The sequence below is a fragment of the Talpa europaea genome (genome assembly GCF_964194135.1).
Source record: "Talpa europaea genome assembly, chromosome: X".
In the NCBI taxonomy this organism is placed as follows: Eukaryota; Metazoa; Chordata; class Mammalia; order Eulipotyphla; family Talpidae; genus Talpa; species Talpa europaea.
In genome coordinates, this window is record NC_140081.1 from 32,909,353 (window position 1) to 32,981,441 (window position 72,089).

The 72,089-nt window shown below is 40.8% G+C and overlaps 1 protein-coding gene across 1 annotated transcript; it reads left to right on the forward strand.

Moving 5' to 3' along the window:
- Nucleotides 1-24,407: 24,407 nt before the first annotated feature.
- On the forward strand, nucleotides 24,408-50,398 carry CLCN5 (chloride voltage-gated channel 5; the record flags this gene model as incomplete). The annotated part of the gene is made up of 11 exons (XM_084258475.1): nucleotides 24,408-24,527; nucleotides 26,815-26,914; nucleotides 30,785-30,972; nucleotides 34,026-34,148; nucleotides 35,277-35,483; nucleotides 38,134-38,214; nucleotides 38,711-39,253; nucleotides 46,833-47,019; nucleotides 48,311-48,709; nucleotides 48,866-49,082; nucleotides 50,308-50,398. Exons 1-11 carry the CDS (start codon nucleotides 24,420-24,422, stop codon nucleotides 50,396-50,398), a joined length of 2,244 nt encoding a protein of 747 aa, XP_084114601.1. The 5' UTR covers nucleotides 24,408-24,419.
- Nucleotides 50,399-72,089: the final 21,691 nt, after the last annotated feature.

Consider the following 72,089-nt stretch of genomic DNA (forward strand, 5'->3'; position numbering starts at 1 on the left):
CCAGTCATCTATTTTTGGGCATTTGGGCTGTTTCCAAAGCTTAGCTATTGTAAACAGTGCTGCTATAAACATAGGGGTGCAGGTGCTCTTTGGAATTGATGTTTCTGTGTCCTTTGGGTAAATACCTAGGAGTGGAATTGCTGGATCATATGGAAGCTCTATGTTTAGTAGGTCCAGAAATCTCCACACAGCTCTCCATAGTGGTTGGACCAGTCTGCACTCCCACCAACAGTGCAGAAGAGTTCCTTTTTCTCCACAACCTCGCCAACATTTGTTGTTGCTAGTTTTTTTTAATATGTGCCATTCTCACTGGTGTAAGATGGTATCTCATGGTAGTTTTGATTTGCATTTCCCTGATTATAAGTGATGTTGAACATTTTTTCATATGCCTGTTGGCCATTCGCATTTCCTCTTCAGAGAAGTTTCTTTTTAGCTCTTCTGCCCAATTTTTGACTGGATTATTTTCTTTGTTGTTGTTGAGTCTCATCAGCTCTTTGCAGATTTTTTGTGATCAGTCCTTTATCATTAGTGTTGTGTGCAGGGGAGGGATTGCGATCAGAATGGGGGGTTGCAATTGTATGGGGAATATAAAAATAAAATTTATTATAAAAAAAATGGTGGGATTTCTCTTTGTTTTTGTTATTGTCTCTTTTGCTGTGCAGAAGCTCTTTAATTTGATGTAGTCCCAGCTGTTTATCTTTGCCTTCACTATCACTGCTTTGGGTGATGTGTCTGTAAAGATGTCTTTGATGTGCAAATCACGTAGTGTTTCGCCTATATTTCCTTCTATGTATTTTATGGTTTCAGGTCTTATGTCTAGTTCTTTAATCCATTTTGAATTGATTTTTGTGTATGGTGTGAGGTAGTGGTCAAGCTTCATTCTTTAGCATGTAGCAACCCAGTTTTCCCAGCACCATTTATTGAACAAACTTTCTTTGCTCCAATGCGTAGTCTTTGCTCCTTTGTCAAAGATTAGTTGACCATAAATCTGTGGGTTTATTTCTGGATTTTCTATTCAATTCCATTGGTCTCTGTGTCTGTTCTTGTTTCAATACCATGCAGTTTTAATGATTATGGCTTTGTAGTATAGTTTGAAATCTGGGAGTGTGATGCCTCCATTCCCTTCTCTTTTTTTTCAGGAGAGCTTTGGCTATTCGGGGTTTTTGGTGATTCCATATGAATTTCATCAATAATTGTTCTATTTCTTTGAAGAATAACATTGAAATTTTTATTGGAATAGCATTGAATCTGTATATTGCTTTTGGTAGGATGGCCATTTTAATAATGTTTATTCTTCCAATCCATGAGCAGGGGATGTCTTTCCATTTCTTTGTATCTTCTTCTATTTCTTTTAACAGTGTTTGATAGTTTTCTTTGTAAAGGTCCTTTACCTCTTTTGTTAGATTTATTCCCAAGTATTTGATTTTTTTTGTTTTGATAATAAAGGGGTTGGTTTTTTTCATTTCTTCTTCTTCAGATTTATTGTTAGTGTATAGGAAGGCTTCTGACTTTTGCATGTTGATTTTGCATCCTGCCACTTTGCTGAACTGATTGATGAGTTTAATTAGTTTTTCTATGGAGTTTTTGGGGTTCCCTATGTAGATTATCATATCATCTGCAAATAGTGATAGTTTGACTTCTTCTTTTCCTATTTGGATTCCTTGTATGTCTTTCTCTTGTCTTATTGCTCTGGCTAGGACTTCCAGTATTATATTGAAAAGCAGTGGTGAGAGTGGACATCCTTGTCTTGTTCCAGATCTTAATGGAAATGCTTTCAGCTTTTCACCATTGAGAATGATACTGGCTGTTGGCTTCTCATAGATGGCCTTTATGATGTTGAGGTATGTTCCTTGTATCCCAAGAATTTCAAGGGCTTTTATCATGAATGGGTGTTGCACTTTGTCGAAAGCTTTCTCGGCATCTATTGATATTATCATATGGTTTTTATATTTCTTTTTGTTGATGTGTTGGATAACCTTGATTGATATTCGGATGTTGAACCATCTTTGTGTCCCTAGAATGAATCCTACTTGGTCGTGGTGAATTATCTTATGGATACACTGTTGGATTCTGATAGCTAAAATTTTATTGAGGATTTTTGCATCCATGTTCATTAGGGAGATTGGCCTATAGTTTTCTTTTTTTGTGTTGTCCTTTTTGGTTTCGGTATTAGTGTAATGTTGGCTTCATAGAACGTGTTTGGTATTATACCTTCCTTCTCAATTTTTTGGAAGAGTTTGTGAAGGATAGGCACCAATTGGTCTCTGAATGTTTGGTAGAATTCATTTGTAAATCCATCAGGTCCTGGGCTTTTGTTTTTGGGGAGGTTTTTGATTACCATTTCAATTTCGCTAGTTGTAATTGGTCTGTTTAGTTTAGGTGTTCTATTTCTTCTTTATCTAGCTTTGGGTGATTGTAGAGTTGTAGGAATTTGTCCATCTCCTCTAGATTGTTGAACTTGTTTCCATACAATTGTTCATAGTAGTTATTAATTATTCTTTTGATTTCTGCTGTGTCCGTTGTGATTTCTCCTCTTTCATTTATTATCCTGTTTATTTGTGGTTTCTCCCTTTTTTCCCTTGTGAGCCTGGCTAGGGGTTTATCTATTATATTTATTTTTTCGAAGAACCAGTTCTTGGTTTCATTGATCTTTTGGATTGTTTTTTTTATTTTCAATTTCATTTATTTCTGCTTTGGTTTTTATTATTTCTTTTCTTCTACTGGTTTTGGGGTTTTTTTGTTGTTCTTTTTCTAGATCTTTGAGCTTTGAGATTAGTTTGTTTCTTTGAGTTCTTTCTTGTTTCTTGATGTGAGCCTCTATTGCTATATATTTTCCTCTAATTACTGCTTTTGCTGCATCCCATACATTTAAGAAATTGGTGTCCTCCTTGTCATTCAATTCAAATAATTTTTTAATTTCTTCTTTGATCTCCTCGTTAGTCCAGTGGACTTCCAGTAGTGTGGGTTTCAATCTCCATGAGGTAGGAGAGTACCTTGCCTTCTTTTTATGGTTTATTTTTAGTTTGATGCCTTCATGGTCAGAAAAGATTGTTGTTATGATTTCAATCTTGCTGTATCTGTTGATGTTTGTCTTGTGTCCCAGTATGTGATCGATCCTGGAGAATGATCCGTGTGCGCTTGAGAAAAATGTATACTCGGATTTTTTTGGTTTAGTGTTCTACAGATGTCTGTTAAGCCCAAGCCCTCTAGATCCTTATTTAGAGCTTTAGTGTCTTTACTTATTTTTTGTCTCTTTGATCTATCCATTGTTGATAGTGGTGTGTTGAAGTCTCCCACTACATAAGTGTTTTCTCTGATGTCTGTTTTCAGAGATGCCAATAGTTGTCTGATATATTTTGGTGCTCCTTCGTTTGGTGAATATATGTGAATGAGTGTTATTTCTTCTTGAAGTATTGTCCCCTTGATCATAATGTAATGACCACTGGGGTCTCTTTTTATCTTTTTGAGTTTGAAATCTCTTTTATCTGATATGAGTATAGCTGTTCCTGCCTTCTTTTTTGGTCCATTTGCTTGTAGAATTGTTTTCCATCCTTTAATTTTGCATCTATTTTTATCTTTTGCAGCTAAATGTGTTTCCTGGAGACAGCAAAAGGTTGGATTTTGTTTCTTAAATCCAGCCTGTGACTCTGTGTCTTTTTATTGAAGAGTTTAGTCCATTTACATTTAGAGTTAGTATTGATATGTTAGCATCTGTATTTGCCATTGTGTTTGTCTTTCCTTTGATTTTATTTATTTATTCTTTTAATAACTTTCTTTGGCCTTCTTTTGTTGTTATTCGTCCCTCTGAGGTTCTGGCTTTAGGACTCCTTGTAGTATTTTTTGGAGTGGGGGTTTTGTCGTAATGAAATTCCGGAGTTTCTGTTTGTCTGGGAAGGTCCTTATTCTTTCTTTCTTTTTTTTTTTTTTTTTTTTAATAGAGGCATGCTTTATTTATTTGTTTGCTGGTTTGTTTTGTTTATACATGCACTGGGTACAGTCAGAAGCGCGGGAGGGTGAGAGAATTCACCAGAGCCAGAGCGGGGAGCATAGCAGGCAGAAGGACCGAAGTACACTGCTGAGGGGAGCAGCGGGCGGCAGGAGAGGTCTGCACGCCATGTGGGACCCTCCTCTGGTGGCCGGGGAGCAGCCGGGGATCGAACCGGCGCCGCAGAGGCCGCGCGCAGTTTCGCAACCCAGCGCTCAACCGCTGCGCCACCGGGGAGGCCCGGTCCTTATTCTTTCTTCATAGAGGAAGGAGAGCTTTGCGGGATAGAGTATTCTTGGTTGGCATCTGTTTTCTTGGAGTCTGTTGACTATGTCCCTCCACTCTCTCCTTGCCCGTAGTGTTTCTTCGGAGAAGTCTGATGTCAGTCTGATTGGTTTTCCTTTGAATGTTATCTGTTTCTTCCCTCTTGTCAGTTTCATTATTTTTTCCTTGTCAGTTTCATTATTTTTTCCTTGTCTTGGATCTTGGGAGCTTTACTATTATGTGTCTTGCTGTATTTTTCCTTTCGTCATGGAAGTTTGGTGTTCTTCTTGCTTCTTGTATATCAATTTTCAGCTCCTTCTTCGCATTTGGGAAGTTCTCTTCAATTATATCCTTGAATATTTTCTCTGTTCCTACATCTCTCTCCGCTCCTTCTGGGATTCCTATAACTCTTATATTTCCTTTCCTCATGGAGTCAGATAGTTCCCGAAGTCTTTCTTCGGTCTTTTTCTTTCGTACTTCTCCTTCCTTTTCTGTTTTAGTTCTTTTTATTTCTGTGTCTTCAAGAGTACTTATTCGTTCTTCCATTTCATCTATTCTGCTTTTGTTGCCTTTCCCAGAGTTCTTTAGCGACTCCATTGATTCTTTGATCTCCTGCATTTCTTTACTTCCCTCTTTAGGAACTCAATTTCATTCTTCTGTTCATTAATTATTTTTCCCTTATCATTGTTTTCCTTTATGACTTCTGTCAGTTTTTTAATCACAGCAATTTTAAATTCTCTATCTGGAAGGCTCAGAAGTTCTTCCAAGTTACTGTCGTTGCAATCTGGTGGATGGTTTTCTTTTTGCGGTGTGCTTTTTTGCAGAGGAGTTGCTGGGTTGCATGTGGTTTTTCTACTCCCTACTGCCTGTTTTCTAATTTGCCGTATTCCTTGTGACACTGTGTTGCTGGTACTGGCTGGCATCTTGGGCGACCTTCCCAGCTCACCTCTGGCTCCTCTGGGGGACTTCTGCTGGTTTCACACAGTCTACACCAAATAAAGGTCCCTGCTGCAAATGCCGGTGCCAGGGATGTGCTCCCCTGCACACCTAGTCTGCCCCAGCGGTGGGTGCCACTCCCCTCTGGGCTGGGACTGCAGGCTAGAAAGCGCTTGGCATGGGCAAGCCTCCCAGATTACCTCTGGCTCCTTGGGGAGCCTTCTGCTGGTTTCACAGTCTCCACCAAAGAAGGTCCCTGCTGCAAAATTACTTACTTAGAGTTTTAACACGTGCATCACTTCTTATAATCATTGCCTCTAACAGGACACAGAATAGTTCAACACCCCAAAGAATTACTCTTCTCTGTCTCTTTGTAGTCAGATCTCCCTTCTTGCCCAACCCCTGGTAACTACTGATCTCTTTTCTGCTTTTAGTAGTTTTCTCTTTTTGAAAATGTCATATACATGGAGTCACATAATAAGTCACTTTTTGAGATTGACCTTTCACTCAACTTAATGCCTTGGAAATTCATTCAAGTTGTTCATTTCTTTTTCTTACTATATAGCATATCTGAGGGTGAGCTTACTAGGTCATGTGGTAAATATATATTTAAATATATGTTTAAATATATATTTAAATATATGTTTAACTTAAGAACCCCAAACTATTTCCCATGGTTTCACTACCATCTTACACCTGAATTAGTTCCACTTCTTCCACCTCCTCAACATCTCTTGATATATTTGGTAACTTTTATTTTAGCCATTCTAATAATGTTATCTTACTATGAATTTATTTTCCTAACAGCCTATCAAGTTGAACATCATTCTGTGTGTTCATTTGCCAATTATACCCTCTTTGATGAAGTGTGTGTTCAAATCCTTTGCCCTTTTTATAATTGGTTTTATAAAAAATGATCTAAATGATTAGAAAATGTGACTTCCCCTCATCTGTTATTTGGTTATCCAGTAACAGCATTCTTTTCAATGACTGCTACCATTTCATGAATCGTAACATAGTTTACTTAACCAAGCTTCTATTGATGAGCATTTCAGTGGTTTCCAAATTTTTGCTGTTATGAACAGCTGCACAGGGCAACCGTGTGTGTGCTTATATTTTGCTGTCTCTACATCTATCTTTGCCTTTTAAGTATATGAGGACATTTCTATAGCATGACTGTTTACTTCCCCACAAGCTTGGTGGTTCTGAATAGTGTTCTTTTTTTTCATCTTTACAATATTGTAAGGAAAGTAAATAAATATAATCCATCATTGTTTTAATTTTCACTTTTGTAAATTAATGGGGTTAAGCATATTTTCCTATGTTTACTAACCATTTTAATTTGTTTTTCTGGAACTTTTCTGTTCATATGATCCTGTTTCTCTGATGGGATGGCTCTTCTTTTTTTTTTAAGATTTATTTATTTTTATGCAAGAACTGGGGTACAGGTCAGAGGCGTGGGAGGGTGAGAAAATTCACCAGAGACAGAGCTGGGAGCAGAACAGGCAGACAGACTGAAAGCGCTGCTGAGAGGAGCAGCAGGTGAGACAGGAGAGGTCTGCCGTACCATGTGGGACTCTCCCTGGCCGGCCAGAAACCAAACCCGTGCTGCAGAGGCTGCAGCAGCTTCACAGCTCGGTGCTCAACCTGCTGCGGCGCCAGGGAGGCCCCTCTTCTTGTTTTTAAAAATATTTTTATTGCATTAGTATTGGGTTACATCGTTGTTTGCATTCTAGAAGTGTGGGATCCTCCTCCAGGCACTGTTGTCATAGTGCACCTGCCGCCACCGTAGAACCCATAGTTCCCCACCATAGACCCGTGAGCTTCCCCCCCTTCTTATTTTTTTTTAAAGATTTATCTGTTCATGTATACAAGAACTGGGGTACAGACCAGAGGTGCTGGGGGGCGGTGAGAGGATTCACCAGAGACAGAGTGGGGAGCAGAACAGGCAGACTAACTCCAATACACTGCTGAGGGGAGCAGCAGGCAAGACAGCAAAGGTCTGCTGCTCATGCTGCAGTGGCTGCAGACAGCTTCATAGGTTGCATCTTAACCCCTAGTGCCACCAGGGAGGCCCCTAATTTTTTTTAATAGAAACCTTTTCTGTATTGTTCATCTTTTGTCTGATATAGGTCAAATACATATATTTTCCATTTCTGGTTTGCCTTTGTTAACTTTGTGTTTTAGAATCTACAAATAGCTATTATTTTAATATAACCAGTAGATTACCCTTTTCTTTTGTGAGTTCTGTTTCTTGTACCTAGAAAGGACTGCATCAATTTAAGATTAAATTTGTATCATTACTTAAAACTGTTGTCTAGTTAGTTAAGTGATTGGGATTGCCATTCTCAAAGGAAAGATAGAGGACAAAAAACTACCATCAGAATTAACTATTTACTAAATTTGTCCTAGGGACATATGCCATTGCAGGGACTTTCCAGGACATTAGCAAAGGCCTTAAGGCATCATTCTAACCTTCATGAAGTAGATTCCAGCCAGCTAAACAGAAACACCTGAATACTTATGATGGTACTTAGTATGATTTAAGGTTGTTTACTGAATTAAGTATTCTTAACTATACTTGACATTGAGTTAAAGCTCAGTACATGTTAGCTATTATTATAGTTATTATTTTAATTATTTTACTATCCTATATCATAAGTGCTATAGCTCTTATGAGAACTTACTAGAGGAAACATTCTCTGTGTGTGTGTGTCTGTGAGGGATTAGGAAAGATTACACATAATATGTGTCTTTAAGTGGAGCCTTGAAAGGTAAGTTATTTGGTGGAAAGAAGAGCATTCCAGGCAGAAAGCAAGCTTTTACAGAGATAATATCTTTTACAGAGGTATCAACAGGTATAATATATCAACAGGTATAATATACAGAGGTATGAAAGGTAGAATTCCTGTGTACAATATACACAATATCAACAGAAAATTGTCATAAAGTCCTGGATATTTGGTGGTGAAACTGCACAAAATAATTCTATTTTCTAAAAGGCACAACAGCTCACACTAAAAAGATGAGTTAAAAGTTTGAAAGGCAGTAGAAGTGGTTCTTGTCTTCCAGATGGTTAGAGATACTGATGTATGAGGAATTAACAAAGAAATTATGCATGGCATGGTTAAATGCATCTGAGGTAGCGTTATAATACTCTGTAAATTAGAAGAAATATAAATATGGAGATCTGAAAGAAGTGGCAGGGGAAGCAAATAGAAAAATGGTTTGAGTAACAGGAAACAATTCCGAGCTATCTTCACAGGTCATCTGTTGTAACTTGCCTGTCTGCAGCCTAGGCCATATGCTCAGCCATTCATTCACTCACTCATTCATTCTTTCATTCTTTTCTTTCTTTATGGAGCACCTAGATATGAATCCAGCACAGTGCTGCTTTAGTAATGCTCTTTCATTCCCTTTTCCCCCTCAGCTCCTTGTCTTTCTACCTAGACTGCCTTGTTACTTACTACTGTTTAGTTGTAGAGCGAGTAGACAGTCCTGACAGACAGAGCACCCAACCCAAGTATAGGCACAGCAGGATGACACAGCCTTTTATATTGAAGAAGCAGGGTCTGTTTGTGGTGTCCCAGGTCAGAGGGTCCTGGGGGTGGGGTAGGAGGTGGCAGTTGGAACAAGAGGGAGGACAGCAAGGGCTAGGGCTAGAGAGCTAGTTGGAAGTGTAGGGTGGGGTCCAGATTGTCTAAGCCTCTTGCTCTTATCTTGTAACCAAGGAATCACCAAATGACTTCCAAATAGAGGAATGAGATGATCTGATTTGTTTTTTAGAGAATTCATGAGTGTGAAGAATGAATTCCAGTGAAGAGTAGGTCGGCAACTTGAAGACCAGTTAAACAGCTATATTTTTCAATCTAAACAAAAAGTCAAAAAGCCTGAATTAAGACAACAGGAATGGAGAGGAAGGGATGATAAGTTCTGGAGACATTTCAGGGTGGGATTCAGTAGGACCAGTTCAATTTGGGGAATAAAGGGAATAAAACTAGAAGGGTTTCACAAATTAATTCGAAGCCCAGGCTTGCAGGAGAGTGGGCTGTGTCCCCCTTCCGTGTGAAAACATGTCCAGACAACCCCTGCGAGCCTCAGCACAATGTCCAGGGAAGAAAAAATGAAAACCACGACAGTGCATGAAATCACCAAGTAAGCTGGGAAACAGTTCTGTTTGCACTGCCCCACTGTAAAAAAAAAAAAAGAAAAAGAAAAAGAAAAAGAAGGTCATAGTATTTGTGTAGAGAGACACGGAAATCCAACTACAGCTCATGGAGAAAACTACTATCATACTTCAGTTACGCTTCCCCCAAACAGTCTGACTGCAAAGATTGTGTGGATGGTGCAGGGAGGACAAGGAAAGTCATTTGGGATACATCACCCTCTTATGTAACAGACACTTCCCTAAACACAGCCTGGTGGGATGGCAGTCATTACTACTGCTTTTTGAGCTTGGAAAAGGAAGCCCCCACCTTAAACTTTCTGTGTGGCCATAAACCACACCAGTTTTATATGCTGAACCTTGAAGTGAGACCTATCATGATGTCTACACTTTGAAGGCTGCCTTTAAGGTTCCTTCCTTCATAGGGAAATAACCTAGTCAGATTTTAGAATTTATGTCCTCTAATCTTTCCCTCATTTATTTATTTCCATTTTGTCTTATCTAAAGGACACACTTTATTCAGATTTACTTAGTGTTAAATTAATGAGCCATCCAGGGCACCACATCACTTTTAGTTACCATTCTCCTCTGACTCCTCACGGCTGTAGTAGTTTTCTAGACTTTATTTGTTTTTGATGACCTTGACAGTTTTGAGTACTAACCATGTATTTTATAGACTGTGCCTCAATTGGAATTTGTCTCGTGTTTTTCTCATGGTTAGAATGAGCTTATGGATTTGGGGGAGGAAGTCTGGAGGTCAAGCATCATTCTTATAGCAAGGATAGACCTCACTGCTAATGTTAACCTTGATCACCCAGCTAAAGGAGTGCTTTCCACTTTCCCCACTGTGAAGTTACTCTTTCTTCCCCATCTTTTCCAGAATGTACTCCTTTAGAAGGAAGTCACCTAGTGGCTCACACAAGAACAAGGGAGTTAGGTTCCACCTCCTTGAGAGCAAGGTATCTGCAGAAACTATTTGGAGTTTTTCTGCGTGGGAGATTTGTCTGTTGTCTCCCATTTATTTATAAAATCACTTATTTATGTCAGTAGGGATTCATTTGTTTTATACTTTGGGTTACAATCCATTACTAGTTTAGTTTATTCAAATCTGTCCCACTTTGGCCATTTGGAACTCTTTCAGCTACTCTTTCAGTTTCCCTTTGAAGCACCCCTCTCATTTCGGGTTTCCCTGAGGACATCCTTACTTTCTGGCACTGCAGTGTAGCCCAGGCCTTGTTACAGGTTTCCTGCCCATCCTGGAATCTGCCATTTCTCCAAAGAACCCAGCTACTTTAAGTGGTGAATGGTATTAACAAACAAGATTTGGTCAGTAGCTGTGCTCCTTTTTACTGAGGTGATGTTGTTTCTAGGTCCGCCAGCCTCTCAGTAAGGAAATGCATGTGTGTATGATGACCATGTATATACACATTTCTAGAAATGGTTGTCTCTATAGAACCAGCTCTGTCTGCATTAAGCTAAGTATGAGATCATGCTGATGGCTCGAGCTATCATCCATTACCATGTGGATCATTCTAACTTTCTTCCCTTGCTTGTCTGTAACTTTTCACCTTTGGTGATAAGAAACTCAGTTCCCACCTTTCACTATCCATTACTTCACTCACTTTCTGTGTGCAGGTATCATTTCAACTTGTCAACCCCTGCCCTCCATGGGAAACTACCCTCTCGACTAAAGTGCAGGGCTCACACACAATTCCTTTTGCCTTTAGTCTTCCAGCTTCCATTCATTTCTAGTTACATGGGGCCTGAACCTTTTTCTTTACTCCCCTCACTGAGGCTAGTTCACAAATTTGTAATATAGTTTGATTATTTTGTCACATTCTGCATTCCATCCTGGAATTTAAAAAAAAAAAAAAGTCTTGCACATTTATTGTTCACTCTTAGTGCTGTAAAGTTCTGTGGCTTTGACAAATGCAGAACGACATGTGTCAGCTATTACAGTATTGTGCAAAATTGTCTCACTGCAATAACAATCCAGTGTTTTGCCTGTTCAGCCACCTCCCTTCTGAATCCCTGGTGACCGCCTGTTTTTTGGCTCCATAAATGTGCATTTCCAGAATGTCATATAAATGGACACATCCAGTATGGAGCCTCTTCTAAGATTAATTTATATCTTTGCCTGGATTGATAGCTAATTCCTTTTCATTGCTGAAAGTATTCCATTGTCTGGGTGTACCTTAGCTTGCCATTTACTTACTGAAGGACTCTTGGTTTCTTCCAACTTTTAGCAGTTATGGCTAAAGTTGCCCCAAAAAATCTGTGTGCAGGTTTTCATGTGAAAATAAGTTTTCAAATCAGTTGGGTGAATACAGGGATGTATTACTGCTAGATTATCTGGTAAGACTTTGTCTAGCTTTGGAAGAAACTGCTCAACTATCTTCCAAAGTGCCTGCACCATTTTGCATTCCCACCAGCAATGAATGAGAGTTGTTATTCTGCATCCTTGTGAGCAATTACTATTTCTTTTTAAAGATTAATTTATTTATTTGTACAAGTGTTATAGGACAGGGAGAGGGGCAGCCCAAACCCCGCAAACCTGCCTATTCTAAATGGGTTCTGCCATCCGCCGCATCAACACAAAACACATGAGACTAATGGGAAGGATCTTTAATAGAACTAGGAAACAATACAGGTAAGGCAAAGAGTCTAGTTTCTAAATGAAGCACCCAAAGTTACCCGTCCCCTCGTGGGTAAAAGTCCATCCATATGGGATCGGCCCAGAACAAGGCCCCAAAGCCTGCTACAAGTCTAAAGCATCTTCCAGTGGGGACCCACAGCAAAGGGTCACAAACAACCGGACAAGCCCGGAAGGAAAAGAGCAAAATCAACATCAATATAAAAGCTGCCATTGTCACCTCCCCACAGGTCTCACCCACATCTGTGTCACCCAGTCCACGACCAAAAGACAAGCGCAGTTTCTTTACGTGTCTCTAGGCTCCATGCGCCTCCTCCAGGTCTCCTGGCTCCATCCTGCTTCCTTCCTTAGTCTCTTCTCCTGCTTCTCCTCTTCCTGCTCAGCTCCACCCTCCCTTGGGTGGGGCAGGGAACCTCCCCCTTTCCTGGGGACCACCCTGTTACACAAGCACTGGGTACAGTCAGAAGCGCGGGAGGGTGAGAGAATTCACCAGCGCCAGAGCGGGAAGCAGAACAGGCAGACTGACGAAGTACACTGCTGAGGGGAGCAGCGGGCGGTAGGAGAGGTCTGCGCGCCATGTGGGACCTTCGCCCGGCGGCCAGGGATCGAACCAGCACTGCAGAGGCTGCGGGCAGCTTCGCAGCCCAGCACTCAACCGCTGCGCCACCAGGGAGGCCCATGAGCAATTACTATTGTCAGTGTTTTAGTTTCATTGTTTTAATTTGCATTTCTCTAGAGGAAATGATGTTGAACATCTTTTCATTTGTTATTTGCCAGTGATATATCTTCTTTGGTGAGGCTCAGATCTTTTGATTTTAGATCTTGTTTCTTTTTTAATATGTACATTTAATGCTAGACCTTTATGCATTATGTTTTTTCACCCCACAAGTGAAACATTTTAAAATTTTTCTTGAGTGTTCTTTGACCCATGGGTTATTTGGAAGTTTATTATTTAATTTATAAGTATTTGGGCAATCTCCATCTATTTTTCTGTTATTGGTTTCTAGTTTAATCCTTTGTGCTATGATTTATGATAAGCTGGCTGGGAGTTGCAGCTGTGTTTAATGGTTGGTGTAACTATCAGTGCCAGAGGGTTAAATTCCTGAAGTGTCTTTGTTTTTGCCCCATCTCAGTTTTGAGTTTCCCTAAGTACAACTTCTTGAGAGAGATTTTTATGTCTTGTAATTTTTCAGCTGTTATTCCCTGTCACTATACTGGGGCCCCATGATGGTAAGGAATGGGGCAGCAGATCATTTTTAAATCTTCTGATTAAGTCTGGTGTCTGCTGGGCATGGGTCTTGTGCCTGTGATCTTCTCAAGTTAGATAGCTTTTTGTTTTCCCTGCCCCCTCCTCCTGTCCCTAACCTGAATTTTCTCAGTCTATTTCCTGGAAGCCCAGGACCTGGTTCACAATACTTTTTTCCCCCTTAGGTGAAACAAAAGGACTGGGAGGGTGGGTTTGGAGTGGGAGGAATACCCTTCCCCCACTTGTGATTAAGCTCACAGCAAAGTATTTTCCCCTGGAGCATAGGCCTTTGTTAGAGAAAGCTCTGAGTTACAGCACAGGATTACTTTTCCCAGCCCCTCCTCACAGCATGGAGGGGACCTTTCAAGGACCTTCACCATGAGAACTTGGTAAGATTCCTTGATAGAAAGCCCAGCTCCTCACTCTCAGTCTTCAGCGAGTCATCAAAGTTGCCATGTAAGTGTCCCTACCAGTTTATGGTTCTGGTGGTTTCTACTCCAGGTAAGCTGTGTCTCTTTGAATAAGCTTTTCTCTTCAGATTTGGGGGCTGCAATTTCCATTGCAACCTCAATTCTCTGCTGGGTTCAAGAAAAGTTACTTTTCACTTTGTCTGGCTTTTTCCTCGTGTAAGGATGGGAAGGATATCTTCTAAGCTTTTTAGCTTGCCAGAGCTGAATCTGGATGCCCCCCATGTATTTCTCAATTAGTGAAGTCAGTTTGGTCCCTTGAAGGAAAAAAATATTTCACTGGCCCTTTCATGGTTCTGTAAATCCAGAGTGGATTATTTTTAATGCCATCTTGTTCTGATTTATGGCACAGGATAGAGGAGAGGGATGTTGTTATGCTTCAGGAATGTGCGCTGCATGTTTCTGAAGTCTCCAGCCAGCAGATACCCCAGATATACGATAGCCGTTTTGTTACAGATCTGGTAAACCAGATGCTAAGCATTGGGTCACAGCTTGTCCTATAATCCTGATGAGCTGAGTGCTTAACTTTTCTGAGGATTCTTAGTACCATTTTATGATCTCATATAACTATGCACTCAAAATGCCATTTGGAATTCCTCAAAATTAAGGTCTTCTTGAAAATCATTCAGTACAATATATGAGTAGCCAAAACAAAAATCATTGCTAAAATGATAAAGCGTGAGAATTGGAAGGGACCTACAAAAGCATACGTTTTAATACCTCCTCATTTTACAGATGGGGAACCTGAAACCCACAGAGATTTAGGCATTGCCCAAGGTGACAGGACTAGTGAGTTGTGGAGCTAGGATGAGAAACCAGATCTTCTCACTGCTGGACAACAGGCTCATCACAACAACTTTATTCCTACTGACTTTCATTAATAAGCCACCTTCCTCTCTTGCTCTCCTGAAGGTGTTCTCCAGAACTGTTGCCTGCTTTGTTTCTAAATACCCCCAGTCTCTGCCTCCTGAGGTTTTCCCATTGCAGTGTAACCTGTGTAACACCTCATTGTTAGAGAGATACAAACAATGCACATGTATATCAAATGTATTAGTGTCCCCTTCTACTTTCCCATTCCAGAGATAACTCCTAAAACCTATACAATACGACCCTTTCAATTTTGTTTCCATTTAGATAATATAGACACACACTTAAAAAAATATTCTCAGTATTTTGTGACTCACTTTTTACCCCATTATTTGTCTGGGACATTTTTATTTTTTTTAATATTTATTTTTTATTTATGCATATAAGAACTGGGCTGTAGGCCAGAGGTGGGAGGGGGGTGAGAGTATTCACCAGAGACAGAGTGGGGAGCAGAACAGGCAGAATTACCAAAATACACTGCTGAGGGGAGACAGGAGAAACAGGAGAGACTATGTGGGATAGCTTCCTGGCTAGGGAATCGAACTCAGGCTGCAGTGGCTGGTGATAGCTTGATAGTGCTGAGGCTTTGACCCCTGAGCCACCAGGAGGCCTGAGTTTGGGAGATTTTTAAATTGCAGTACACATCAGTCTGATTCTTTCTTTGTGCTGTTCCTCTCTGTTTTCCATTGTTTCCGGGTTTTTACTACTATTAATAGTGGTACACTGAATAACATACATATATTGGTGTGCACAGGTACAGGTGCTTCCTTGAGAGCAATCCATATATATATACACACATATATTTTATAACTAATTTTTCTGTCCATGACATCGTACTGCACCCATGAATCCAAGAATACTCTCCAATTGCTAATTCCTCTCTTGAAGACACTTCCCTCAAAAAAAAATAATAATTGCTAATTTCTTTTCCCTACCTTCCTTTTGGAGATTAATAGAGAGAAACCAATACAGCAATACAGGGTTAGTGCAGAAGAATGGGAGGATGGCTGTTTCTAAAACAATAATTACAAGTTATTAACTCAGGTTCTTGCTAGCCAAAATGGTTTCCCAACACTGTGGAATATAATGTGCACTCAGGGCAGTGCCTCCTTACCCACTACATTTTCCAGTCTTCTTGTCAGTCCCATAAATGTGTAAATTTGTGAAGAAAAGAATAAAGAACAAGTAATGGAGCAGAGGGCAGTTCTTTATATGGGCAACACTCTCAGCATCTTTGCCAAATCTGGCTCCTTTACTTCTGGTTTGACATGGATTTGGGGGCATGCTGGTCCAAGTGGGAGCTTGCAGATACCAAGTCAGAATCCTCATGCTATTTTTCCTAAGTTGGGTAACTGGCCGTTAGCATCCTGCCCCACTGCTAATGAAAGTGGGTTGGGTCAGGGAACTTCCAAGTTAGAGCAGATGCTGGGAGTAGGACACAGAAAAGGTACACTCCAAACAGATGTGTATACCCCAGTGGAGAGAGAACTGTATCCAGTGGGAAATAAGGTGTTGGAAGGTGGTGTTAGGATCTAGATTAATGCTTGTCTCTAAAGCCTTTTTCCTGTGTCTTTCTGCCATACTGCATCTTCCTGTATACTTCCCATAATTCTAAACTTCATTTTGATGGTATATATAATAGATTTGCTGTTTTTTTTAAAGATTTATTTATTTTATTTATACAAGCACTGGAGGGTGACAGAATTCACCAGAGCCAGAGTGAGGAACAGAACAGGCAGACTGACGAAATACACTGCTGAGGGGAGCAGCGGGCATGGCAGGAGAGGTCTGTTGCACCATGTGGAACCCTTGCCAGTGGCCGGGGATCGAACTGGCACTGCAGAGGCTGCAGGCAGCTTTGCAGCCCAGCGCTCAACCGCTGCGCCACCAGGGGAGGCCCAGATTTCCTGTGGTTTTTATAGTTCTGTGAACCTCCATCTCTTACATTGTCCTGCTGTCAGCAGAGTTGGGATAGCTTCCTCGGTGTCCTTCCATTTAGACAGCTTCAAGTTTTAACCTGCTGTGAAGAGGAACCAAAACAGACCCTAATTGACATGAATAGAGAGGTGACACTCAGAACAGCTAAAGTTCTGACAGTGACATTGGATGTTAGTGCCAGGCAGTGTCATGGCCTTCCAGCTGCTGCATCGTGGGAATATTCAGGAGATTCTGGGGGACAGTTGGTGGGAAGAGGAGAGTCCTTAGGAAATAGTGGTTGTTTACCTAGGGTAGGGAGATATTTCAGTATTTAATAATCAGTATGACCGTACAGATGTGTAGCAATAGAATAAATGCCCCAGGTGTAGTCAACCGGAATAAATGTCCCAGGTGCCAAAGTAAGATAGTATATTAAAACATAACATGGGCCTTTGAGGCAATTCAATATTTGCTTTTCAGTCACTGGGGTTAGGTAAGTGGGAAAGAAAATTAGAAGCAAAATGAAGTTAGACAATAAAAAAGTCCTAAAAATGTTGAATAACTATTAGGCCTTCAACTGGAATGTAGTCTCAAACAGAGGCGAATGAAATGTGAGTGTCACTGACTTTTTGGGAAATCCAAAATGGATGTCAATGCAACCAATCAATGCAAGAAAGGAAGGGGGTGCAGGTATGGAGGTGAGGAGGAACACATAATAAATAGTTCTTAGTATTTGCTATTGAATGCATTTTTTAAAGATTTATTTATTTATGCATACTAGAACAGGGGTACAGGCCAGAGGTGTGGGGATTGAGAGGATTCACCAGAGACAGAGTAGGGAATAGAACAGGCAGATTCATTGAAATACATTGCTGAGGGGAGCAGCAGGCGAGACAGGAGATGTCTACTGTGCCATGTGGGTAGCTCCCTGGCCAGGGATCGAACTCGTGCTGCAGTGTCTGCAGATAGCTTCACAGGTTGTGTCTTAACCCCTTGCGCCACCAGGGAGGCCCTTGAATGCATTTTAAAGGTAAAATTCAGATGACCACAGGAGTACCGCTGATGTGTGCTAGATAGGGTGTTAATTTTTTTGTTGATGTGGCTCTGGCCTTGCAAAAATACAGTAGACCCCCTACATATTTCATGTACTGAAATACATCTTTAAAAGTGGAACTATTTTCAAATCTTGTCATGCATACCATTAGCCCTGCCCCATTTCTTTGAGGGACTTGGTTTTCCTTGAGGCTACTGAAAATATGTGAGCCCTCACACAGCAGGGTCTGTGCAAGAGGTTTCTTCTTATCCCTTTCCCTTGTGTTTTGTTAGTGTTTAACTAGTTCTCTTAATCAGTTACTGTTCATACCCGCAGGTAAATGTCTAAAGGCATACTGGCTAGGGATCGGAATAAACATTATTCTCGAGTAGGAATTTCTTTTCTTGTATTTTAAGGGGTTTTCTAGTTTTAAACATCATGTGATTCTTAGAAGAAAATTAGAAAGTGGTTTCCATAAAGGGAAATGATTTAAATGCATTCATTTATATGCCTCCTCACTCACACAGTGTGTTTCTAATGACCTTATTGTTAAGTTTTTAGACCTAAGTAAGAGTCACCTGCCTGGAAAACTTGTTCACAGTATTTTTTAAGACTAGTTGTTTTTCCTGGAGTCAAACATTACAAATTAGCCTTAAGGGGGTTTTTCATCTACCTTTCCAGTGGAGATCTAATTGTACTTTTAACTTGAATCATTTTCTTGTTAAAGCACTAAATATAACTCAGGACAAACTATGCCTTCGCAAGTTATTTTTTACCTTTTAAAAATGCTTTTCTGGGCCTCCCTGGTGGCGCAGCGGTTGAGCGCTGGGTTGCAAAGCTGCCTGCGGCCTCTGTGGCGCCAGTTCGATCCCCTGCTGCTCCCCTGCCACCGGAGGAGGGTCCCACATGGCGTGCAGACCTCTCCTGCCGCCCGTACTTCGGTCAGCAGTGTACTTTGGTCCTTCTGCCTGCTCTGCTCCCCGCTCTGGCTCTGGTGAATTCTCCTACCCTCCCGTGCTTCTGACTATACCCAGTGCTTGTATATAAATAAATAAATAGGTCTTTTTTAAAGAAACAAATAAATAAATAAATAAAGATAAAAATGATTTTCTAAAAATAAATACTCTACACGTGCCTGAATACTCCATCTAACATTTAGGGTCATTGTTTCATTTCATGTGTTCTTCATTGACAGAAATTAAACTTTTAATACTATTTCTTTATTTTTTCTTTTTTTTTAAAGATTTATTTATGTATACAAGAACTGGGGTACAGGCCAGAGGGTGTGGGGGGTGAGAGGATTCACCAGAGACAGAGTAGGGAAGAATACAGGCAGATTGACCAAAATACACCGCTGAGTGGCGCAGCGGGAGAAACAGGAGAGGTCTGTTGTACCATGTGGGTAGGGTAGCTCCCTGGCCTGCAGGGATAGAACTTGTGCTGCAGTGGCTGTGGATAGCTTCATTGGCTGTGTCCTAACGCCTTGCGCCACCAGGGAGGCCCAATACTGTTTCTTTCTAAGCCTTTTACATTTTATAACTTTGTCACCTCAGTAGTTGGTCCTGAAAGAGATCTTTGCTGTCATTCTTCACAGCTAAGTTTTATGAATTATTAGTTCTTTCTACTAAGTAAAATGACATATGCTAAGAAACCAACCTGAGGTGTACTCTGACCCACCACTTAAGGAATTTATCATCAAATCAGATGATACCTCAGCAGAAGAGTACAAACAATGTAATCCATCTCATTGATGAAACCTCAAATAGTGGTATCATTGAACTCATCATGTTATCATTTTTAAATATTTTCTTTTTCCTGTTCTAAAAATTATGAACATTTAATAATTTCTGGTCCATGAAGTGGTCTAAAGTTTTGGGTTTTTTTTAAGATTTATTTATTTATGCATGCAAGAACTGGTGGGGGACAGGCGGAGGTATGGGGGGGTGAGAGGATTCACCAGAGACAGAGTGGGGAGCAGAACAGGCAGATCTACTGAAATACAATGCTGAGGGGAGCAGCGGGTGAGTTAGGAGAGGTCTGCTGCACCATGTGGGTCACATCCCTGGCCGGGAATCGAACTCCTGCCGCAGTGGCTACGGATTGCTTCATAGTGCTGCGACTTAACTCCTTGTGCCACTAGGGAAGACCCTGGTCTAAAGTTTTAAAAACATGGCTGGAAGAGCCACTGATCAGATCTGTTTCCAGAAAGATAACTTTGCTTGTCCCCAGATATTATTTACACCATTGTGTTTCTATCTTAGAGTCCGTTAAAAATTGCTAAGCTTTTTTTTGTCTTATTTTCACAATAATATCAGTTGATCTACACCCGGGAGGTTGGAGAATCAACATATGCTACAGTTAACAAATTTGGCACAGACGGGCATGGGGGTCAGAAAAGAGGAAAAGGATGTAACATGTCCATCTCTCAATACCAGTCAGTGCCTCATTTGTTAATCTGGACTGTGATTCTCATTTTAGTATGAGTGTTACAAGGCAACCCCAATATAAAATGGGTTCCCTGACTGTGGGTCCTCACCCATGCGCTTAAAAGGGACTTATTAATACTCAACTGCAGGCACACACAAAAGGTTAATAAAAGGTTTATTTAAAAAAGAAAGGGAAAATGAAGAAATGAATAACTCAGGGAGAAAGCGAGGGAGATAAACTCGTGAATGCGTCCTACCCATTCACTGGCCTGGAATCCCAAAGGCACGGTGAGAGCTGGCGAAGAGACAAGAACCGTGAGGCCAAGAGAGCGACCCAAGGCCCATGTGCCTGATTTTATACCAAACCTGGCAGCTTAGCTCCACCCTCAGGTCCCAGCAACCCTCCCTTTGGTGATGATGGGATCTGTCATTTCCAGTGTCTTAATGGCTTTGGTGTGCAGTGGGGGTGGATTCCACAAGGCCTGTATGGCGTTTGCTCAGGGCATCCCTTTCCCCTAACATGAGGAGTGCATCATGCTAACAGCATCTAGGTCTCGAAGTAACTGCATGGATTAAAAATGTTCCTCTCCTAGAAGCACTGATGTAGCATTTGAAGCACACAGGATGTTTCATTAAAAGTTGCAAGCCTGGGACCTCCTCGGTGGCACAGCAGGTTGGCACGGCACTGTGAAGTTGTCCGCAGCAATTCCCGGCCAGCCGGGGAGATTCCCACATGGCGCGGTGGACCTTTCTGTCGCGCCCGCTGCTCCCCTCAGCAGTGCTTTCGGTCCGTCTGCCTGTGCTGCTCCCCACTCTGTCTCTGGTGAATTCTCTCACCCTCCTGCGCCTCTGACCTGTACCCCAGCTATAATATAAATAGAAAATAAATCTTTGAAAAAAAGTTGCAAGTCTGGAAGAACTCTGTACTTCTTATACTACCTTTTTCTTAAGGTATCAAAAGAGATAGTATTGTGAAGTATAAAGTAATCGAGATAATGTAAGCCTTATTAGATAATGTAATTGAATTCTATAGCGGTCTTCAGATATTACAGATAAACTTCTATTTAATAAAAATAGACTTTGAAGGAGGATTATGAGGTTGATGGGCATATTATCCTCTTGGAGTAAGGTACACCTACTTTCCTCAAAGCATAATTCCATAAGACAATCCCACTCACCACAAATAGCTTTTGTTCCTTAATACTATCAGTTGCCACTTCATTTTAATTCTTCTCATTAATGCCAGATTGGTTTCTCAAGAGACTGAGATATTGCTTTTACCCAGGTTGGATTATTAAGATGCGATTTGATGTTGCTTTTTGGGTAGAGCTCCACTAGTAAAAAGCGCCACTAGTAAAAACTCATTTTCTTGACTGTGTTCTGGGTTTCCAAAGTTAGTAGGTGCTATTAAAGAACTGACCTCATATAGTAAGTTCACATGCAGCTCGGTTTTTCATATTTCCCTCTAATTGATGTGTACATAGACATAAAACATATGTATGAAGAATAATTGTAATGGGAACACTCAGGTAACTACGGCTCAGATAAAATCACCAGCATTCCAGACCCCCCCCCTTGCCACGTGCTCCCACCAGATGGTGACCCCCCCCCTCCCCTGCTCTGGGTCTCTAGGTTACTGTCTCTAATTTTGTGTTTTTCTTGCTTCTCTTTGTAGTGCAGTCACTTACCTTTGTCTCCTAAAACAATATAATTAAGGCTTCCCTTTTTCTGAACTTCTGTGAATGGAATCTTCATGTCCTGCTCTGTTGTGTCTGTCCTCTTTGACTCAGCCTTACGTTTGTGAGATTTGATCCGTATTGTTACCATTCGGTCCATTTAAAAAAAAATGTTTTTCTATATTTACCTCTCTCCCTTTTCTACTTAGGATTCCTGTAACTCTAAAATGTTTTTGCTTATTTCTCCTTTGCCTTCTTGGATTTTCTGCTAAATGAAGTCTGAAGACTAAAACTTGTCTGGACCCCAGTTTTCTGACCTGACCTACCTTCCCCCAGCGTGGTGGCATTTGTTTAGATGAGACTACGTCTTTAAGGCTTCTGTGCTCGGTTAAAAATCTTCCTTTCTCCAAGGCTGGTCCAAGGGTCTGGTCACATGATTCCAACAGTGACATCACATTTTGACCGCCGGGAGCACTGGTGGTGCTTTAGGTGGTGTTTGTTCCTGTGAAAGGCAGAGAACACAGCAAGTGCCCTTCTAAAGCAGTTTGTGCCGTGCGCCTTCTATAAAAGCTCCTCAACCTAAATGGCTCAATGCGGGCTGCCAAGGTTATTTCTTCCTTGAGGCAGAAAAAAAGAAAGCTGTGATTGAAGGTAAGCAGACTTACGCCTGGCCAAGGACTGAAGTGTGACCCCAGGGAGAAGGGGGTCTGGAGAATCACAAGCAGTCTGTTGTGGGATTCTAATCACTGCCTGCTCTTTTGAGCTGCTGACAATCTGCGTTTATAACAGGAGACTCTTACAAAGAAGGATGATGTGGTGCTCACGTTTCCTAGTGATGTAATAGGCTCTTTCTTTCCTATTAGGGGGCTGTTGCACCTCTTCGTTTTGTCTTAGTATCCTTTGGGCGGCGGGGGGGGGGGGGGCTCATTTGCTATGTAGTGTAACCTTAGCTCGCTATTGGGGGCTTTTAAAAATCAGTTTCACAAAATCCTTTTTTAATTTCTCCTAAAAGGAGAAATCATAAACCAGAGCAAATTCAACTGAAGCAGAACCTGCCTTAAAAAGTACATTTCTGGTTGATTGGTGTCCTGTGTTCGTGTCAGCATTTTGCCTGGAGAATTGAAATAGCTACTGTCCTCCCCCCATCCGCCTTACTCTGTTCTCTTTCTGCCCTCATTTCTTAGCTGGTCTTTTCCCTCCAAGCTCTCAAACAACACACCAACATTAATCTTTATCAGTATGCCACTGACAGGATAGGAAATGCAGGGCTTGGTGATTCAGCAGCCAACCATTTTACAGCCAGGTAAGCTTGAAGATATGAAAAGGACTTTGGTTTGGGTTTTAAGATTAACTTGTTGGCCTCCTCTGCTCCACCCCCACCCCACCCTGTCCTCAGTATGATTTGGATTCTACAGAGCTTTTCCTTTCAAATGTGTGTGTTGCTTGTGGAAGGTATGTTGAATTAGGCATTCAGAAGACTTCTAATTTGGAAACCAGGTACAGCTTGGGTGTTAATTCGAATTTACCCTTTGAGAGTGCTGAGTTGTCTGTTTAGGAGTTTCAAGTGAAGATGGGGTACAGATGCGGGGAGAGGGGCTCAGACCAGGCCCACTTTGATCTTCTTTGCAGAGGGATTCATTACCAAGCAGTCTGGGTGAAGTGTCTCCCCTGCCAAGGTTGATGCAGCAAATGTGAGCTTTGGCCAGTTGAGTTCAATGATGACATTACTCTGCATTTTTCCTCAGCATAAATTCCTGGTTGCAGTATCACATTTATGTTTAATAGCAAAAGGTTGTTCTGCCAGAGGATATTGTGGAAATAATTTGAACAAGTTTGTTAAGCAGTATTAACCTTGTGCGAGTGCAACTTCTGAATTTGAAAATGATCTCTGTCCCCAACCATTCAACAAATAAACTTTAGTTCAGCTGATTTTTATTGAGTTTGAATGTACACTAGACTATGAAGAATGTAATGATGAATCACCCTCAGAGCTTTTAGTCTAGAAAGGAAGATAAAACATTCGCACAAGTAATTATAATAGGAGTACTAGGAGTGAAGCAGATAAAGAGCTGGTTGGGGAAATGGATGTTTTTTCCAGTTGAAAGATCAGGAGGGACATTTTATCTTTGAGCCACCCACTGTTTTTGCTGGTCTTTAAACCTCTACTTGTAAATCTCAGCTTGTTCAGACAGAGTGAAAGTTTCTAAAAGACCAGTGATCAAAGTCGGAAATGTGTGTATTTTAGCCAGTTTAACTCTTGAAGAGGCTGACATGCTTCCTTTAGAGTCCCCACTCAGGCAAAAGTCACTGCCTAGGACTGAATTTTACTGCCTTCTGAGTGTCGAGTGGTTTCTGATGCATATGTGGGCAGCGGCCTTTGACCCTGTTGTCTCCCTTCCAAAACGGAAGCTGAAATACCTATGCTGCCCCAAACTCCCGCCTTTTGTTTCATAAATCCCTTCCCGCTGCATGTCAACTCTTGTCAGTTCTCCCTTTGTACTGTCACTCTCATCTGTCCCTTTCCAGTCACACTGCCCTGAAGACACTCACCATTTTGTGCCTAGCCCCCAGAAACCTCCGAATGGGATGGATGTTCCCACCAGGGGAGCTGTTGCTCTGTCAGCACCTCCTAACTGTAGTCCTCTGATAGTTTAAGGGCTCACTTTTTGGTGCTCAGAAAAAGGTCTTAAAAAGGAGTTCAGTGTCTGAAGTACTAATGTCTTTTTCCTGTTCAATACAGAGGACAAGTCATACCATGGTGGAGGAATAGGTTCTTCAAGTAGGATGATGGACTTCCTGGAGGAACCAATCCCTGGTGTGGGGACCTATGATGATTTCAATACAATTGATTGGGTGAGAGAGAAGTCTCGGGACCGGGATAGGCACCGAGAGGTAAGTTGAAAAATGGTATCGGAGTGTTAGGAAATACCAGGAGAAGAAGTTAAGGATATGTGTTCTTAATATGTCTACTGGCAGATTCGGGGTCAGTTTCTTGTTTCTACTTTTTTGTTTGTTTGTTTTTTAGCTTATGTCTATTGTTAAGGCATCTTGTATATGATTTTTAAAAGAATTTATATGTAATGATGAGTATTCTTCCTATGGTAAGTAGTTGGATCCTTCTAGCCTTGAAATGGGTATAAATACAGAGAGGTGAAAACAAGCACTCAGCAGAGAGATCCAAAATAGGTTTCAAAGATCTTCCTTCCCTAGATCCTCTTCCTTTTATGATTTTTCCTTGAAACAGGATTTTTAGAACTAAGAAAAATAAATGGGCTCCTTCTGAAGGAATAAAAGAAAAAAATTCAGTGTCCTGTGTTTACTGAAGCATACAGGATAAACTCTGTGTGATTATAACTCTCATTAAACCATGAAACCAAAGCAAATTTGTGCATTCAACCCAAACAAAACCACAAAACCAAGCACATTCAAATTAAGGACATTAATTTAATATAATACACAGCTGTGGCACCAATTCTTTTCAATTGAGCAAGAGAATTTCCCCACTTTTCTCTTTTCAGAGCAGTCTGCTAAGATCATTTTCCTTTAAGTTGTTGCTGTGTATCATTTAAATCAGGGAATCACAATTTTCAGTTTGTGTCAGGGACACATGGATGGCTTATTAAGCAAGTAGGGCCCCTGCTCCAGTGATTCTGACTCAGTAGGTGATTTTCTGGGAAGAGGTTTCGCCAACCAACAAGTAGGTATTCATTTTTCTTACTATTTCTGCTATGATTCCAGATTTCAAATCTGATTTTTAAATTGGCCCCATTCTCTCCTGAGCTTTTGGGTTCAGATCACTTTTCATTCTTAAGCCTTCCCCAGCATCTGACTGGTTTTCTCAGGACCACCTGAAGCACGGAGTCAGGTTGTCCCAGGTACAGGCGTTAAGAAATTCCTGTGGAATCTTTGAATTTGTGATAATCCCAAGGAGCTTTCTTATTTTAACTAAAAAAGGTGACCTCTAGGAAAAATTCTGTGATTCTTATAAGACTTTTTGCTCTCTGGAAACACACAAACATTGTGTCAATTGATCAGGCAGTCTTTAGATTTTAAAATACTACAGTTTTTGAATTTCTGCTATCTGTAATTCAGAGTTCAGTGTGTCACCAGTTGTGTATTTGACATGTTTTCCAGATTGTAAAAATCACCTGTGATATGAAAAGGGCACATTTCCCCTTCTATTAAGATAGTTGCATATGAAAGAAATTATGCCAATTAATAACTGAAAATCAATTAAAATGTGTTTATGAATTGTTCAAAGGAGACTTTTTTTTTTAACTTTAACTGGCCTCATGAGACCAGACACTTTTAGAGGAAAATGTTACTTCATCTACATTCAGCACTGAAACTAGAATGTAATAGGTCAAAACAAATGTTTAAAATGCTTTAAAATTTTAATAGTAATTTATTATTTGTGATGCTGCAGATGAAGATTTGTGGCTAAATCATTGTTTCAAAGATAAGAAATAGAGGGACAGAGAAAGGAGAAGTACCAGTGACAAAACTGTCAGAATACTTGGCTTTGCAATGTAGGCACTGAAGGGTTAAATTGACAAGGCTGGGATCCAAAAGGTAAAACTTTCTGCACCTCTTGATGGCCTCGAATATTCCCAGCAGGTTTTTGAAAATCAAGACATGTCATCCCTGTGCCCATTTGGTGTCTCCCATCAGTGTACAGGCAGGCTGAGTGTTTATGGGATTGAGTCTGAGAACTTGCCAGACCTGAAGCACAGGCCTGGATAGTAAATCTCAAATTGTACTTTCACCACTCAAATAAGTCCATGTCTGTTCGTCCTTTGAAAAACAATTAGACTATTTGCTGTGAGTCAATAGACCATCCTTGGAATATCTCTTGCCCAGGCCAGAGAGAGACCACTGCGATAAGCAGAATAGATTGATGCTATAAGATATTAATAGCTGAAATGGGGAGACCTGAATAAGGTACTTGCAGGCATTACAATACTGCAGATGAATGTGGAGTTCAGCAAGAACAAGGGTCCATGAAACCTCAAAGTTTGTGGTGATGTTGGTTCAGCCAAAGATTATTTGAGAAGTGACTCCAAATTGATCTCTTTTGCCAGGTGATTTGTCTTTGTGTTTCTTTACTCTATCAAGTATCTTCAGATGCAAAAAGCAAGTGTATGTGTAGATGTACCAATGTTTTCTCATTTCTCCCTAGATTACCAATAAAAGCAAAGAGTCAACATGGGCCTTAATTCACAGTGTGAGTGATGCTTTTTCTGGCTGGTTGTTGATGCTACTTATTGGGCTTTTATCAGGTATGGTGAACTATGTTAGTTTTTTAAACAAATCCCCTAACCTTTTGGTGTGCCCCTCCCCCAAGTCATGAATTGAGTGGAGTGCTGTGCTTTACTATTTTCTCACGTGACATGAATTGCTGGTGAACCTTTGAGAGGTTCAATGTCTGCATCTGTAAAGGAGTGCGGATTTTTGCCTCTCCTACCTTGAGCACGTGAGGTCAAATGAGGAAATGCTGGTAGCACTGCCTTTTGGTGTTTGTCTTGAGGAAGAGCCCTTTTGCTGCAGGAGACATTTTTTTTTAAAATTTATTTATTTATGCATACAAGAGCTGGGGTACAGGCCAGAGATGCAGGGGGGTGAGAGGATTCACCAGAGACAGAGTGGGGAACAGAACAGGCAGATCTACTGAAATACACTGCTGAGGGGAGCAGCGGGTGAGACAGAAGAGGTCTGCTGCGCCATGTGGGTCACGTCCCTGGGTGGGGATCAAACTTGTCCTGCAGTGGCTGCGGACAGTCCCACAGTGCTGGGTCTTAACCCCTTACCCCACCAGGGAGGTCCTGCAGGACACAATTTTTTTTAAGATTTTATTTATTTATTTATACAAGCACTGGGCACAGTCAGAAGCGCGGGAAGGTGAGAGAATTCACCAGAGTCAGAGCAGGGAGCAGAACGGGCAGACTGACGAAGTACACTGCTGAGGGAAGCAGCAGGCGCGGCAGGAGAGGTCTGCATGCCATGTGGGACCCTCGCCCGGAGGCTGGGGATCGAAACGGCACTGTGGAGGCTGCAGGCAGCTTTGCAGCCCAGCGCTCAACTGCTGCGCCACCGGGGAGGCCCAGGACACAATTTTTTAAAGACATACTTCTGGGGGTTTAGGATAGAAGATGCTGAAAAGGACTTCCTGAGAAATTTCGGAGCTATTTCTTTCTTTCTTTTTTTCCAAAGATTTATTTATTTATTTATATAAGCACTGGGTATAGTCAGAAGGGCAGGAGGGTGAGAGAATTTACCAGAGCCAGAGCAGGGAAGAGAACAGGCAGACTGAGGAAATACACTGCTGAGTGTAGCAGCGGGTGTGGCAGGAGAGGTCTGCTTGCCATGTGGGACCCTCACCAGCAGCCGGGGATTGCAGAGGCTGCGGGCAGCTTCGCAGCCCAGTGCTCAACTACTGCACCTCCAGGGGAGGACCTCGGAGCTATTTCTTAAACACCTAGTCTCATTTGGTGGTAAAGAAAGGCATGTAAGATATAGCTCATACCCTCAAGGAGTTTACAATCTCATTCTTTCCTAGTGGTTTGGAGGTGGGATAGGCACCCACCCTTTTCCTATGCTCTCCAACCTGTGGAGCCACTCCAGATAAAATATCTTCTAGCTAATAATAGTAGCTTGTTATGTGAATACAGCTTTAAAGCAAATTTCTTGCCAGGTTTCTCCTTCCATGGGGAAAGCAGAAAGCCAAGAAGTGCTAAGAGTGTACCATTATGGCATTAAAAGGTTGGCCTAGTAATATCTGTAATTTGAGCTAAAGTAGAAGGTGGGAAATCTGGAGGTGGGTGGGATGAAATAGCAATTTACAGCACAGGCTCTAGTGTCTAGCCACTTGGATTTGAATTCCTGCCCCACCACTTGTAAGTTTCGTGACTTGTGGCAAGTCTTTTGACCCTTAAGAGCTTTAGTAGTTTACTGATCTGTAAATGGGGATAGTAAGAGTACCTATATTATGTGATTGTGGTGAGGATTAAATGAGGTATTGCACACATAGCACTCATCACAATGCCCAGTTGCTGTCATTGCCACTGCCATTAAAGATAATACTCATGAGTCATGGATTATAAAATGATTGCAGCAAATGAGCAATGGCTCCTCCGTAGCTGGGTTTTCAAAGGTGTTTAGGACAGGGGTTGGCAAGCTTTTCTGTCAAGGGTCAGATAGTGAATATTTTAGAATTTGTGAGCCAAATGATTTCTGTAGCACAAAAGCAGCCATAGACAATAGGTAAACAAATGAGCAGGGCTATGAACAGGAAAACTCTGTTTATAAACAGATGGCGGCAGATTTGACCCTCATGTGATTTGTACTAATGTATGACGTACATTATGCCTTATGTATATACATGTATATACAAATACACAGTATCCATATAATCCGCCTCACAGTTTGCCAGCCCTGGCTTGGGTTGGTGGTGCTGCCCCTTCTGGTTCACACGAGAGAGATGGTCTGACCTGCTGACAGCTGGCTAATCGAGTACGGTCTATAATGCCAGGCATTGCAGAGAGCCTGAAGAAAAGGAAGAAGACTGAGAAAAAGTTAAAGAAGTTAGCAGTTAGGAGGATACAAATGACTTTGAAAACCCATCTCAGGTAAATATTAGGAGCCAGTTTTCGAGGGGAGACAGCGGTGGAAATTTTTGAGCTATTTGGTAATCATTGGAAGGAAAGAAGGGACGAAAGGTTGAATTGGTACAAGGACAAGGGCAAGTGTTTTAGTCTTTAGGGTTGGGAGAGACTGGTAAAATGTGTAACCACAGAAGAAGGAGCCACATGAGAAACTAAGGGAAGACGTGGAAGTAGAAGGGAAGCTAGAACTCAGGGTACCCGTGGTAATGGAATAAGACGTGCAAAATAACAACGAGAGAACAAGCCAAGCTCTAACTTAATCATGTTAGTTTTCTGAATCTGAGTAATAAAAGCAATAAGAGTTAGAAAGAAGAGAAGGTGGGGATGATTTGGCCAAAAGTGGGTGTCAAACAATGTGTCCCATTTGACTAGGTTATTCAAATATGTAAATAACCTGTGTTAACACCTTCAGCACCTACTGAAACACACACACACACACGCGCACAAAGTGGCCTCCAGCCTGCTGGAATGTAGGAGTAATTCCTTCAACTTTTAAATGTATTCCTTGTTACTAGGTGGCCAGTGAATATTTTTCTTTCCCTGATACACACAGGGTATTTTGTTTTTAAGCATTGGAGAGCAACAATAGAAGCAGTGTGTCTGAAGGCAGGAGCAGTCTGGGAATTCAGAGGATGTGGATTTTATGATATATTTGCTGTTTCCCCAAAGCACGATTCTGGATCATTTAATTTCTTTGTGCCAGAGTTTTTTCATCTGGACAACAGAACTGATGAGAAGACCAGAATCCAAAGTACTGTAACTCTCTTAGCCCTAGCAGTGTATTAGCCACAGTGTGTAAGTCCCCTGTTTACTGTTCATTTCCTCATTTTCTCAGTTGAATGTCCTCTACATATTACTGTTTATTCCTTCTCACTCAGAAAAACTCAGAATATTCAAGTTCTAGGTTCAGCATGTCTCCAGCATCATCCAACCTGCCATGCACATCCTAGTTTGTGCTTTGATAAATGCAGTTCCTTTAGCCTGGAGTGCTTTTCTCCCTTGTCCATGGAGCAGAATCTCTCCCCATAGTGTTTAGCAGCTCCCCTCCCCCATGCCATTTAAATAAATACCACATAATATTCTTCAATGCGGGCAGTTTGTGTTTTCTCAATCTTAGGCATATAGTGAGAATAAAATAAACTTGACTGTCTGTGGAACAGTATTCATCAACTCGAAGTCAAAGCAGAGTGTTGGTCAGGTAAATCAGCTATGAGCCAAATCACTCACCCCTTGCTCCCACCCAACCACTTTGCTCTCCCCTAAATTTCCCCTACATAGAAATTCTGCAGACACACTGTTGACGAGTTGGTATGTGCAAATCCACCAGACACCCAGTAAGGTGGCAGATGGAATGGGAAACTTTATGTTGTCCATTATTTTGATTCCTTTCCCCTCATTTTCTCTGACAAAGCTTATTCTGATCCCCTGAGGACAAAGTTTCAAGACTTGAACTGAACTTTGTCCCCTCTCTTCCTCCCCTCAAATCAGGTTCATTAGCTGGCTTGATTGACATCTCTGCTCATTGGATGACAGACTTAAAAGAAGGTGTATGCACTGGGGGGTTCTGGTTCAACCATGAGCACTGCTGCTGGAACTCCAAGCACGTCACCTTTGAAGACAGAGACAAGTGCCCGGAGTGGAATAGCTGGTCCCAGCTGATCATCAGCACCGATGAGGTAATGTGTGCGAAGATTTCTGAACCACTGGCTTTTATTCTGACAACGAGATGACTGCATTTCTTACACTGTACTGCTGGCAACTGTGGACTCTTCCCCTGTTTTTCTTTTCATGAAAAGGGGAACCAGTGCCAGCTGCCTTTCTCAGCGGTTCACGTGCACTGCCGTTTCCATTTCTTCTGACCAGTGGAGTCATTTGATGCTTACATGACTTAATTTTTAAATTTTTATTTATTTATTTATTTTTGCCTAGAAGAACTGGGGTATAGGCCAGAGGTGAAGGGGAGGGGGTGAGAGGATACTTGAGAGACAGAGTGGGGAGCAGAACAGACAGACTGACTGAAATACTCAGGCCATTGTGGTGATAGCGCTGAGAACTAACCCCTAGGCCACCAGGGAGGCCCTTAAAATTTTTGTTTTAAGCAAACCTGGTGTTTCTTCTTAGTTACTAGTCCAATGTGTGACTGAATCTATTTTTCTCTAATAATTTCAGTAGAAATGTCAGGACCAGCCAATGGGTAAGCTGTAATTTCTAACCAAGGATGGAATGGATTAAAAATGTAGTTATCATGTAGACTCCAAAAGTTATTCTCCCCTGAGCATTTAGAACCATTAAAAAATTATACATTGCATATCAAAATAATGCAAACCCAGGAATAAAATTGCCCCTACTCCAGGTTGAGGTTGTCGATGTTTTCATTTGTTCTTGTCTTCTAGGCTATGTTTTTTGATGCAGAAGTAACTTTGCTTTTCAGTTCCTTACCTTCCTCTGTTAGATCTCTCCTACTAAAAACAAAACAGACAAAACAAAGCAAAACCATTCTCCAATTCCCCATTCTACTCTGACTTTCACCACCTAAAATAGGTACCATTTAGCTCATTGCTCATCCACTCTGTTGGTGAAGTGTGGGGGACAAGATTAGGATATGTGGTTCTACTTTTAAAATTGTGTTTCTATGCCTACCTTGGTTTACAAACATTTTGAAATGACCATGCATATTGACTTGGAGAAAAAGTTCAAAGTATATGTATAGGAATGTTTCAGTCTGTGCTTCTCAAGCTGGGTTAAAGTCAGCATGCCAGAGGATAGGTGAAACTATAGAATAAAATATGTCCCTCCCCAGAATAGCAGTTTTTCCTGAATAGTTGTAAGAATTTTTTTCCCAAAAATTGAATGTAAACAATAATTTAAAAGGCATAAAAAATGTCCATGCTTGTTAAGGCAAAGCATCTATATCAGCTCTTCCTGGGTACTCCACCTTCTACCCTGAAGTCTTGATTTACTCTACTTGATTAGGGGTACTTGGGTAGAAACGTTTGAGAAGCCCTGACATTTAGGATTGTGTGTGTGATTCCCCCTTTTCTGACTTTTATTTGTGAAGTAATTATAGATTCACAGGAAGTTACACAACAGAGTACAGGGAGGTACCCTGTTCTCCTCATGCAGCTGTCCCCAAGTGTGACATCTTGTATAACTAGAGTACAATAAGTGGCGAAACAAGGGAACTAGCATTAGCACAATCCACAGACATTATTTCAACAGTTTTACATGCATAGGGGTGCGTGTGTGTGTATGTGTAGATATCTCTATAATTTTATCCCATGGGCAGATTGTGTAGATTTGTATAACAACTGCCACAATCATGATATAGAACTGTGGTTCCAGCACCACAATTCAAACTGGAACATGAGATTTGCCCTAATGACAAATTTCTGACTCACCTTTTTATGAATGAGTCCTTGACTGAAGAAAGAGTCCTCTAGGTTTTAAGAAGGGTTCTTCTGCCAAGAACTTGGCCTCCTGGTCTCTGCCTCTAGCCAGTTCCAGCCACTTTCCCTTTCACTTCCTTTCCTTCTTTGTTTCTTACCTCTGGATTCTTCTTCCTCCTTAGCTATAGTGAGAGACAAAGAGAGAGCAGGTGTCTGTTCCTCTGGTGTAGGGTGGGGATAAAGATGATGGAAAACCAGTGTCAAAATTGAACTCAGAAAAAACTTGAGCATTCTGGTGCCCATTGTCTCAGTCAGGAATTATTTTAATAGTGTTTTATGTTTTAAAAAGTCCATTGAGTTTTGTGTTTCATGTAATTTGAGTCAGTTTCCTCTTCTATTATTTTGATCAGCAAGCAGAATCACCTAGTGTTCAAGAGTGTTTTTTTTTTTTTTTTGAAGTGTAGCTATTTGCTAGCACTTTAATGTTCTTGTGTCCTTACTAGTGGTGAAAAGTAGATTTTCTGGCACTCCATGATCATAAGTTGGGAGTTTCAAAAGTATGTTCTCTCCATGTTCAAACTAGCTATTGCCACTTTATTCTTTCAGATAGCTTGCATCTCCCCGGAGTTTCATGATGAGAGCCCAAAACTTTCTGCTATATAACTTGTTGCTCAGTCTGTGGTCGTAAAATTCTCTCACAGATAGGTTTGTTTTCTAGCGAATGTGATTATGTATTTTTTAAGAAAAGCTCCTGGGAAGAATAGAATTGGACTTTTAGTGGTGGGCTTAGTGTATATTATATACATTGATCTATAATGATGCACATCTTAAATGTATATAATAATACAGTGTTAGATCAGTAAAAATTGTTTTAAAAAGGAAAATCACCCAGGAATTTCTGACACGAAACCTTCTGTGAGAATTTGACACCAAGGTGGTTTGCCAGCCAGTCTTCTCCTCAAATGTGTAGTTGAGGGTTCAGCCATTCCAATAAAAGAACCATTAAGACTTGATAAAATTGACATCATTTTGTATGTATTTGCCTACAAAACCTATCCAGCAAACTACTCACATAGAAAGTGAATTGGTGTCAGATTTTGTTTGCTCTTCATTCTTGTCCAACTTAGAAGCTGTTGTCAATTTCCTTTGGGTGTAGCCACGCTTCTCATTTTCAGTAACAGCGCTTCAGAAGTTCCTTTACTGACAGTCTGGGAGGAGAATCTTGAAATGATTTAATGTTGGTCTTTTTCTTTCTGACCTTCTATCCTGAAAACCCATTATTCAGAAGAGCGGCATGGCTCACTGTGATCATCTGGACTGAAACAAACTCTTCTTTGTTCCAGGGAGCCTTTGCCTACATAGTCAATTATTTTATGTACGTCCTCTGGGCTCTCCTATTCGCCTTCCTTGCTGTGTCTCTTGTCAAGGTGTTTGCACCTTATGCCTGTGGTTCTGGAATCCCTGAGGTGAGTCTCTAAAATGGTTTATAAATGGTAACCATAATGCATCCTTTCTGGTTAAAACCCTTTAATGTGTATTCCAGAATCTACCACAATATGAATGTGAGTCTGGATCAGACCCTGAGGTACTCTAGGGCCTCTCTAGCTCTTCTTTGTGTTTTCTCCCAGCCTGGGCCATCTGGACATTAAGGGAAGGTGATTCCTAGCCTCCTGTGGTTCCTAGTGCCTCAGGACTCTGAAGAGCTCCCCAACTTTCTACCCAAGAGTAAGCAGGGTAGAGCCCAAGATTCTGACCTGGAAAAGTAGTTGTATTGGCAACTTTGTTAGAGCAGAAAAAATAAAACTGTTTTGCTCTATTTCCTATAATATTATTTGGACTAGCAGGAGAGTATTTCCATCTACTTTTTAAAAGATTTGTTTATTTATGCATACAAGAGCTGGGTACAGGCCAGAAGTGTGGGGGGTGAGAGGATTCACCAGAGACAGAGTGGGGAGCAGAACAGGCAGATTGACCAAAGTACACTGCTGCGGGGAGCACTGGGTGAGTCAGGAGAGGTCTGCTGCACCGTGTGGGTTGAACCCTGGCCAGCCGGAGATCAAATCCATGCTGTGGAGGCTACAGATAGCTTCATAGGTTGCATCTTAACCCCTTGCGCTACCAGGGAGGCCCTCCATCTACTTTTGATTTTGATTGCTTGACATTGCTTAAAACCACTGAGATTTTAGGTTATCCTGATGACCTAGTCCCTCTCTGTTTCCTGACCAAGTCAGAGTTATACATTTCTTTGGCAGAAAACCAAGGCTATACTAGCTTTTGAGAATGCAAATATGGAAAGAAAGCATCTATCCCCCTACCCCCGCCGTTTGCCCTCTCCATATGCACACACTTTCATAATATACTACTCCTTGCCCAGCTAGCCCATGGCTCCCTGCCCCAAAAGGAACTTTTGAAAACTTAAAGAACAGTTCTTGCTTTCTTGGATTCCTGGGCTCTCTCCCAAACTGGGATCACTGTAAATCAAACATTTGTATGTAACTTGTTCAAAAGGTACATTTTCCATAATGTCTAGATTATTGCTTCTTAGCCTTGTTTACTCACATAGACTATATTCAATCTCTCTGTTTTTCCTGCAGATAAAAACTATCTTGAGTGGTTTTATTATTAGGGGCTATTTGGGTAAGTGGACCCTGATTATCAAAACCATTACTTTGGTGCTGGCTGTATCATCTGGTTTGAGCCTAGGAAAAGAGGGCCCCCTAGTGCACGTGGCTTGCTGCTGTGGGAATATCCTGTGCCACTGCTTCAACAAATACAGGAAGAATGAAGCCAAGCGCAGAGAGGTAATAACCGATGACCTTAACAGTCTCTTTTTTTGGTGAAAGCATCAATGGTACAGTCTTAGGGATGAGCATTTGGGGATTCTACCAATGTGAATGCAAACACCCTTTGACTCAGAAATTCTACTTCTAAGAATTTCTCCTACAGACATCCTAGTGCATGTGCGCAGGGGGGCATAGGGGGATGTCAGTGGAGTATTTCTCAACATATGTGAAACACTGAAACAATAAAAATTGGCATCAATAGGGGCCTGATGGAGTAAATAACATTCCATCCACACTATAGAGTACTATACAACTGTTAAAAAAGTGAGATGAGCCTGTCTATAATGATAGCACTAAAACACCATTAAATTTTAAAAGCAAATTTTGGTATAATGTGTATAGTATAATTCAAGTAAGGTGTTTTTTTTAAGATTTTTTATGCATACAAGAACCTGGATATAGGCCAGAGGTGTGGGGGGAGTGAGAGGAGTCACTAGAGAGAGTGGGGAGCAGAACAGGCGGATCTACTGAAATCCACTGCTGAGGGAAGCAGCGGGGAGACAGGAGAGGTCTGCTGGGTCATGTGGGTAGCTCCCTGGCCCGGTATCCAACTCAGGCTGCAGTGGTTGCTGCCAATAGCTTGATAGTGCTGTGTCTTTAACCCCTGCGCCAGCAGGGAGGACCCTTAATGTGTTTTTTAAAAAGTATATAGCTCTTAGAAAGAAATGCCTGGAAAGTGGTTTATCTCAAAATGTTAAAAATGTCTCCCTCCTCTAAGTGAGAAAGTGAGATGGTTGCGAAGGAGGACTTTTTAATGTATCAATGCTCTATAAGTATGTGCTGTTTCTATTAGAAAATAATCAAGGATTTTTAAAGGAAGTTTATTGCTGTAGAAGGAGAAATATAAATTCAGTATGCATGTCAGACATTAATCTTTTTATTTCTCTCTAACATCACACTGAGTTAGTTTCCCTCTGTATGGGATCTGCCTTTGCCTTTGGCCTCAGCCCCACTCAGTTTGTCCCATAAAGGCATCTTTGTGTTGTTCTCATGTTTGATATAGTTGTTAATGTATATCATTTCAAGGATGTAGCATATTTTAAAAAACATTTTCCAAGTCATTGGTTACTTTTTGTTGTGCTATCATTGAGGACTTAAGACTTGCTCTGTTTTCCTCGAGTTACAAAGAAATTATATGGAATGGGTCAATACTAAGATCATTTCATTAGAAAGGGATTTCTATAAAAAATGAATCTACGGATATATGCTAAAAATCAAAAACAAAAAAAAATTGACCAAAGACCCAGAAGGAAACTAAAAGATGTTGAAATTTCAATTATGGAATACATTTGGATGGTTTGGGAGGGCAAGTTCCTGGCATGGTTAAAAAGGACAGGGACACTTGCAGGAGAGAGAGAGGGAAATCTGAGCAGATTGTTTAGCCACCTATCTTATGGTAGAAGGACATAAAGGTAGTATTAAATTGGTGGGATTGTTCAATGGGAATAATGTACAACAGAAGTTGAAGAGCTGAAGAAAGTACTTAACTGGTAGGAGTAAAATGTTGATTGCTGCTGGTTTTGCATAGATAGAGGTGACTCTGAAACAATAGATTGCTAGTTACTTCCATTCCTAAAGTTGACATTTTTGTGCAAACAGTTCATTACAAAATGAGAGGGAGTCTGATTTGGCTTTTTCTCTGTACAGATGTCACATAGTCTTCCAACAAGACTCATGAATATCCAAATTTTTAGTTTACTTCCTGTTGCTTATTCAGACTTTCTAGTTATTTTTTTTTCCCTGTTCTCACCATCGGCAGCAATCCTTTTGTGTCCCGGGGCCTTGCCTATGAGCAGATGGTTGACAGTAAAGGTAGAGATTTGAGAAGGATGGGTATTAACTTAGCTCACTCTCAATCTACAGGTAAAGCAAACCAGCCACCCTCATTCTTCCTTCTCTCTTATAATTGGTTCAAAGACATCCTGAAATACCCTTTCTCAAGTCCCCTGTTGACTGTCAGCTTTCTCAGACGAAAACCATCATAGCTGTGAGTTTTGAACACCTTCCCAGCTAGTACCGGAAACAGTCTTTCGTCCCCGTCATTTTCCTGCACCATCCTACATTCTTAGAGAAATCTGACTGCTTATTTTGTCAGGAACCATCTTATCCTTCACAAACTGAATTTTGTCCAATTTTCTCTTTAAAAACTTATTTATTACGCCAACCCATATATCACACATCATGGCAGCCAGAATCTTATAAGAGGACTTTCTCCTTCTCTGATTTTTTGCCTTCAGTTTTGTATTATTTGAGTCTTCTTTAAGTCTCATTTAAAAAGAATTCTTTTATAAGAAAGCGCTATGTGAACACATCACTATAAGTGAGTACGTCATTTAGGTGGTGAATAATAGGTCCACGAACTCTAGTTCAGTGGAAAGTATTGGGGGTGAAGAGGAGAATTTGGAGGACAGCACATGCCTGCATTACAAAGGAAACGCTTCTGCCTGCTCGAGTTCTTGACCACATGTATTCAAAGGTTGACATACATTGTTACTCTCAAATATAAATTGAACTTCATTTTTGATAAATTGGATAAAGCATTTTTAAAGATGACTGAAACTAGGAAAGTGGCATTATTCTATCACTAATTCTGAGTTTTGGATTGTAGGTCTTGTCGGCCGCAGCAGCAGCTGGTGTATCTGTAGCCTTTGGGGCCCCTATCGGTGGAGTATTATTCAGCCTAGAAGAGGTAATAACTTTGAACTGTCTATGGAGCATGTGCATGCTTCATTATTTTTTTATTATGCATATAAGAGCTGGGGTGTAGGCCAGAGGTACGGGGCGCTGAGAGGGTTGCCCAGAGACAAGAATGAGGAACAGAGCAGGCAGATTGAATGAAATACACTGCTGAGGGGAGCAGCGGGTAAGACAGGAGAGGTCTGCTGCACCATGTTGGTTAGCTCCCTGGTGGGGATCGAACTCATGCTGCAGTGGCTGCAGATTGCTTCATAGTGCTTAGACTTAACCCCTTGCACCACCAGGGAGGCCCCTATGTCAATATTTCTGACCAGCATCCCTGTGCGTTGCTGTCCCCATGTGCTCTGCCCAAGTCAGTGCTTGGTCACGTGACCAGTGACCTTGGGGGACTTTTCATCCTCCATTCTAATTCCTGCTGCACTAACTTTTCACTGAATATACAGTGGCTACACCTTGACTGATTTTGCTTTCTCACCTTGTCTCTATAGGTCAGCTACTATTTTCCCCTGAAAACGTTGTGGCGCTCATTCTTTGCTGCATTGGTAGCAGCATTCACTCTGCGGTCCATCAATCCTTTTGGGAACAGCCGCCTGGTTCTTTTTTATGTGGAGTTTCACACCCCATGGCATCTCTTTGAACTTGTGCCATTCATTCTGCTGGGCATATTCGGTGGTCTGTGGGGAGCTCTGTTTATCCGCACAAACATTGCCTGGTGCCGGAAGCGTAAGACCACCCAGCTGGGCAAGTATCCCGTCATAGAGGTCCTCGTCGTGACAGCCATCACTGCCATCTTGGCTTTCCCCAATGAATACACCCGTATGAGCACAAGTGAGCTCATTTCCGAGCTGTTTAATGACTGCGGGCTTCTGGACTCCTCGAAGCTCTGTGATTATGAGAACCGTTTCAACACAAGCAAGGGAGGTGAACTGCCTGACCGACCAGCTGGCGCGGGTGTCTACAGTGCGATGTGGCAGCTGGCCCTGACCCTCATCTTGAAAATTGTCATTACTATTTTCACCTTCGGCATGAAGGTGAGGAGATTCCTTTGGTCCTGAGCAGAGGTAGATGTGACTCTGTGTTTGGAGGGCAAATCTCAGCCATCCTATCATCCTCATATCACATGAGGTGCTTCCAACTTCACCCAACATTATTCCCCCAACCCCAAAAGCCCCTTTATCCCTACACATCCCCTAACTTCTTACACAATTGTATCTCTGTCTCCAATTTCTAAACTTAGTTTTAGGCCCGTGCAAATCTTATGATGATTTTAGATAGAGATAATTCCTCTTTTTCTGTGGAAAACATATTTTGCCCCTCAGAAATGATGGTGAAGTATTTATTTCAGGTATATTTATTTCAGGTGTATTTTGTATCAAAACAATATCTGCTTTGGAGTTTACCAACAAAGCAAAGTACCAGGTTGAAATGAAGTGGAGTTGCTCACATTCTGTCTTTTGATCACTAAAATAGCATTTTTATGTGGTTCAATTCAATATATAGGTATAGTTTTTTTTCATTCACAGAATTAGACCTTTAATATAAAAAGGAACATTTCTCAATAGCCTTTTCCATGACTATGTTAGTCTACTTTTTTATTATGAAATAATAAATATTTTGTTTTTTATTTTATATATTTTTTACATCATTTTTTTTTATTTTTGCACAATGTATGCATTTTCATCTTGGTTATAGTCCCCATACAATTCCCACCCCCCTTGCTTTGATCCTAATCCCTCTTCTCTCCCCCCCGCCCTGTAGTGTGTCTTTGGCTTGTAGTTGCCTGTTGATTTTGATTTTCACTTTATTATAATTAGTCTTTTTCCTGGTCCCTTATTTAGGTTTTCTAAATTCCTGCTATGAGTGAGACCATCTGGTATTTTTCTTTTTCTTTCTGACTTACTTTGCTGAGCATGATCCCTTCCAGCTCCATCCATGTTGTTGCAAATGGCATGAGTTTATCTTTTTTGATGCTGAGTAATATTCCATTGTGTAGATGTACCACATCTTCTTGATCCAGTCATCTATTTTTGGGCATTTGGGTTGTTTCCATAGCTTAGCTATTGTAAACAGTGCTGCTATAAACATAGGGGTGCAGGTGCCCTTTGGAATTAATGTTTCTGTGTCCTTTGGGTAAGTACCTAGGAGTGGAATTGCTGGGTCATATGGAAGCTCATCTTTAGCAGGTTGAGGAATCTCCACACAGATTTCCATAGTGGTTGGAGCAGTGTGAACTCCCACCAGCAGTGCAGGAGAGTTCCTTTTTCTCCACATCCTTGCCAACATTTGTTGTTGCTAGTTTTTTTTAATATGTGCCATTCTCACTGGTATAAGATGGTATCTCATGGTAGTTTTAATTTGCATTTCCCTGATTACAAGTGATGTTGAACTTTTTTTCATATGCCTGTTGGCCATTTGCTTTTCCTCTTCAGAGAAGTTTCTTTTTAGCTCTTCTGCCCATTTTTTGACTGGATTATTTTCTTTGTTTTTGTTGAGTCTCATCAGCTCTTTGTAGATTTTGTGATCAGTTCTTTATCATTAGTGTTGTGTGCAAAAATTTTCTCCCAATCGGTGGGGTGTCTCTTTGTTTTGCTTACTGTCTATTTTGCTGTACAGAAGCTCTTTAATTTGATGGAGTCCTAGCTATTTATCTTTGCCTTCACTATCACTGCTTTGGGTGATGTGTCTGTAATGATATTACAGAGGTATATGTCATGTAGTGTTTTGCCTATATTTCCTTCTATATATATTGTATGTTTTCAGATCATATGTCTAGTTCTTTAATCCATTTTGAGTTGGTTTTTGTGCATGGTGTGAGGTAGTAGTCAAGCTTAATTCTTTTACAAGTAGCAACCCAGTTTTCCCAGCATCATTTATTGAACAAACTTTCTTTGCTCCATTGCATATTCTTTGCTCCTTTGTCAAAGATTTGTTGACCATAAATCTGTGGGTTTATTTCTGGACTTTCTATTCAGTTCCTTTGGTCTGTGTGTCTCTTCTTGTTCCAATACCATGCAGTTTTGATGATTATGGCTTTGTAGTATAGTTTGAAGTCTGGGCGTGTGATACCTCCATTCCCTTCTTTTTTTTTTTTCTCAGGAGAGATTTGGCTATTTGGGGATTTTGGTGCCTCCATATGAATTTCATCAATATTTGTTCTATTTCTTGAAATTTTTATTGGCATAGCATTGAATCTGTAAATTGCTTTTGGTAGGATGGCCATTCTGATAATGTTAATTCTTCCAATCTGTGAGCAGAGCATTTCTTTCCATTTCTGTGTGTCTTCTGCTATTTCTTTTAACAGTGTTTTATAGTTTCTTTGTATAGGTCCTGTACCTCTTTTGATAGGTTTATTCCCAAGATTTTGATTTGTTTTGTTTCAATAATAAAAGGGATTTTTTTTTATTTCGTCTCCAGATTTATTGTTTGTGTATAGGAAGGCTAGTGATTTTTGCATGTTGATTTTGCATCCTGCTACTTTACTAAACTGATTGATTAGTTTGATTTGTTTTTCTGAGGAGTTTTTGGGGTTCTCTATGTATATTATCATATCATCTGCAAATAGTGATAGTTTAACTTCTTCTTTTTCTATTTGGATTCCTTATATGTCTTTCTCTTGTCTTATTGCTCTGGCTAGGACTTCCAGTATTATATTGAAAAGCAGTGGTGAGAGTGAACATCTTTGTCGTGATCCAGATCTTAATGGAAATGCTTTTAACTTATTTCCATTGAGAATGATATTCTCTATGGGCTTGTCATATATGGCCTTTACGATGTTGAGGTATGTACTTTGTATCCCTAGAATTTCAAGGGCCTTTATCATAGATGGGTGTTGTACTTTGTCAAAAGCTTTCTCAGCATCTATTGATATGATCGTATGGTTTTTATATTTCTTTTTGTTGATGTGTTAGATTACTTTGATTGATTTTCAGATGTTGAACCATCCTTGTGTCCCCGGAATAAATTCTACTAGGTAGTGGTGAATTATCTTATGGATACATTATTGGATTCTGTTACCTAAAATTTTATTGAGGATTTTTGCATCAGTGTTCATTAGAGAGATTGGCCTGTGGTTTTCTTTTTTTGCATTGTCCTTGTTTGGTTTTGGTGTTAGTGTAATCTTGGCTTCATAGAACGTGTTTGGTATTATCCCTTCCTTCTCAATTTTTTGAAAGAGTTTATGAAGTATAGGCACTAGTTCATTTCTGAATGTTTGGTAGAATTCATTTGTAAATCCATCTGGTCCTGGACTTTTGTTTTTGGGGAGGGTTTTGATTACTATTTCAATTTCACTGCTTGTAATTGGTCCGTTTAGGTGTTTTATTTCTTCTTTATCTAGCTTTGGGTGATTGTAGAGTTGTAGGAATTTGTCCTTCTCTTCTAGATTGTTGAATTTGTTTGCATATAACTGTTCATAGTAGTTTCTGATTATTCTTTTGATTTCTGCTGCTTCTGTTGTGATTTCTCCTCTTTCATTTGTGATCCTATTTATTTGAGCTTTCTCCCATTTTTCCTTTGTGACCCTGGCTAGGGGTTTGTCTATTTTAATTATTTTTTCAAAGAACCAATGTTTGGTTTCATTGATCTTTTGGATTGTTATTTAGTTTCGATTTTATTTATTTCTGCTTTGATTTTTATTATTTCCTTTCTTCTACCAGTTTAACCGGTTTTTTTGTTCTTCTTTTTCTAGTTCTTTGAGATGAGTGATTAGGTTATTTGAGTTCTTTCTTGTTTCTTGATGTGAGCCTGTATTGCTATATATTTCCCTCTTATTACTGATTTTGCTGAGTCCCATCCATTTAGGAAATTGGTGTCCTCCATGTCATTCAACTCAGAGTATTTTTTAATTTCTTCTTTGATCTCCTCATTAGTCCAGTGGTCTTCCAGTAGTGTGGGTTTCAATCTCCATGAGGTAGGAGAGTACCTTGCCTTCTTTTTATGGTTTATTTCTAGTTTGATGCCTTCATGGTCAGAAAAGATGGTTGGTATGATTTCAATCTTGGTGTATCTGTTGATGTTTGTCTTGTGCCCCAGTAAGTGATCGATCCTGGAGAATGATCCGTGTGAGCTTGAGAAAAATGTATACTCAGATTTTTTTGCGTTTAGTGTTCTATAGCTGTCTGTTAAGCCCAAGCCCTCTAGATCCTTATTTAGAGCTTTAGTGTCTTTACTTATTTTTTGTCTTGTTGATCTATCTATTGTTGATAGTGGTGTGTTGAAGTCTCCCACTACATATGTGTTTTCTCTGATGTCTGTTTTCAGAAATGATAATAGTTGTCTGATATATTTTATTGCTCCTTCATTTGGTGCATGTATGTTAATGAGTGTTATTTCTTCTTGAAGTATTGTCCCCTTGATCATAATGTAGTGACTATCTGGGTCTCTTTTTACCTTTTTGATTTTGAAATCTGTTTTATCCGATATAAGTATAGCTGTTCCTGCTTTCTTTTTTGGTCCATTGGCTTTTAGGATTGTTTTCCATCCTTTTATTTTCAGTCTATTTTTATCTTTTGTAGTAAAATTTGTTTTCTGGAGGCAGCAAAAGGTTGTGTTTGTTTCTTAATCCAGCCTGTGACTCTGTGTCTTTTTATTGAAGAGTTTCGTCCATTTATATTTAGAGATAATATTGATATGTTAGCATCTGTATTTGCCATTTTGTTTGTCTTTTCTCTGGTTTTGTTTATTTATTTTTTAATAATTTTTTTTTGGTCTTATTTCATTCTTATTCATCCCTTTGTTCGTTCTGGCTTTAGGACTCCTCGTAGTATTTTTTGGAGTGGGGTTTAGTCGTTATGAAATTCTGGAGTTTCTGTTTGTCTGGAATGGTCCTTATTCTTTCTTCACAGAGGAAGGAAATCTTTGCAGGATAGAGTATTCTTGGTTGGCATTTATTGTCTTGGAGTCTGTTGACTATGTCCCTCCACTCTCTCCTTGCCCGTAGTGTTTCTTCGGAGAAGTCTGATGTCAGCCTGATTGGTGTTCCTTTGTATGTTATCTGTTTCTTCCCTCTTGTCAGCTTCATTATTTTTTCCTTGTCTTGCATTCTTGGGAGCTTTACTATTATGTGTCTTGGTGTATTTTTCCTTTCATCATGGAGGTTTGGTGTTCTTCTTGCTTCTTATATGTCTATTTTCAGCTCCCTCTTCATCTTGGGGATGTTCTCTTCAATTATTTTCTTGAATATTTTCTCCATTCCTAGGTCTTTCTCCTCTCCTTTTGGGATTCCTATAACTCTTGTATTTCCTTTCCTCATGGAGTCAGATAGTTCCCTAAGTCTTTCTTCATTCTTTTTCCTTTGTATTTCTCATTCCTTTTCTGTTTTGGTTCTTTTTATTTCTGTGTCTTCAAGAGTGCTTATTCATTCTTCCATTTCATCTTTTCTGCTTTCACTGCTTTTTCTAGATTTCTTTAGCTCTTTCATTAATCCTTTGATCTCCTGCATTTCTTTTACTTCCCTCTTTAGGGACTCAGTTTCATTCTTCTAGTCTTTGATCATTTTTCCCATATCATTGATTATTTTTCCCATATCATTTTTGACTTCTTTCAGTTCTTTTATCATGGCAACTTTCAATTCTCTATTGGAAAGACTCATAAGTTCCTCTAAGTCACTGTTGTTGCAGCCTTGTGTTTCATTGTCTTTTTATGGTGTGTCTTTTTCCTGAAGATGTGCTTGGTTGCTTGTAATTTTTCTTCTCCTTGCTGCTGCTTGTTTTCTAATTTGTCCTATGTGTTGGGACACTGTGTCACTGGTTATGCCGGCATCTCTTTGGTGGGCTCTTTCTGGGATGTTGGAACTGGTTGTCCAATCAAGTCCAATACTGTTATGCCAGAAGTCCAGTAGGGCAGTGGTACTATGGATATGTTGCTGTCCCAGAAAATCTCCTCCTTCTGTATTTGTTTAATTTCAGCGGTGGGTTTTGAGGTCCCACAGACTGCCCTGGCAGTGGCTGGATTGCCCGCTGGACTCCAAATCACTGGATCCCCCTCTAGGGTCTGACTCTCTGCCAGGCGGGGCCTGGCTTGTGGGGGCTTTTCAGCTCACCTCTGGCTGTGGGGGCAGCCCTTTCCCAGTTCCACACAGTCTAGATGGTTTCCAGAGGCACAGATCCCTGTTCTAAAATGGCAAGTCAGGAGGGCACTTCCCTGCACCCGTGGTCTGCCCCGTCGGTGGCTGGATCCCCCTCTGGGCTCCAACTGGTGGCCAGAAGAGGTCTGTCTTATGGGGGATTTCAGCTCACCTCTGGCTTTGGGGACAGCCCTCTCCCAGTTCCACACTCTCTGGGTGGCTTCCGGATGCAGAAATCCCTGTTCTAAAATGGCGAGTCAGGAGGGCACTTCCCTATGCCCGCAGTCTGTCTCAGCAGTGGTAAAGGTATTTTTGTAGTTGATATTAATGTACAATTATCAAGATCTTCATGGGCGATCCTAAATGAATCAGTCTAGTATGTTTAATTTTGGTAGCCATCACCATGTCCATGTTTCAGAAGAAACAAAGAAAAATTTGTTAAAGTTTCCTCTTCCTTTCCAGTTTTTCTTTTGTTCATTTGTTTCTTTCTTTAGTGCCTCATTACCATGTTCTTTCCCTCTATTACCTGGGGAGATGGAGATTCAAACCCGAAAATAAGAGATAGCAACTCAGAAAATAAGAGATCACACTCTCTGAGATGATGTCATCTATCCCCCTCAACACCCTAGAAAGTTTTGCAATGTTTCTCAAGTTAATTTTTACCTTGTGGCTTCATTTTTTCACTTAATGTGAATTGGTGAGCCATCAGACCCACCCAGCTCCAAATGTACTCCAAAATCAAACACAAGCTATTTTAAAATAATCTGCTGTTTTGATTATTCTTGTCATCATTTCCCTCTCAGCACAGAAAGTTGAGGATTCACTATACTCTACTAGGAGCCAATAAAGAGTGGGGAGACAGATGAGGGCTCCTTTTTTGGATAGTCATACAACCGTCATCTGTACTTCATTTAAAAATGTAATTCTTTCATCTTTATGTGCCATCCTTTTTGCATGTGCATTGGGTTAGAATTGACTACATGAGAATGGTTGTAGATACTGCATTTAAACCTCAGCACCAATATTTACTAACTCTTGACCTTGGGTGAGTTACTTCAATTCTCTGAACCTTAGTTTCTTTGTGATTTGGAAATCCATCTCTGGGTGTGGTTGTAAAGAACAAGTGAAATCTTGTCTACAAAACCTTTAGCATAGGACATGATAGTCAATAAAGGGTATTATTACTGATAAGAATTCAGAATTGGGAAAAATGTCTGCATCTTCCTATGTCTCCATCTATTTTCCTTTTTCTTTGGGAAGGTCTTAATTTCTGCCTCCAGTTCTGTGTTGGTCTGGAGAGTTCAGGCTCTTTCCTGATGGACCCCAAATCAGGTTAAGCTTCTTTGTGGTCATACTTGCCTGCACATCGCAGAGAACCTCTAGTCCCTATGGTGTTACACAAATCTTTACAACTACTTGCTAGTAGAGTGCATAGTTAAATTGCCATTGGCCTTTTCACTTTGCCGAGGGTCAGTTCTCTAGCCCTTCGCCACATGACAAGCAATCACATCATTTCTCACTAACCATCTGTTGCTTTCTCTTTGCAGATCCCTTCTGGCCTCTTTATCCCTAGCATGGCTGTTGGTGCTATAGCGGGTCGACTTTTAGGAGTAGGAATGGAGCAGCTGGCTTATTACCACCATGACTGGGCCATCTTCAATAGCTGGTGTAGTCAGGGAGCTGATTGTATCACCCCCGGCCTTTATGCAATGGTTGGAGCTGCAGCCTGTTTAGGTGAGTAGGGTTTGCATTGATTTAAAAGAAGTTGTTATCTAGGTGACATAATAAAAAATAGTAGTAGTAAACTCAGGTGACTGCAGATTCCTTTTATGACCATCCATTTCCTGTTGGATTTTCCATTTTTTTAAGTGCTTTCTAAGAAAGTATTCTTTACAATATATCTACATTCCTCCCTTTTGAGAGTAATTCTACTCTCAAGTGCCATAATACTAGGGAAATCATCATAAATTTGGACAAAGATATCTGAAGAGAATGTTCATCATACTATTATTATTATTTTTCAAAGATTTATTTTTTAATTTACTTATGCATATAAGAGCTGGGGTGTAAGCTAGAGGGTGGGGTGGGGGTGAGAGGATTTGTCAGAGACAGAGTAGGGAGCAGAACAGGCAGATCTACTGAAATACACTGCTGAGGGGAGCAGTGGGGAGACAGGAGAGGTCTGCTGTGCCATGCGGGTTAGCTACCTGGCCAGGGATCAAACCCATGCATCTCTGGCTCTCAATAGCTTGATAGCACTGAGACTTTAACCCCTGTGCCACCAGAGAGGCCCATGCTATTATTTATAAGAGCAAAAAGTTGGAATCAAACAAAATGTGCACAGTAAGGGACTCATTATGCAAATTATAGTACTTCCATATGTTACTTTATATACCTATTGAATTTTTAACATATTTAAGTAGAATAATAAATAAACTTGTAGTAATATGCAAAATGTTCCCAATGTAAAGTGTGTTGTTAGGAGGGAGAGCAGGATAAGAAATTAAACACAATTTAAATGAGCTCACCTATGTAAAAACATACATTTTTGCATAGTCAAACACCTGAAATTGTAACTTAAAAATTTTACTCTGATTATTTCTAGGCAGTGGGCCTATGGATATAATTCTTTTATATATTTTAAAATATATCCTGATTTTTCTACAACGGGCCCATGTGTCCCTCAGGATGGACTCAGGTCCTTATAGTGATACACAAAATGTGGCTATCTTCTGAAGTTATTTTGTAATTAGGGGGCAAAAAGCAACTGACATGAAAATAAAAAATGAAAGGATTAAGAAGGCATTCTGTACTTTTGTAGATGTTATTTGCGAAATCTGACTCATGTCCATTGCAAACTTACTTGAATGCAGTGGCTGGGGTCTGTGAAAATATAGGTGAGCCCTCTTTTAGCGATGTTTCTGGTAAGTAAGCTTGTCCTAGACGGGGGTCCGTTACAGGTCCACAATTACAATGACCCCTATACTTTGCCTACCCTCAGTAACCTGTGTCTGATTCTTTTCAGGTGGGGTGACACGGATGACTGTTTCTCTCGTTGTCATAATGTTTGAACTAACTGGTGGCCTGGAATACATCGTGCCTCTGATGGCTGCAGCCATGACCAGCAAGTGGGTGGCAGATGCTCTTGGGCGGGAGGGCATCTATGATGCCCACATCCGTCTCAATGGATACCCCTTTCTTGAAGCCAAAGAAGAGTTTGCTCATAAGACCCTGGCAATGGATGTGATGAAACCCCGGAGAAATGATCCTCTGTTAACTGTCCTTACTCAGGACAGTATGACCGTGGAAGATGTAGAGACCATAATCAGTGAAACTACTTACAGTGGCTTCCCAGTGGTAGTGTCCCGGGAGTCCCAAAGACTTGTGGGTTTTGTCCTGCGACGAGATCTCATTATTTCAATTGGTAAGGATTTCAGAAAGGGGGTAATGGAGTCCACCATGGAAATGAATAAATATGTGTGAAATAGTAGAAGATGGAGGGAAGAGGGGACTAGTTAAGGGCCAGAAGGATAGAACTAGCACTTGCATTTTCAACTTTTCTTTTCTGCTTTTCAAATAGAAAATGCTCGGAAAAAACAGGATGGGGTTGTGAGTACTTCCATCATTTATTTCACTGAGCATTCTCCTCCAATGCCACCTTATACCCCACCCACCCTAAAGCTTCGGAACATCCTGGATCTCAGCCCCTTCACTGTGACCGACCTTACGCCCATGGAAATCGTGGTGGATATCTTCCGCAAGCTGGGGTTGCGACAGTGCCTGGTTACGCACAATGGGTGAGAGCTCTTTGGTGAAGGCAAACTGGATGGTGGAGCAAAAAGAACATAGATAAAGAAGGAAAATCAAATTCAAGTAAACAGTAGCATTTTAGTACGTTTTTGAAGCTTTGGGATGAAGATGGATGTGTTTCTTCTGTAGTCATAATTCACAGGACAGGCTTTGGGGAAGAAAGTATGTTTGAGAGATGTGAACTTCTGGTCGCACATTATAAATAATTCAGCTCTTCCCCCATAAAGGGAACAGCTGTGTTCTTATGAATGGATAACACTGAAATTATAATGATATTGGTAGTATATGTATAGTATTTGTTCCTTACAATTACTTCACTATTATTAGCGGATGAGAAAACTCAGTTTCAGTGAGGTTTAAAGATTCACACAAGGGCCACCATTTAATATATTATAGAGGTTGGCTTTTAACGCAGTCTTCTGACTCCCAGGGCCAAGGCTTGCTCTTTCTGGGCTATTACCCAGTAAAGGAAACCCTGCTATTTTTATTGGAAAGGAAGGGAGTTTGAGGAGAAGGGGGGATTTTTTTTCCCCTTAATGTGGTATGTTAATCCAGCAATTATGTAAGAATTTCCCCCTCTAAAATTTCTAACTGCTGTAACAGATGTCTTGAAGGAATTAAATCGGTCAGGGGATTTTTCCTAACTGATTCATTCAACTTCTACTGAATCCCTACTTCATGTAAGAAGGTATTCCATTAGACTCCAGGGAGACACAAAAATGAATAAGACCCTTCTCTGCCCTCAAGGCATATGCAGTGTCCTAGGGAAGCTGAGAACACATAAGCATTTCGAGTCCAACAGCAAATAGGACCAGTGCTTGGAAGAGGTGTGCGCAGAGCATGCCATTGCTGGCAGGAGAACACAGTTATTGCTGGCTTGTAGGATCAGGGAAGGTCTTCTGGAAGGGGGCCATTTGAACTGGGCTGCAAAAGGGAGGCAAGATGTGTACATGTGAAGAAGAATATTTAAAGCAGAGGAAAGAATAGAATCTGAGACCTGGAGGTAGAAATGCTTGGAGCGTGTCTAACAACACAGTCAATGTCCCGTCTGCCGGGTGCACATACCCTAGTTCTTCTATCTCCTCATCCTAGAAGTGCAGCAGGTGTCCAAAGACAAAGTTGAAATGGATTGAAGAGGGAAAGTGTCACTTTTGAGAATGTTATTTTAAGTACAGATTTATTTGTGTTTTGTTGTCTTGTTTTGTCTTTTAGGCGATTGCTTGGAATCATTACCAAAAAGGATGTGTTAAAGCATATAGCACAGATGGCAAACCAAGATCCTGATTCCATTCTCTTCAACTAGAATTACAGGGTTGTGCTGGATATAAAAAAGGAAAGACATTGTAGACCATGGATATATTTTATAAACTGGGTACCCAAAACACATTTCCTATGTTTGGACGGTTAAGTTCTATTAGTGTGTTGTCTCTTTCCTACATGTTAACCAGTTGCACTACATAATCTCTGGAAATTAATCTTCTCTTTAGGAAAGAATACAGTTAGGCTTCTGTGATATTGCTAGGAAGATTTCATGAAAGAGTAAACAAGATTGCTATGGTTTAATTGTTTTTCTTTTTTTAAGATTTTATTTTAGTTTAAAAATAATTTCTAGCCAATATGCAATCACTGAAAACTATGCAAGAAAAATTCCAACTGTCCTGACCTATATAGCCTGCAGGAAATTCATGAAAAAGTCACTTTTTGGACTCTAACTGTCATTGGTGGAAGATGAAGTGTAAACTAAATGGCTTTGCTTTTCCAACCACAGAAAAGGAAAGCCAGAAGGAAAATAGTAATGGTATTTTCCAGACTGTGAAGATTCAGTTCAAATGTTATCTTGTTCCTGTTACAATATTTAGCATTATTAGTTTGTGTATGTTGTATATGTTAATTTTAATATCTGATTATACGACAATGCTGCTTTGGTTAATCTCCTCTAAATGAATTTAGAGAGGTTGATTTTTATAGCTTGCTTGTTCCTGGTACTCTTTTGAAGTGCACAAAGATAAGTTACAGAGATTTCTCCTTGTCTGCAAAAAGGGTAATTTTCCAGATGGTATTTGTTAGCTAGTGGACAAGGACTTTGCAATGAATTCCTTAATAGCAAGGAATGATTTCTTCAGCTTCCTTGAAATGAATGATTACTAAAATTCCAAGCAAAGTTGGTGACTAGGAATTTCATATTTTTGTGAGGTCCCAACTAACCCTCTTACCCAGATGCCACCTCCATTAGTGATGGTGCTTTAGGCTTCTGGAATTATGAGTAAAGAGAACCAAGTCTAGACTGCATACTGGTAAGCCAGAGATGATCCTGAGCTATATCTGCATTGTCATGCATTCCTTTGTAAAGACCACCAGTACTAAAATAACTGGCACTTGCGCTTCAGTACTAAAATAACTGGCACTTGTGCTTCCTCCCAATGATACGTACATCTAACAAGCCAGTGTTGTTCCAGTGAACATGAATTTAGGCTTGGGGTACTTTGAAATATATTCAAGGCATTGGAATAGGATAGGCAGCTGTGATTCCCTGAGGCTCCTTAGAATTCTAAATAAAATGCAGAGCCATCCTAAGACCCAGGGGCGTGGACAAGGCCTGGTGACATCAAAGGTGCTTGTATCCAGTCGAAAAGGTGCCTGTCTCCGTTTCCCACCACCTTTGCCACGCTCGAAAACATCACACTATTGGGACTCCTGGTGGAGTTACAGCCTGGTGGCTCTACCACCATCATTCCAACCACTGTTTCATTTTTTACAGTTTTACCCATGCGTAGTTACTCCCTCTCCATTTTTCTCTCCCTTTTCATTCCTCAGTTCGGAGTTCTCTCTTTGGGGTGGAGTATCATTCCTGGTTAATCATTCCTATTGTTAAAAAAAAAAAAAATAACTCCCAGGGCTAGTTAAAATGGAAACCATGGTTCAGCACCCTTATGGCAGATGGACCAGAGGTAACACACAGCCATTTGCTTTGCTGTATAGCCCAGTCACTGCTGCCAGGGGTGAGAGTTAACTGCCAGGGGTGAGAGTTCAGCCTTTCCAAATCTTCCAAGTCTTTTCCCTGCCTCCCACCCTCCTTCTAGCCTACAATCAACTTCTCCTCCCTAGCCTCTTCCCTCCTCCTCCCCAAAGATCTCAGTGTACCTCATTTTAAAAGTTGCTGATCCCTGATTCTAGGATTTTTTTATCCCTAGTTCTTAATCTTTCCAAAATCTGAAATTCTTTTATTGCCCAGAACTAGGTGGCCAAAGCTTATTTTGAGTGTAATTTTTAAAATATTAAGGCAGTCGCCAGAGTTTCTTTTAAGTATATCACTTAGCATTTTAGTGAAATGGAAAATAAACCTTGTAGGGTATATTATATCATCATCATGAATCCGTAACTTGACATCTGTGTTTCTTCCATGCCACTTATTCGCACATGATGAGGCTCCATTTCCTGGCCACCCCTGTATATTGTGTAGAAATCAAAGTTCTTATCTGTATATTTCTGGTTTACTACCTATCTTACAAAAGTTTGCAAAACAGGAAATGTTAGTATTTCTGGTATTTGATGACAGCAAAAGGCTTGGTTGTACTTCATAGTGCAGCGGCGATACGGAGGGTATCTAAGTTTGCCTTTGTGTTTCTTCTAGGCTGTTTTTGATTTTAGACAGATGAGCCAGTGTTAAGGTGCTACTTCAGAGAATAAATTTAAGAAATCAGATAACACTGTGCCAAGGTATACTTTTTAGATGCTAAGCACCGTTTAGCCCTCCAGAGAATAATATAATATCCCTTTGATACCTCATTCCTGATAAATCTCATTCATTAACCTCAGCTTCTCAGGAATCCTTGTAACTCATGTGCTAGAAGTAGCTGTAGTGTATGGTATCCATTATATGTCCAGTCCTATGGTTTGGCTCAAAGGTTGGCTAATTGTGATTAGAGCTGTCTGCTAGAGTGTGAGCTCAGCACCTTGATACTCAGAGTTAGTTGTGTTGAGGCAAAGGGAAATGTTCTTTCTGCCATTGGCAATTCAGCAGTTGGGCATACTTAACCCACAAACAAAGCCTGTATAGGGAGGTCTGTCAGTAGCCTCAAATGGCCATATACCTCAATGGCAAAAGACTAGATAATCTGTTGATTTTAAAATGAATATGAGTTGAGGCTAGGGTATTTTGGTATTAAAAAAGAAAATGTCCTTACACAAGAGAAGGAATTGCAAACAAATGCCAATTAGTGATTCAAGAGAGCTAGGATTTCCCAAGGGAAAAATAGCTGGGCGACATCTGGCCATGAAAGGAATGAGTCCGTAAGTTTGTAAAGTCTTAACTGCTATATTTTGAGTCTTCAGATCCTCAGTGAGAAGAGTTAAGAAAGCCAACACAGTTCATGAGTGATTAGTTATACTATTGGAGGGAAGAAGCAGGGGATGGAAAATGTAAATTAATGGCCACTTTCAAGATCATTCTACATGGATATTTGTTCAGATGCTCTTCTCTTTCTCTGCTTCCAGTGTCCTTCTGGCTCAGCCCAGCTGTGGAGTAGAGGTGGGGTAATCCACAGAACAGATATCCTCTGGTGGATAATCTAACATTGATGATACCTGGATTTGTTAACTGGCAGAGCAAACAATTTGCGGATTGAACTTCTTTGCACCAGAGGCTGAATCTGAACCCCTTACACGAAGAGCAGAGCACAGTATGAATTTCTTTAGAAAGTCTTCAATTCTGTTTGAACATGAGAACGATAATAAAAATAAATAGGGTGTGGTCTGAGGCTGAGAAGTCATCATCAACCAAAATCTTGTGAAACCTATTCAGGTGTGGGGGGAACAAATGTTTTTAAAACCTTGACGTGCAATAGAATCCATCATGGAAAGTAATCATTACTGTTATGTTTTAAGTATTTCAATCACCTGTCCCTGTTGATTCTTAATCTTGGTTTGTTTTATTAGGCGATGAGTAGGAAAGTGTACTTGTTATTCTACAGTATCTTTTGTTTTTTAATAAATCATAAAGTGCAATTTTTGAAGTTGAGTTTTTAATGATGATAGTGAAGACAATTTTGAGAATTTGAAATGGCCAGTGTGTTTTATATCATCACAGTACATCCTAAAGACTGGCCACCTTGTATTGTGAGGGGCCAGTTTACCTACACTGGATCAGAGCCAAATACAGGCCACCTCTCAGTTCAGAGAAAGCAGGAAAGCATCTTCTGTGGTGGTTTATAGAGTAGTGAGCTCTTGAAGACCCTGAGAAAAGTTAGGAATTTAGAAAGTAGAATATTGAGTCCTTATAAAAAAAAAATAGATGTCTAAATATGTGCTCTCAACTTGTATCCTAAAACCTTGATTTTTTAAAAACCACCTCTGGGACTGTGTGGATCCCCATTGAAGAAGGAAGTGAAAGTTATGGTCATGGAAAAGCCCTAGTAAGAAAATATATGAGTTCAACTAAGGTGATGGGAGGAAGGCCATCCCTTGCCCCAACCCCATACATCCTGGCATTTAGTAACTGCTGATCCTGAGCTTCAAGGAGAGAAAAAGTCAAGTAATTGCTCACAGACCAGCAAATAAGAGACTCAGAGCAGCACAGGGCTGGAGACAGCTTGCTTTTGTGGGGAGGGCTAACCCAGGGCAGGACATCTGCATGTGAAAAAGGGAGACATAAGTGTTAGGTTGATCATCTTAAATTTTGATAGTGAAATATTTTTTTAAGTCTATACTTTTAGTCTCCCTAATGTTTACTTATTGTGTACTAAGAAGAAAAAGGCAAGGACTTCTCAGATTAGAGCTCAAGGAGCTGTGTAAATTTGAAGTCCAGTCCATGTACTGGACCCATGTTGCCCACTCACCTTGACTGCCTAAATTTCAGTTGTTTGCTCCAAAGAGACATGTTCTTAGAATGGCAGGAGTTAGCAACTTCTAGTTACTCCCCAGATCCCAGATATTCACTGGCCAGACTCATTTTTAAATATCTGAATCTGGGCAAAGTTTTGAAGTGATGTAGGGAATAAAATTGTTTTTTTCCCACTCTGTAGTCTGATTTTGCCAAATCACCCAAGAAAGTAAGTATATAATGTGTGGAGTTTGTGTGTCTTGGCTTGAACCTACAAGTGGTCCAGCCCAACCCCACAGTCATAAATTCCTACCTCTAAGTTCTTTCCAAAGGGTCTTCAGCCTCAGTGTGCACACTCATCGAATGAATGCCTTGCCCAGAGTTTGGCCTTTTTTTAGGCAGAAATGGGATAGTATAAAAATGAGGGTTTTAAAAAAAACATCTCTGCCTCACCTTCTCTATCTCCCTCCTTATTTCCTTTGTTTTTCTCCTTCCCGCCCGATGCCCTAAATTCAAAATGTTCTCAGTTGTTACAAGCTTTTGTTTTGAACGTGGACCTTAGAAAAGGAAGATCATTCTGAGAATAGAGAGTGGAAGACACTCTGAGTTGATGTGGCCAATGGAGCTTTGCTCCACTGTAGGAGCAGAAGCCAATGAATACTATCTGTTGGGGGTGTCAGGGGCTTTAGCAACTCAAGGCAGACATAGAAAGTATTCATTACTAAGCCTTACTATATACTAGTACAAATCTTTTGAAAGCTAGAGACAGTCTAAGATATGGCAAGTGAAATGTCACCTGGCAAAATGGGGACAAAGGAGTAGCCTGAGATAGTTTTTCAGCATGGGAATGTTCAGTCTCATTATCATATTGAGTGTACCTCAAAACATATGGTCCTTTAAGAGTGCTCCTTCTCCTCTTTCACTTTATTCCTTCTCCCTCCTTGGTATCCTGTTGTCCTACTTTTTATTACTCAGCTTTTTTTTATATAAATATTTACATTTTTATGATATATTTGGTCCTTTGGGACTATGTCATGATTAAGAATTAATTTCATTCTAGATACAAATGATGTGCTTAATATTTTATTCTTTTAAACTGCCTTTGGAAGCTATGCTGCTAACCAGATACAGGCCAGAAGGGAGTTGGGTCTGACAGACTGCACCCTGGTCATTTCACCTAAGGTGACATTAATGTTACGATGGTGACTCTCATTCATTTGACCTGGGTCAGCCTCCTGCTCTTACCTCTAACCATTCATTTCTGGCTATGGAAAATATACCACCCATTGGGTGAGCCAGTGAGACCAGGAGGATCAGAGGGGACAGGTTCCAGCCCATGGGCCACCTTATGAATAGCCCTACAGTAGCTCCTTTGATGTGTAGGGCTAGCTCCAACTACAGTAGCCAAAGAAAACCTGTCTGACTCTAGATTTTAGTTCCTGAGAGTTGGTAAATGTACAACTAAAGCTAATGTATAGTCGTCAGCAGTAGCTAGGCATCCAGAAGCTAGTGTCAACCAAAGCTAAAGTAGCCTGAGTTTGCACAGGAAGCTTGGTGCTGAGCTGTTCAGAGTAATTATTGATCTGAGTGTTCCCAATCCTTTAATCACACTTTCTTAGCTTTATTCTAATTTTTAGAGGTATTGGTCCCTGTTCATAGACACAGCCTGTACCCAACTGTGGCTCACAGCTCACTTCATTTACTCCCTGGTCATGCATAGCAACATAGTCTAACAAGGAAGGCAGGCTGGGGAGTTAGGGGACCTGGTTTCTAATCCCTGTGCTTCTACTAACTAGTCTCGAGATCTTAACCGCTCTGTGCCTCAGTGTTCCCATCTGCAAAATGGGGATAGTGTTAATTGCCCTACCTACCTCACAGGGTTGTTGTGAGGATAAACTGAGACAGTTAATAGAAAGTATTTTGAGAAGTAAGTGCTATGCAAATTGTAAGAAATGGAAATAATGATGTTAAAGGCAATGGGGTGGACATTGGCAGAAGGGTTAATGGGATTGTCCAGCCCTCTCTCTGTGTGGCTTAAACCCAGGTTGCCATTGCTTTATACATTTTCACTTAGCACAGATTTGTAATTATGCATGTAATAAAGCACAGCATTACCCATCCTGGTGTCTGGTGTGTTTCTGAAGACGCTAAATGTTGTAGCTATTGATAACTGATCGTAAAAGCAAAAGGGAGGGTTGGAGAAGGGTAGTATAAAAGGCAACTGCACGTCCCTACCAGCAGGCTCACATCTTGGAAAGATTTATTACATACTTCATTAGTTTTACATTTACAGATTCAGTACTACTTTCTACCAGAAGGAGACATATTAAGGGGCAGCTGGCATTTTCCAAGAGATTCCAGATACCTCATTCATTGTGGCCACTTAAATGTTCCTGACTCATACATTAATGATACTCTCCTGATGACATGAGAATGAACTAGGAGCTGTATTTTTTTCCCTCCTTTTTTGAGTCTTTAAAGATGTGAGATTAAGGGCTTTGAGAGGCCACCTGCCTGCTTCTTACAAGTCGTAAGAGTAGGCTGGGCGATTAAAATGTACCTCCAATGAAGAGTAAGTTTCTTAGTGCCCTCTTTATGGTGTGCTGAGATTCAAATGTTTTCTTGGGAAGCCCCCGAAGTGACTGTAAAGAATAAGTTTAGGGAGGGGAAGTTTTCAGGGAGGTGGTTGACTGTGCAAGCATTTCCTTTTTGCACTCTCTGGAACAGTAAACATCAGGAAAGCTGGCCTCTAAAGTAAGACTTTCAACTACTCACTCTTTTTTGCTATAGCTGATCCTCTTCACCAACCTGTACAACTCCCTGATAGCCAGACCTTTAGTAAACCAGTTAATCACTTGTCCAAGTTTTCCTATAAGAATTTCTCATGCCATTTAAACCAACATGGATGGAGCTGGGATGTATAGAGAAACCAAACAAAGGGTCAGGAAAAAGACACCACTTGCAAGCTGACCATAGATCTGAGGCATTTGGCAGGGGAGGGGAGGGAGGAGGGTCACAACAGGAGAGAAGAGCACTAGGGACTGTGGTGATGGGTCATGGGTACTATGGTAGTGGGAGAGCTACAGAGACTACCCCTGAAGGGAGAAGGCAAATACTGTCCAAAAATGAACAATGATGTACAAAAATAAATTTCATAAAGAATTTCTCCAGTTGATGTTTAATCACACCTGCACTGGCCTGGATTTTGATATCTTATTGCTATCCAGAACATTAATGCCCTTTCATGCTACTTAAAATCATTTCAGGAAGGACACTTGTATGTAAAAGAAAACAAACCAAAAAAACCCAACTCTTCCATTAACCTGAAATCTAACAAAGAAATTTCAGTGGTGTTAATTTACTGGGTTCCTTCTACACAATCACTATCCCTGCCTCTAATTTAAATACCCTTTTTTAAAAAAAGATTTATTTATTTTATTTATATATGCATACAAGTGCCAGGGTGCAAGCCAGAGATACGGGGTGGGGGTGAGAAGATTCACCAGAGTCAGAGTGTGGAGCAGAACATGTGGATCTACTGAAATACAGTGCTGAGGGGAGCAGCGGGATGCTGCGGTGGCTATGGGGATGGAACTCGTGTTGCAGTGCTGCGTCTTGATCCTTTGCGCCACCAGGGAGTCCCCTAATCTAAATACCCTTTAAGAACAGATGTGGTTACCAGCTATCAACAACTTCTGTGAATTGAGTTTCACATATTGCCACTCTAGGGCTCAGATAAAAGTGGCTTTGAAGGAATATGAGGTAAATAGAAAAACCTGGAAATGACCACCAGATGTCAGTGCAATCATTAAAATACTGCTGCAGCTAAGGTTTGCTCAGAAGACAAGTGTGTATGAGGGTAGGCAGGGAAGAAGCCTTATTTCATACACGTGGCTAAGTGACCAGATGGTGGGCATAGAATACAATCACAGACATTTAGTAGTTTATCAGACATTCTCTTTGTAATATATATATAATAATTCACTTTTTTTTAATCAATTGTTTGGCAGTCGCTGCCGTTAAGAATCTTACTATACTATACCTGAAAGTGCCAGTTTCTTTTTCAAAGCAGCAACCTTGATAACATCAATGGGGAAAAAAGAGCTCCTGTTCCCTCATTAGAATGGCCGGGCAATTTAATGTATGGTCAGGATACTTGTGACAGTGGGATGGTGTAGGGAACAATTATGTGGAGACAACAGGTGTAAACTGAGACTATCCCAGGTGTCTTAGTCTCATCTGGTTCCTCTAACAAATGACCATAAACCAGCTGACCTACAAACAGCAGAAACGTATTTCTCACAGTTCTGGAGGCCGGAAGTCTGAGAGTAGCAGGCTAGCATGGTCAGGTTCTCGCGAGGATCCTCTTGCAGAAGGCTAACTTTTCACTGTATCCTCACTTGGCAGAAAGGGTGAGCTCTCGGGGGTCTCTTAAGAACAAAAGTACCTGAAAGCCCCACCCCCCTGAGCTCATTACCTCCCAAGGCCCCACCTCCTTATAAGGGATTAGGAGTTCAACATGTAAATTGGGGGGAATAAGGACAGTCATTGCAGAACTCCAGGCAAAAGCAGAAGCGAGGCCACTTGCTTCCTGAGCATTCGGGCACCTGTCCCTTGGACTCCAGCTTCCAGTCTCCCAAGCGCCTTCCCTGGAATCTCAGATTCTGCCCTCCTTTCCCCTTGGCTACGTGAGACCCCTCTCCTGGCCTCTCTTCCCTCTTTCATAACATGCACTCTCATCTTAACTGCTGCTGGGAGGTGGAGTAAGAGAGATGTTCAAACAACCACAAGTAAGAAATTTTTGTTCTCAAAAACAATATAAAGATTTTGAAGAGAGATCAACATTCAGGGTAAGAGAAAGCTACTTTAGCCTTTGGGCTCCCTCAAGTTTGCTCAAGCTGTCAGGCTGAGGAGGTCCAGGGCATATGCGTTATCTATCGTTAGTGCCTCAACATGGACATCTTAAGATCTTGATTCAGGAGATTGAATCTAGAATACAGCTAGAAGGGGAAAAGGATGGGATTTGGAGCCAAAAGCCCTGGCAGGGAATTGCTACCTTCTCTATCAAAACTCTACGATTGTTATTGAAGGAAGAGTCCCCTCTTGAAAAGGGGCTTCAGGATCTCATTGTATGAGTTTGTGTTCCACAAGCTTCTCCTTACCATTGAGGCATTTTTCCTGGTTATTCACTGGCCTAATTAAAAGGAGCCAATGTAATGTGCACTGAGCTCATCCACCTTCCCCTGATGACATAAGAACCACTGGTAAAAGATATTAAAGTACAGGTTTCTGGAGATTTGGTGCCAGATCTTTCAGTAGATTTGGAAAATTACACAGAAATATTAGAGGCTTCACCCTGCCATGCAGGCCTACCAGCCTTTATGTGGTAGGCACTCTCTCAGGCCTGCCTAGAACTTCTAGTTCACTCTTGAATCTCAAGTACCAGGTACAGTTCCTAGTATCTGTTTGCTGCTTGAAGATGTGTCTCTTCCCTAGATGCACACCACTTTCCAGGGGCCCGACAATTACCTACCCACAATGAGTTCTCATATTACAAGTCATCACCCCCTGATCCACTCTTATAACCATTTCTAGGTGATGAAAGAAAGGCAAGTTTCTTTCTTTTTTTTTTTTAAGATTTATTTATTTATTTATTTATTTATTTATTTTTATTTATACAAGCACTGGGTACAGTCAGAAGCGTGGGAGGGGGAGAGAATTCACCAGAGCCAGAGCGGGGAGCAGAGCAGGCAGAAGGACCGAAGTACACTGCTGAGGGGAGCAGCGGGTGGCAGGAGAGGTCTGCGCACCATGTGGGACCCTCCTCCGGTGGCTGGGGAGCAGCCAGGGATCGAACCGGTGCTGCAGAGGCTGCGGGCAGCTTCACAACTCAGTGCTCAACCACTGTGCCACCGGGGAGGCCCCAAGGCATGTTTATTTCTGGCTCGCTACCTATTTGCTGCATGATTTTAGGCACATGATTCGACCTCTATAAACCTTAAAAACCTTACCTGTAAAGTAGGAATGACAATAAAAATCTACTTCATTGGACTGTTGAGATGAATTGAAACTGGGTATGAAAAACTGGGCTTTATAAGTTGACTGCACAAGAATTGTTATTCATTTGATTCTGAGAATTAAAGGAGACAATGTAAGAGAATAGTCAATTCACTCAAGCAATATTCATTGAGCACCAGCAGGCAGTGGGAATGAAAAAAAAAAAAAAACTCATTCTGTGGATGGTGATCCAAAGCACAGTCATTTAGGATGACATAAATCAGTTGTCTAGTTTAGTGACAGAGTATTTTTTTCTCAAATCCAGTGTCTATGGGCTTGGCAGCCTGTCTTGAATATTAGCAGTACCCTGAACTTCATAGCAACCCCGTGAGATAAGCAAAATATGAGGAAACTAAGACTTAAGACTTGGTTGTGATTTGCTCAGTATCTCAGAGGGAGGGAGTGCTGGAACAGAATCTGGAACTCAATGATTTTGTCTCCAAGCCCGCTGATATTTTTGCTAATCTTACCACCAATGGTTCCTTTTCATCCTGAGTGTTTGCTTCCAGACCAGTTTGTGGGAAGAGGATAACAGGAGCCTGCTTGGTGAAGTTGGATAGTTGGGCTAGTGTAAAAAAGTTGCTGTGGGTAAGGATCAGTATAAAGTCATAATGATGATCAGAAACAGTCAACTTGTAGGAAGGGAATCTCCAAAAAGTTTCTTTAAAAACTTAGATGGATATAAAAGTGAGAAGTTGGAAGGGATAGGCACTTGGGGAGCAATGTCTAGGGGTCTGTATTTACTAATCTACCTCCCTTGGTATTTTGCCTGAAGTTTTTTGCCAGAAGCCTGTGGCACTTTTATAACTTTTTAAAAGTAAACATGCAGGAAAGAAAACAGTATTTCTATATGTGGTTATAAGGATGTGCTCATCTCATCGATTGAAAGTTAAATTTGTTTTTCTTTTCAACTAATGATAAAAATGAAAGCTATGGCCTCAGATCCAGGAAGTGGTTATTATGATTAGAATTCCCATCCCTAGCAGTGGAGCAGTATGACTCATGCAGGCACAGGGGGCTGTTTTCTCTCATAATCTGACATAGCAATCAGAATGATTTTTTTAAGAACATAAATCAGATCAAGTCATTTGCCTGATTTGAAACCCTTCGGTGACTTCCCATTATGCTCAGAACAAATGCAATCCCCTTATCCTGGCCTCTGAGGCCTCCAATGATCTTCCTCTGGCTAGCTTGCTAACCTCATGCTATGCATTGAATTGAGTCCACCTCTCCTGTCTCGCCCACTGCTCCTCAGCAGTGTATTTCAGTCAGTCTGCCTGTTCTGCTCCCCACTCTGTCTCTGGTGAATCCTCTCACCCTCTGCATCTCTGGTTGGTACCCCAGCGCTTGCATGCATAAATAAATAAATCTTTTTAAAAATCTACTTCATTGGACTGTTGAGATGAATTGAAAGTGGGTATAAAAAATAAGGCTGTTTTTCAACTCTGTCATAGGTTAAAATCCTAGTCCTCTATACCTCAGAATGTGATCTTATTTCAAAATAGGGTTGTTGCGGGGGTGATTCCTTAAATTAACGTGAGGTCATCCTGGAGTTGAGTGGACCCTAGTTCAACATGACTGGTGTCAATATAGGAAGGAGAAATTTGGGAATGGGGGGGGGAGAGAGAGAGAGAGAGAAAGAGAGAGAGGGAGGGAGGGAGGGAGGGAGGGAGGGAGAGAGAGAGAGAGAGAGAGAGAGAGAGAGCGCCATGTGAAGATGAAGGCAGAGATCAGGGTGATGTTTCTATGAGTCAGGGAACACCAAAGATTAACAGCAAACTACCAATGGCAGCCAGGAGAGAGGCATGAAAAGATGCTCCCTCACTGCTCTCACATGGAACCGACCCGCTGTTACCTTTATTTTGGATTTCTAGCTGACAGAAGAAATACAATAAATTTTGAGATCAGGGAACTTTTGTGTGTCTGCAACACACCTAGACTGCGTGGAGCTGGGAAAGGGCTGTGCTCACAACCAGAGGTGAGCTGAAAAGCCCCCACAAGCCAGTCCCCATCTGGCTGCCAGAGCCTAGAGGGGGATCCAGTCAGCGCCAGGGCAGACCACTGGCAGACGGAAGTCCCCTCCTGACTCCCCATCTTAGATCTGGGACCTTTGGCATGTTCGCAACACACCTAGACTGTGTGGAGCTGGGAAAGGCGGCGCCCACAGCCAGAGGTGAGCTGAAAAGCCCCCACAAACCTGTGAGCTGAAAAGTCCCCACAAGCCCCAGCCTGTCTGGCCACCAGTCTGAGCCCAGAGGGGGATCCAGCAATTTGGAGCCCAGCAGGCAATCCTGTCACCACAGGGTAGACTGTGGGACCATAATCCCCTCCTTGGAATTAAACAAATACAGAAGGAAGAGATTCTATGTGACAGTGACCACTAACATATTCATAGTATTACTGCCTTACCGGAATTCAGACATAACAGTTTTTGACTTGATTGGACCACTGGGATTCGACATCCCAGAAAGAGCCCACCAAAAAGATGCCGGCCAGTACCAGCGACACAGTGTCCCAATGCATAGGACAAATTAGAAAACAAGCAGCAGGGAGAAGAAAAACTACATGCAACGAAGCAAGTCCTCAGGAAAAAGACACCACAAAAAGAAAACCACTCACCAGATTGCGACAACAGTGACTAGGAAGAACTTCTGAGGCTTCCAGAAAAATAATTTAAAATTGCTGTGATTGGGGCCTCCCCTGGTGATGCAGCGGTTGAGTGCTGGGCTGCAAAGCTGCCTGCAGCCTCTGCAGCACCGGTTTGATCCCCGGCCACCAGGGAGGATCCCACATGGCGCACAGACCTCTCCTGCCACCCACTGCACGCCTCAGCAATGTATTTCGTCAGTCTGCCTGTTCTGTTTCCTGCTCTGGCTCTGGTGAATTCTCTCACCCTCCCGTGCTTCTGACTGTACCCAGTGCTTGTATAAATAAATAAATAAATAAATAAATAAATAAATAAATAAATATTTAAAAAAATAAAATAAAATTGCCGTGATTAAAAAACTGTCAGAAGTCATTAGGAAAACAACAATCAGAAGAAGGAAACTGAGTCCCTAAAGAGAGAAGTAAAAGAAATGGAGGCGATCAAAGGATTAATGGAAGAGCTAAAGAACTCTGGGAAAAGCAGTGATAACAGAATAGAGGAAATGGAAGAACGAATAAGCACTCTTGAAGACACAGAAATAAAAAGAACCAAAACAGAAAAGAAAAGAGAAGCATGAATGAAAAAGACTGAAGAAAGACTTCGGGAACTATCTGACTCCATGAGGAAAGGAAAGATAGGAGTTATAGGAATCCCAGAAGGGGAGGAGACCTAGGAATAGAGAAAATATTCAAGAAAATAATTGAAGAACTTCCCAAACATGAAGAAGGAGCTGAAAATAGACATAAAAGAAGTAAGAAGAACACCAAACTTGCATGATGAAAGGAAAAATACACCAAGACACATAATAGTAAAGCTCCCAAGAATCCAGATAAGGAAAAAAAATAATGAAGCTGGCTAGAGGGAAGAAACAGATAACATACAAAGGAAAACCAATCAGGCTGACATCAGACTTCTCTGAAGAAATACTACGGGCAAGGAGAGAGTGGAGGGACATAGTCAACAGACTCCAAGACAACAAATGTCAACCAAGAATACTCTATCCTGCAAAGATTTCCTTCCTCTATGAAGAAAGAAAAGGACCTTCCCAGAATTTCATTACAACTAAACCCCACTCCAAAAAATACTACGAGGAGTCCTAAAGCCAGTAGGAACAGAGGGATGAATAACAATGAAACAAGGCAAAAAAAAAAAGTTATTAAAAGAATAAATAAATAAAATCAGAGGAAAGACAAACACAATGGCAAATACAGACATTAACATATCAATATTAACTCTAAATGTAAATGGACTAAACTCTTCAATAAAAAGACACAGAGTTGCAGGCTGGATTAAGAAACAAAACCCAACCTTTTGCTGTCTCCAGGAAACTCATTTAACTACAAAAGATAAAAATAGACTCAAAGTAAAAGGATGGAAAACAATCCTATAAGCAAATGGACCAAAAAAGAAGGTAGGAACAGCTATACTTATATCGGATAAAACAGATTTCAAACTCAAAACGGTAAAAAGAGACCCCAATGGTCACTACATTATGATCAAGGGGACAATACTTCAAGAAGAAATAACATTCATTAACATACATGTACCAAATGAAAGAGCAACAAAATATATCAGACAACTATTATCATTTCTGAAAACAGACATCAGAGAAAACACATATGTAGTAGGAGATGTCAACACACCACTATCAACAATGGATAGATCAACAAGACAAAAAATAAGTAAGGACACTAAAGCTCTAAATAAGGATCTAGAGCTCATGGCCTTAACAGACATCTATAGAACACTGAACCTCAAAAAATCTAAGTACACATTTTTCTCCAGTGCACACAGATCATTCTCCAGGATCAATCACATACTGAGACACAAGACAAACATCAACAGATACAACAAAACTGAAAACATACCAACCATCTTCTCTGACGATGAAGGTGTCAAACTAGAAATAAACCATAAAAAGAAGGCAAGGAACTCTCCTACCTCATGGAGATTGAAACCAACACTACTAGAAGACAACTGGACTAATGAGATCAAAGAAAAAATTTAAAAAAAACCTTTGAGTTGACTGACAAGGAGGACAACAATTTCCTAAATGTATGGGACGCAGCAAAAGCAGTAATAAGAGGAAAATATAGAGCAATAGAGGCTCACATCAAGAAACTAGAAAAACTCAAAGAAACAACCTAATCTTACAACTCAAAGAACTAGAAAAAGAACAACAACAACAACAACAAAAACAAAACCAGCAGAAGAAAAGATATAATAAAAATCAAAGCAGAAATAAATGAAATTGAAACTAAAAAAAAAAAAAAATTTCCAAAAGATCAATGAAACCAAAAGTTGCTTCTTCAAAAAATTAAATGTAATAGAGAAACCCCTAGCCAGGCTCACAAAGGAAAAATGGGAGAAAGCACAAATAAATAGGATCACAAATGAAAGAGGAGAAATCACAACAGACACAGCAGAAATAAAAAGAATAATCAGAAACTACTTTGAACAGATATATGCAAACAAGTTCAAGAATCTAGACGAGATGGACAAATTCCTACAACTCTACAATCACCCAAAGCTAGATAAAGAAGAAATAAAACACCTAAATAGACCAATTACAAATAGCAAAATTGAAATGGTAATCAAAAACCTTCCCAAAAACAAAAGTCCAGGACCTGATGGATTTAAAAATGAATTCTACCAAACATTCACAAACTCTTTCAAAAAATTGAGAACGAAGGTATAATACCAAACACGTTCTATGAAGCCAAGATTACACTAATACCAAAACCAAAAAAGGACAACACAAAAAGAGAAAACTACAGGCCAATCTCCCTAATGAACACTGATGCAAAAATCCTCAATAAAATTTTAGGTAACAGAATCCAACAATGTATCCATAAGATAATTCAGCACTACCTAGTAGAATTTATTCCGGGGACACAAGGATGGTTCAACATCTGAAAATCAATCAATGTTATCCAACACATCAACAAAAAGAAATATAAAAACGATATGATAATATCAATAGATGCTGAGAAAGCTTTCAACAAAGTACAACATCCATTTATGATAAAGGCCCTTGAAATTCTAGGGATACAAGGAACATACCTCAACATCATAAAGTCCATCTATGACAAGCCAACAGACAGTATCATTCTCAATGGTGAAAAGCTGAAAGCATTTCCATTAAGATCTGGAACAAGACAAGGATGTCCACTCTCACCACTGCTTTTCAATATAATACTGGAAGTCCTAGCCAGAGCAATAAGACAAGAGAAAGACAAACAAGGAATCCAAATAGGGAAGGAAGAAGTCAAACTATCACTATTCGCAGATGATATGATAATATAAATAGAGAACCCCAAAAACTCCTCAGAAAAATGAATCAAACTAATCAATCAGTTTAGTAAAGTGGTAGGCTACAAGATCAACATGCAAAAATCACTAGCCTTCCTATACACAAACAATAAATCTGAAGAAGAAGAAATTTAAAAAATCCCTTTATTATCAAAACAAAGAAAATCAAATACTTGGGAATAAACCTAACAAAAGAGGTAAAAGACTTCCCGGAGCTCCCACCCATGCTAAATTGCTTCATGCTCTTTTATTTTCAGAGTACTCCTTATTAGCTGATGTCTTATTGTTTATAGTTTATTTCCTTCAACTAAAATATAAGTTCCATAAGGATTTTGTTTATCATTGTATCCCCATCTTCTACTTAGACATACCTGGCATGCAATAGACTCTCAGTGAATATTTGTTGAATGAATGAAAGAATGGAACGAGTTCTTCACCAATAAATTTGTTTATTAAGCATTTATAGAGCTTCTACTGCTTGACAGCCATTGTAATAGAACTTGAGCCACAAAGGCAAATAAGACTGGGTCCCTGCCCTTAATCTTTCTAAACTCCCAGATCTCAATACTGGTGTAGTAGAAAGAGCATAGATTTTGGAGTCTGGCAGGTCTAAGTTCATGTCCTAGCTCTGCTTCTTACTAGCTGTGTGACCCTGGGTAAGGCACCTAATCTCTTTATATCTCAATTAGAGGTAATTGAGATTTCTGCAAAATGTAGATAACATTAATACCTACTCCAGAGAGTTGTTTAAAATTTTTAGCAGTGCTTATTACCCAGTAGATGCTTTAAAGATGGCACTCTGCTTCACCCTAATTAAATAGGACCCTTCTGCTCACAGCTATTTGCCTCCTTTTGTGGGGAATTAGTCATTCCCCAGGACAGCAGTAGAAATAATTTGACCTAAAATGAGCCCCTAAATGGCCCATGCTTCAATCAGGGGTCTCTGAGGAGCCATTCTGGTGGAGAAGCCACATATTAGAAATTAATACTCAACCCACAGCCCCTTGTGCCCCATATATAAGGTAGTCATTCATTAATTTCTTCAGCAACTATTTATTGAATATATGTTTTATTTCAGGCACTTTTTGAGTGATGAGGTTAACAGCAACAAACAACACAGTCAATCCTTGTCTCCATGGGGCTCACCATCTAGTGGAGGTTTTGATTTTTGCTTTTTCCCCATGAACTATTTCAGCAAATTTTGATTGGGCCTGGCAGTTCCAGGGTTTCTCTCTCTAGAGGGAAGGGTGAGCACAGGCATCATTCACCATAGGGCTGCCCGCTGTCAGCCCAGATTACCAAGTGGCCCATGGTAGAGGTGATGGTGTCTGTCCTTGGCCTGTTGTGGGCTTAGGAAACTTCTGCAAATGATCAGTTTAAAAGTTCCACATGTTGAGTGCTTGCTCTGTTTCAAGAACTAGACTTCATACTTCCCATCTATTATTTCATTTCATACCCCACAACAACCTTGAGAAACAGATGCTGTTCGTAAATGCTTTTATATCAGATGAGGAAAGGAAGTCCCATGCTGGTGGAAGATGAAGTGCCTTAGGTTACACTGACAATAAGTGGTGGAGGTGGAGCTCAAGTCTAGGTCTGTATGACTCCTGAACCTCTTCTACAGTATCACTATGCTTCAAGATTTCCATAGGCTATTTCCACCAAGGAAGCATTGCATAGGGCTGACTTGCTGGAAACTACAAGAGTGCTTAGAAAAAAAAAAGTCAACTACACTAACTTTGTAGACAGGAATCCCCAAGTTTCTATACTATTATGTATTATCTATTGCTGTGTGACATTATTTTTAAAAAATATTTATTTTTATTTATTTATGCATACAAGAACTGTAGGTCAGAGGTGTGGGGAGGTGAGAGGATTCACCAGAGACAGAGTGGGGAGCAGAACAGGCAGATCTACTGAAATACACTGCTGAGGGGAGCAGCAGGCCAGGTTTGCTCCCTAGATTAGCTCCCTGGCCAGGGATCAAACTCATGCAGCAGTGGCTGATGATAGCTTGATAGCACTAAGACTTTAACCCCTGAGCGACCAGGGAGGCCCCATATTGCTGTGTAATGCTATTACCAGAAACTTAGTGCCTTAAAACAATACAGATTTATTATCTTTCATTTTCTGTAGGTCCGGAGTATTGGCACAGTTTAACTGGGTTCTCTGTGAGGCTGGAATCAAATTGTTGACCAGGTCGGTTTTTATTTCTGAGGCTCAACTGGGGAAGAATTCACTTCCATACCCATGTGATTGTGGGTAGTATTCAACTACTTGTGGGCTGACAGATTGAAGACCTCACCTCTTAGTTTACTATACCAGGGCAACTCTAGAATCCTGGTTGTATTAGTTAGGCTCCCCGAGACACACAGACTCAATAGAATGTGTGTGTGTGTGTGTGTGTGTGTGTGTGTGTGTGTGTGTGTGTGTGTAGATAGGAGAGAGAATTTAAGAAATTGGCTCATGGGATTATGGAGGCGGCAAGTCCAAAACCTGCAGGGTGGGCTGGCAGGCTAGAGACCCAGGGAAGAGCCAGCGTTGCAGTTTTCTGGCAGAACGCCCTCTTATTTTGGGGAGCAGAGTCTTTTAACTGACTGGACAAGGCCCACTCACATAATGGAAGGCGATCTGCTTTAAGCAAAGTCCACCCATTCAAATGGCAACTTTATACAAAAAAACTGTTGGGGAAACATCCAGAATAATTTTGACCAGGTATCAGGCACCATTGCCCAGCAGGTTTGACACATACAATTAATCATTCTGTTACCCAACAATTCCACTTGCCATTGTGGGCCTCCCCAATGAAGTCGGTTTGGAGAGGTGTTAAGCTCAGAGAGTTGGGTCGTTTGGTTAACTCTGAGAAAACTTTCATCAGAGCTCCCCTTTCAGCAGCACACTGCAAGTTTCCCAGGTGAGTTTCCCCATGAGGCAGAGACATTTAGTTATATTCAAAAGGACAAGTTTATTATAAAAAAGGAAGGGAAGGAAGCTTGCAGACACAAGTGGGCAGAAAGAGCTGCCCCCAAAGAGACAGGGTTACTAAAAGAGAGGCCTGAATATGAAGTCATTTTTTGGAGTTGTGGGGTTCAGAGAGTGGGGTTTGGGGTTTACTCTGGAAAAGGTTTCACCAGAACTCCTCCTTCAGTGGCACTGCGAGCTTCCCAGTTGCATTTCTCCACAAGATGGAGGTGTTAGTTATATCCAAAGGGGCAGGTTTATTATAAAAGGAGAGAAGAATGAAGGACACTTGCATAGACTCAAGCTGGCAGAAAGGGCTGTCCCCAAAGGGACAGGTTTGCTAAGAGAGGCCTGCATGGTCCCAGGCAGGCAGCTTTGAGGAGAGCTGCCTCTGCTGAGGGAGGTCAGTGAAGAGAAGCCCAGAAATGGCCCAGGTCATGGATGGGCAGGAGGGTGCTGCCCTGTGGAGGGAAAGTTGGCAATGGGGAGCACCTGCATAGGCACAGGTGTGCAGGAGGACTGCTGCCCTGTGCCAGTGCAGAGATTGCACTGATGTAGTCTTCTCTTTTGTTGGGGCTCACTCCTTTGTGGAGTGGTCCCTTTGCTATTGATTTTGGGTAACTTTATAGAATTTGAAAGGGACCTGAGATTCTACAATGGCCCTCCATCTCCATATCTTCACCTCTGGTTTGTGCCCTATGACAATAACAGCAGCCTGACCTTCACTTGGGTCTGTGCCTTGGCACCTAAGGGTTTTTAGTTCCTCTACCTGCTTTAACACCTATGTTAATCACTTCTATTCTACCTCCAGCTCCTGGCATTGTGTGAGCCAGGTTTCTGGTCTTGTGGCTCCTCCTTTCCAATATTTCTATCTTTATCCTCCATCACAGTCACAGGCAGGCAGGAGAGCTGCTGTCTCTTGCCAGTGCAGAAATTTCAGGAAAAAAAAGACAAAACCAGCAAACTATAAATTAAATTGGAGACATTCATCAGGGAAGAGGGAGGGAAAGGGATCAAAACGGGAGGGAAGAGTATAAGAGTCTATGGTGATGGTTCACAGGTGTCTTTGTGGTGGTAATTTTATGGGGACAACACTTGAGAGGAGAAATCAGATATTGTACAAAAATGAGCAACCATGTAAAATATATAACTAAATTAAAAAAAAAAGAAATTGCCTAATATAATCTTTTTTGAGAGGGGCTCATTCCTATGTGGAGTTGTTAACGTCCAGGGTGGACTAGGTTCATTTGTAAGGTCCAGTGATTCTCTACAATGGCCTCAATCTCCATCTTCAGGCCTGCTGAGGTCTGTGCCTAAAGATACTCTCTATCACAGTCTGATGCTTGCATAGCAGTTGGAAGGATTTTTCATTTTCATAGCTGCGTTAACTACTAGTTCATCACTTCTACCCCCACCTCCTGCTTTTCATTTTGTGTGAGTCAATTTCTGGTCTTACGATATGCCTCCTTTCCAAATTTTCTAACCTCCATCACCAACATGGCCACTACTGCAACGGGGTGGTCCCCAGGAAAAGGGGAGGTTCCAGGTTCCCTGTACCACGCAAGAATGGTGGAGCTGAGCAGGGAGGATATGAAGTTGGAGAGGAGACTTGAGAAGAAGGAAGCAGGATGGAGAGCGAGGAGGAGACCTGGAGTAGGCATGTGTTGCAGACAGACACGTGAAGAAGCTATGTTTGCTTCTTGGTCCTGGACTGGTTGAAACAGATGTGGGTGAGAGACCCATGGGGAGGTTTGCAATGACAGCATTTATCTTGATTTTGATTTTGCTCCTTTCCTTCCAGACTCGTCTGGCTGTTTCTGACCCTTTTCTTTTCTATGGGTTCCCACCAGAAGGGGCCTTAGACTTGTGGCAGGCTTTCGGGCTTCAGTAGCCCTGCTTTGGCCAAACTTGTTTGACTGGGCATACACCCACGAAGGGATGGGTATTTCGGGTGCTTGATTTGGAAACTTTATTCTTTCCCTTTTCTCTAATGCACACTAATTGTATTAAAGTTCCTTTCCATTAAAGGTCTTATGCACTAGAGTATGTTTTGTCTTGATGTGGCAGATGGCAGAACCTATTTAGAACGGGCATATTTGGGGATTTTGGGGTGCCCTTCACCCTGTCCTGTAACACTTCTTTATCAAAGTCAACAAAGAAGAGAGTCTTCTAGTAGGACAGTAAGTGCAAGATTATGTG